This window comes from Aquila chrysaetos, chromosome 4 (genome assembly GCF_900496995.4).
Source record: "Aquila chrysaetos chrysaetos chromosome 4, bAquChr1.4, whole genome shotgun sequence".
Lineage (NCBI taxonomy): Eukaryota > Metazoa > Chordata > Aves > Accipitriformes > Accipitridae > Aquila > Aquila chrysaetos.
In genome coordinates, this window is record NC_044007.1 from 48,615,187 (window position 1) to 48,687,275 (window position 72,089).

Sequence of the window (72,089 nt, forward strand, 5' to 3'; positions counted from 1 at the left end):
AAGAGAACCTCTGTGCTGGCACAAAGAACAACTATAATCCTACATCTAAGGGAGAAAAAAGTTAAAGCAGCAAGAAAAGAAAGAAGCTCTAGGAGCTATAGAAGCAATCTGGAGCTACCCAGGACCAATTCTGTGACAAGTAGAGGCTCAACTTCCAAACATCTAAGTGGCATGACTTTCAAACATGTCAAGCATCACTAGATTAGTGCTGCTAAAATCAGGCCTGCTAATTAGAAAACCAAGTTGGGTAACAGCATCACAGCATCACTTCAGAAGGAGAAGGTTTTAAGAATATAACTTCAGCAGCTACTAAAAAAAAAAAAAAAAACCCCAAACAGAAAATCTTGGCTTGGAAATCTAAAGCATGAAACCCTACGCTTACATAATTTAAAGGTGAATTTGCTTTAGATAGTGCAAAGTTAGGTGTCATTTTCAAAAGGTTTGACTTCAGATAAGCAAGTGGAAGAACAGAAGCATGCCTGGGCATAAAGGACAAAGTTATAAAACTGTGTCTGGAGCACTTCTTCACTCTTCCAGTGTGCCTCCCTCATCTAACTTGCTAATCTTTTGCACATGGCAAGGAGAATTTTTTTCTGGGCTTCAGGAATAATTTCACTGGCTTTCAGTGTTATTAAAATGTGAGGTACTTGGTTCAATTTTGCAGTTTGTTCTCCCAACTAAAAAAGAAAAATCTGTACTGACATTTCACATTTTTACAATATGGATGTTAGTAAGATGCAAAGGTATGTACATTTGGCCTTTTGGTATCAGTTGCAGCTAAAAATTCCCATCTTACCTCAAAATAAGCTATTTTCTGAATGGTGATGTTACCTCATGCATGTTGCAGAAGTTCTGTCTTCACAGGTGGAGGGCATGCAAGGACACATACCACTTAAGAACTGGTGAAGTAAACACCAGGGATAAAGCCTGTGTATAAACTTGAAAAGCTGAACATTCATGACAGGGTCGTTTGAATTTTTTAGATATATACGCGTATATATATATATATATATGTAGACACACATCTATATCTATAAATCTATTCCAAGCCCATGATCAGCCCCAAATGAGCCAGGAATGTATGTCTAAATTCACACAAGCAACCTCACCATCTCAATTTAAATATATTGTACTAAAGCATCCATGGTTTCTAAACCCCGAGCAATGTTATATTGTTATCCAGTCCTACTGCTTTCAGTACCCAAAGGCAAGTAAACCCCTGAAGCATAGTGCTGTCATCCTAGTTTTACTTTCAATTTTTTTCCATGCTTGCCAAGAGAATGTGAATGAAAGTCACATTCCCATGTTGGCTCACGCAAAGTCCTGGCTGTTTGGATGACTGTGTTATCTCAGACACACTGCACAAAATCTGCACCTGGATCCTTCCCCCTGAAAGCTGCTGAGCAGGATGGGCAGACGAGAGGGTGCTGAGGGCAAGAACTGATGAAGAAAATGGGTCTGAGGAGGGCTGTGTGTTAGGAGTCGCACTAGAGCCAGGCACCCGCAATGGCACTGGCATGCTTTGCCTAACTCTGTATAGCAGCTTGGAGGAGACATCTTAAGGTTTTTCACCTGTAGATTTTAAAAGGCAGGGCATTTTAATTAGCTTTTCCCATCCTAATCTCCATTGGCTAGCATCAGACAAATCTCAGAGCAGACTGCTTGTCAATCTTAGCACTTCATACATACACAGTCACTTGTTTCTGGTTTTACTTAGCAAGGAAATACCAGATTAGGCTATCTATGGTGCCCTGTCCCACCTCTATTTCTAGCATTATTTGAGAATATCTTTTCCTCCTAGCCTGTGCATAGCTCTAGCCATCTGTTTCCACTTGCAAGTCATGTGAGAGACAGACAGACAGACAGGCACGCTCTTCCTCCAGCTCTCACTGCAGTGGAGCTAGAGGAGAGGTAGCAGGAATTTTGCCGGGCGGATGCTCCTCACGATGCCTTCACACCTGGTGGGAGGATAGCTAATCCCTTAACTGCCCCTTCTTCCAGGGAAGAAGGGAGGGATGGATGAGAGAAAGGAAACCAGTGCCTTTCTTTCTAGCCCTTACAGCCTGTACTCTAATTAATGGAGTATGATTGAAGGTGATTACAGAAATCCCAACACAGACTTTAGATAGCAATGACCCAATATTTGTATATGCTGCTTCAGGGCATGATCTGTGGTCTTCATCTGCTGTCTTTGCTGAGGCTCAGGGAGCATTTACACTTCCATAGCACTAACAAAGCAGCTGTCATGACGCTACTGGGAGTGTGATTGCTTCTTTTTAAGTGACTGTATAGAGCAGGTATGTGAGCCACAAGCAAAGCATGCAGTTTCTTGTCTAATCTGACTGCTCAGGCAGTGATTGTTGTGTGAATTGCATGACTAATAGCACAAAGACATTCTGAATCCAGCCTTATTCAAGTATGAACCGGGCCTCTGAAAAAGTAGGCATTTACTTGGATGTTTTTGCTCTCTTAGTCATCACTACATTGATAATGACTTCAGGTGCTGCGCAGCCCCTTCAATTTATTTTGGTGCATGAATACCGATGTCTTTTTTCAGAGCAGATCTTTGTGGTGTAGCCTGCATCTGAGTGTTGAGGCAATGAGAAAGTGGATGTCACATGGTTCAGCAATCATTGTTAAAAATATCACCATTGGCAACAGTGACTAGTAAAGTCAAAAGCATCTCTCTAATACAATGCTTTATTAAAAATTAGTAATTAGACATGGAAATCACTGAGTAAAATTGAGGTTATTTTCTTTTTCCTTTGAAGAGGGAGAACCATGGTATTTCAACACTCTGTGACCAATAGAAAATACTTAATTCCTAAGCAGTGAACCCCATTCTTTCCATTTCAACAACTAGCTTTTGTGAAATGATCACAAATTTCCACATCACCCACAAAAAATATTTTAAGATGTCAGATTTTTTATTTTCTTAGGGAAAAAGCCAATGCCCAGGCTTGAGCCTGAAATATTTATTTTAGTGTTTTCCATAATGTAAATACTTCTGGTTTACATTTTATTTACATAACATATTACATATAACCTTCTTTAATGCAATGGCATTGTTATTTTCTGTTTTTATATGAGCACTAGTAACATAGGCATCTGAACTGTTTTTATGTTTCAGACAAGGCCTATAAAGCATTGTATCTGGTCAAGGATCTTTGCATATTCTATGCTTGTATACTGAATTTGTGAGAAGATGTCGTAATAAAAATATTAAGTGGAGATAATGACATGAGAATGTATCACATTACTAGCCACAGACATCAGACTAAAGTTCCCTCTAGCCTAACAGCTTGCCTTTGAGAGTGACCAACAGCAGTTGTTTAGTGTAACAGCCAAGTTCAGAGAGGAACTCCCAGAAAAGGGTCATTGGTGGTTAGGAACTTCATGAGCTGGAAATTGCATCCATACAGCTATGCCTAATAGTATTTGATGCACCTTCCTTCCATTAATTTGTTTTAACACTTTTATACCACCAAAACATCCTCTGGCAACGAGTTCCTCAGATTTAGTTATGTGCAATGCGAAAAAGTTCTTCCTTCTGTTGTATTAAACATGAGGACAGATTATTTCAGCGAATGCACTCTGTTATGAGAAGCAGCAAGTAGTCGTTCATTAGTCACCTTCTCCAGGTCATTCACTGGCATCCTACTGAACAATGTGGACTTACACAACAAAATAAAGCGCATACCTTCTAAGAATGACTACTAAACTTCTCTTTTAATCAAGAGTCAGCCTTCCCTGTAAATAACAGTCATTATGCACCATTAAGGATTAACATGGTGCATTGCTGGAAATCAAGATCAGCTTGTTTTATCTCTCTAGTTGTTCTGGATTCTGTCTTTCATCTTTGGGAAGTGACTGACCCAGAGACTATTGAATTCATGGAGGAGGATGTCTTTGAGTTTGCTGAACTTTGGAACAGGTCCCAAGAGGGGAAATCTGCTTCTGTAGGTGAAATAGGTTTCCCTAATTTCTATAATCAAGGAGAGCAAGAAATGCCTCTACAGGAGTCTTTAATACAAATCCATGAAGTCAGAGTCCTAAATTATGTGAATCATGCTTTTAGTTTATTCTCCTGACACAGATGCATTTGAATGCTCTACCAGAAGTCCTGAAACAGCCACCCTTGCTAGGCCTTGCAAACGCTCTGCTGAAGAACAGATGGTGGAGATTCCTCACATCCCTAAATCCAAGAAATAAGTCCCCAGAGGGCCTAAAGTGGATCATTAGAGGCTGAGCAGCATTTAGTGTGTCTGCTATCGGTATGTTGTAGCCTGTTTCCCATAGCCTATCTCGCTAGGGACCTCTCACTGCTCTGTGGACCAGCTTTCCTTTATATCCCTCCAAAGCCTAGAGTCACCTCATCTGCCTAATGTAAGCATCACAAATACATATATAGTCAATAGAGTGTCACCTGCTCAAGACAACTCAAAGATGAGCCTCCAGAGATGGCTCCTTCTGACTATTTGGAAAGTCGAAGTGACTGTACTTCTAACACTACGGCTTTGATGAGTGGGTGCTTAGTCAGGCAGGTGGGATTTATCTGGGCCTGAGTTCCAAATTGTGTATGAACTGAAGATGTGACTGACTTGCACTGGTCACTTAATGACGGACAGGCTTACTCTGCATTGCTCCATTGTTCTTGTGTCAGATTCTGTTGCAATCTGGCCCATGGACATCTCAGACAAGTTGCTGAAGAACATCTAGACTGGGTTGGGTACCTATTACGAGTCTAATTAGAAGGAAGCAATTACTGGGATTACACGTACGACTGAGATTCTGTGCAAGCAAATATCTACTTTGGCATCTATTGAAGTGGCTCTTTTCAAATACTTCTTACAAAAATATTTGTCTATTGTTTTCTATTAATTGTGTATACAATGCAAAGATTTAGGTTTGTTATAAAGTTCTGCATTTTATCCATTTCTCACAAATGTGAGGTTTTTCTCACAAAATCAACCTGCTTTTGTTTCTTCTGGAATCTCAAGACACTAATTTTCTAGTTTGGTCACCATAACATGGAGGAAAGGCATTGCCCCTCTGCAAAGTTTCTGTTCCTATTGGTCTCTAGTTTAATTAACACATCTTTTACTACACCTTTTAAAACTCTTTGCTCTCTGTTGTCTACTCTCAGTTTTCCCACATACCACCTGCCACAGCAGCCGCAGCTCCCAAGGTGCACAGTGACGACAGGGCTGCCTCTGAGCGTGGCGGGAGCCAAGGGGATGGCAAAAACTGATGCCAGGTGCTTACTTGCCCTGTGTATGTTAAGTAAAGGACACATTACATTTTTTAAGTTGTGCTTACTTTAAGACATTTGAACTTAGGTATACTAGAAAATCTAGAGAAATATGTATTCTCCAGGTGGACTATTTTCTTTTTTTTTGTTATATTGTCCCTTCTGGTGGTTTATGTGGGCAAATTGCCTCTAGAAAACCCTTATAAACCAGAATATATATAATTTTCTAATTTTGTTTGCATGGCATTTTGGCTGAAATAGTTCAGACCTGAGCCACACAAATCTAAAAATGACCATTTTTCATTATTGCCTGCTACACACCCCCAGTGGCAGTACATACTTGCAGGGACTGATGTTGAGCCCTGTGGCATCTCAGGGGGTATCTCAGGGGTCTCCCTCAGGAGGGCAGGCTTTGTCACCATGGTAAGTCCTTCCCTGGCATACGCACTGAGGGATCTTCACCCTCCAGAGTTTTACAGCCCCCCCCCAGCTTCCTTTTCTGGTGTTCTCTCTGAGGAGAGCTCCCTCGCCGCTAGGGAAGATACACAAGTTATTTCAGGTGCTATTTCTGATCATTTAGTATCTCTAATGCATGCATGAAATATGACAGCGTACTTGAACACACATTCACAAATCAATGAATATAATGGGAATGTATAAACACCTTGGATCTGCCAAAAGATGGTGAGATACCTGTGCAACTTTAGACAATATTAAATTGTCTGCCATTTGGCTGAATTCACAGTCATCCCCGCCTCACCTCCCCCCTGCATGCATTCCTCAGCTAGAGATGTACCAAACTTTGACCTTGAGAGAAAGCTGCCTCTTGTAGCAAATTTTAAAAAAAACCCACATGCCGCTGACCCACAGATTGCCATCTTTGAGCTTCTAAGATACTTTTAAACCATTTGGGTTTCTTCATACACAAAGGGTGAGAAAGTGAAGCCAACAAGAGAAAAGCATGTATTAAGAACAAGGATAAGTCTTCAAATACTGGATTTCACGCTAGTGTTTTGTTATGAAAAAAGTAAATCCTTACTGACAGTTTATGCCTTTATGACTGTGATGAATAAAGGATGTTGTCAGAAGAAGCAAAGATTAAACATTAAAAATGTCTTAGTCATTGTTAGATATAAAATTGATGCCTCAACAACAACAACAACAACAAAAAGTGCTGTCGTGATATTAGCAAGTTATCCATTTGGTTTCTCAAGAGTATGACAGTGCACATGTAATTAGGCAGGGAATGAGAGTGGTGAAAATGGAGAGGTGTGGCTTCATACTGCACTTAGTACAGGCACACACCTAAGAAAACAGCCAGTAACTCAGGAAACTGATAAACACTTTCTGTACCCCACATCCAAGGTGATAAGCCGAACTCCAGCAAACTTTGTCCACTGTTTCGGCTCTGTACCTGAGAAGCGCAGGTCTGCCAAACTAGCTTTAGAAAGGTGTGTGAACCCTAAGCGTGCTTCAGCAAAGCACTGACTTTGAGTTGACCAATGTTGTGCAAAGATATGGCACTCTGCTAACAACACATATATATATATAAAATATATATATATTCTTTTTGCCCTCCCACCTTTTGATTATGATCTGACTGTAACTGTGTGTATCTTTTTTGTTAAATAATGGCAAGCCTCTTTGGGAAAGAGAATTTAGTTTTAGTCATGTTTATAAAAATTACAGCGTAGTATAAATGTTTTATATCAGTTGTAATGGTATTAACAACAGGGAAGCACGAAAGCTTTTGTGTGGTGCACAACAGAATCTTTCCTGAAAATAAATACTTTTTTTTTTCCCCTCTAAGTGATTGCTCAGATATTTCAGACTTGAAAGGAACAGCAGACAAAACCAGAAATGTAAAGAATCTATATGAAAATAAAAAATAAATAAACTGTTAAAATAAGGGAATGCTGAATATTTTGGATAATGGGACTAGGTGCCTATAATAAGCTTACAAGAGAACTTTGTATATTATGAATGCTATTGGTTGTCTCTGTGTAAAATACAAGATCTTCTAAAATAACCTAATAGTCTTTTTCTTAACAGTTGTCAAAAAAACTAAAAGAAGGGTGATAAATCAACCTGACTCTACTGGTACAACTGGATTTAGGAAACTGCTGAGAAAGACAGTGTCACAGCCGGTAGCTTGGTATGGAAATTGCTAAGAAAGCAAAAAGCAGGCTGTCATTCTCTTCAGTGAACCTAGCTCTTTCAGCTTACATCAAACCCATAGATTAGGGGCAGAAAAAGTTTTTCTAAGAATCCTGTTAAAATTCAGTCATGATTTATCATGAGTAAAAAGCCAATCCTTCAAAAAAACCCCTATGAAAACCAGCTCCCACTACGGACACTATTTTTGCTCTTCTTTGCTGTTGCTCACTAGAAATGGCTAGAAAATATCATCTGATATATTTATACCTGTTGGTACAATCTTGGAGCTTCTCATTTTCTGGGAGAAAAAATAACATTTTGAATTCTGATTTTACCATAAAGTTGAAATGATTTGAGGAAAGGTCATCAAAAACTTCACTTTTTCTAGATCACTCCAGATTTGATTCTTTACCTTAGAAAGGTATGCAGTGCAGGTTCAACCAGTTTTTGAATAGGAGAAGGCCATCTGCAAAAGTTTGAGGAATCTGCAAATTAAGTAATTTGTGGTGGCTGCGGTAGTTGAGCTTGCACTTGATGTTTTTTCCTGGAAAAGAAAGGTACCACCTTCAAGTAATGTGGTGCTTGGTTAGTGTCTCTGCACAGACATAGCAAGCAAAACAAAAGGGTTGGGCCACCAGCACCAATGGAAGAACATTCCTAGATCCTGGTTTTCACCCTCAGTTGTGATTTCCCAGATGCTTCTCCTGGTCCTCCTGCCTCTGCTGGTGCAAATGGTAGTCGTTCAGAGAACAGTATAGGTGAATCCTCTTTGTGTTGGTCACTGTTGCCTTTCATTAACCTACTGCACCAATTTCCTATCAAGCACCTTTCCTTTGGGGTGTGGTTTTAAGAACAGCAGCAGCAGCTGTCATAATAAACTCCTTCTCCCCTCTGCCCGCTACGTTGCTACACCAGAGGAAGCAGTTCATACGTTTTAAGGCTAGAGGGGACCATTACAATAATTTTACTTGCCACGCATTAGAAACAGAGTACATAATTCAGCAATATATCTGGTCTTGACTTAAAGCCTTTGCATGCTGGAGATTCCATCACTTCCCCTGGTTATTTGTTTAATATTTATTATACTTCCACCTGAAAAATTGGCACTGCATTTACAGCTTGTGTTTCTCTAGTGTACAGGTTCCAGATTCTGAGTCTTGCTATGGCTTAGTTTGCTGAAGTTAAAGAGTTCTCTAATGTCAAAATCCACCACTCATGTACATAATTATGGCACATGAAAATAGCTATGGACCTCTCTGCTCCCAGTCACAAGTGGTAACACCAGCAACAGCCACAACTTGCTTTTCCTCCTAGAAGAAGATATTGTGAGCTGCAAGACGCTTTCCTCAGTCTCTGTTTACTAAAGCAGTCTCCATCTTTTAATCAAGAGCTCCCTGTTTTCCTTTTCTTTGCATCTGAACTATGCAATTAGATTTAAATGCATAGATGGCTGATTACACACTATCAACAGCAGACTTTGAGAGAAGTGAGAGAGGTGGGCAACAGCCATTCAGAAACTCCTAGTAACTGGTTGTCACTGTAAGAGTGATTGATGAGGGGACCTTAGACCCTGTATCCAAACGCTCCTGTGCCGTTTCCTTTCTACCCAACATAATTTCCCTGCACACCAGGCCACAATCTGCTTTGCTCTCCCTTCTCCTTTCCTCCTCACACAATCATTCACTGGAAGAGTGATCCCTCAGAGAGCTTACTTCTCCCGGAAGGAAGTACCCAGAAAGGCGGCAAGCATATCTGAGGAGGAGGAGGAAGTTTTTTGTCTCCCTCCACCCCCTAAACTGGGTCCATCAGTAAGGCTGGAAACTCCAGTTGTAGGAGCATAACATTTATGGCTAAAGAGGAAAGGAGCTGAGTGGTCCGAAACCATCCCCAAAATCTTTGGGGTAAAGTCTTAGTGCAGTTGAGGATAATAATACACCCCCCCCCCCCCCCTTATTATTTCTATGAGAAAAGGATATCATGACCACTCTATATATGCCTTTCTCATATGTGGAAGGGAATACACTTATTTTAAGTACAAATTCTGTGTAACTTGCTTTCCAGGACAAAAAAGGAAACAAAGAGGGAAGAATACACTGGAATTCCCCTGGCTAGTCTTGAGGAATCTTTAGTTCATTTAACTTTATGCACCTAACTTGGGTAAATCAAAAAGGAGCACAGTCAGTGGAGAGGAAGTCACATGTAGAAGATGAATCAGAGCGTTCAAGATCTCAGTTACTTGCTGGAGACACTTATCTCCTCCCAGTGACTACAGAGGCAGCACAGGATGATGACATTTAGCAAGTCAGAGCATCAGCTAGAGGCCTAGAGTGAGTCGGCTTTCCATCCCTCTGAAGAGATCCACTGTACAGATATTTCTCCACTTGTAGAAGTTATTCCACATGGTGCAACTACAGAAACAATGTTGTATGGCTTAAGTGAGCTGCATGGCAGCTCCAAATCTAAACTTTGTCTTTTGGATGTTTAAGTGAATTCTTTAGCAGCTTTTGCAATGACCTTGCAGGATCACATTGCCATTTTGGCTAAATTCAAAGCAAATATATAATTGAATAAACTGCTCTTAACTCCCAAGTAGTTTGCAATACAGGCTGTTTACATACAGTATTAGCTGCAAATTGGTCACGCAGTCATCTGCAGATCTTTGTGGATGCTTAGCCCAAAGCTAAAGCTGACTCCTAAAAAGAGAGAAGGATGATTCTGTGGTTAGGGTGTATGTGTGGCTCATTCCCTCTTCTGTCACCCTTCCTCTGTGACATCGGGTAAAGCGTCTACTCATGTTTCGGCTTCAGTGCTCAAACTATCCATTAAATGGAAAATACTGTCCTTTTCTAGAGTGGTTATTATAAATCATACTGGAGTTGAGCACCATCAGCGTGCAGTCGGGCCAGGTAACAAGATCAATTGTTCATCCCTGAAAGTATTTTTAATGAAGGACCAAAGTTTTGCTTGGTGAACTCAAGCTTTCAAGCAGCTTGTGTAACTGCAGAGGCTCTTACTCCTTTGCAGCTTCTTTCATCTTTTACTTTGTCACTTTGTAGCTCTAATTCTTCAAGCAGGACATGTAAACTTCCAGAGATAAATGAATACCACACATTCCATCAGGCTCATGCTCCACAGTCCTTTCAGTGCCTTAAACATATGATAGTTTCAAAGCTTTGACAGCTGGCTGGAAAAGAAGCCTCAAGGCTTACACTCTGTTTAGATATGTTACCAGCCCACTTCTGCATAGCTTGCAAAACAAGCTCCAGTGTCTATGCTGCAGCTGAATTTACAAGAAATTCCACAGAGGCATGAGAAGGCAAAAGAAAATCTATCCTATCTTTTGCAGATTACAAATTCAGCCAACAGGCAGGCATTCATACCTCTCAAACTTGGAAATTAACCATACGATCCACTGCAAAGGCAGCTGAACTTTTTTGGCCTAGAAACCATATGTGAGTTGAAACATGCTGATTTTGAGCACGCTTGGAGACATGGGCACGAGAAGGATGAATCACCTCTGAGAGCTGGCATAATTCAAACCGCCCTAGCCAGTGTCAGCAGTAGTCACTGAGCCTGAGGGACAGCTGAGCAACTCAGTGGGGGGAGAGAAGTCCGCACAGCAATTTTGCAGTGGTATGCAAGGCAAAGGAAGTTTGAGGGAGTTGTGCCTGCAATTCCTGCATGTCCGGTTGCCACAGCTACATCTCTCATAAGGTTATGCCGGTAGTCTGCAGACACCCTAAAGATACATGGGTGACTGAGTGCACTGCATTGCAGTGGAGTCCTCTGCTAGGAAGGTTATCTTTGCTAGGGACTGTAGACACCTGCATAGCAGACTTCCTCTGGGTTGTGTTGTGGTTTAACATGGTAAGAGTTAAAGCAATGTTTCCCTCTGCAAAAAGCAGTCCTGGTCTTTCTCCTCATAAGAGCAGTCCCATGGAGCCAGAGGAACAAGCTGGGCTTGTAGGTTACATGTATATCATCCTTTGAACTAAACTCTACCTTCAGTTACACCTCCATGAATTGGAGTAAGTGTTGCACTTCACTGAAACTAGCTGGGATGTTTCATTGCTCTTACAGAGGAAAGGTGACAGCTTTAGATCTTTTTCACTCATTTCAGAGTTCCAAGAGCAATTTCCTAGTACAAAAGCAAAGGGCCAAGTGAAATATGAGATTGTTACTGTAATCGTTTGGTCATCCTTGCTTTATGAAGCCAAATCCTTTCAGAAAAATAAATATTTCTGACCAGGCTTCTATAATAAGGCATTCATTGATCAGAACTGAGCAAAAGCTTTAAGTAATCCTGAAATTCAGAAGTCTAAGGAAGCTTACAAAGCATTTATCTGATTTACTGACCTTATGAAAGCATGTTTTATTTTAAATTAAAAATAAAGGTAGCAGAACTTTTCTGCAAGAGAGAGGTACAGTTTTTCTTCCAATTGGGAGAAATATAAAATAACAAGGATAAGAAGACAGGCCCACGAGGCAAAGGAGTTTGCTGTGAACATTGAGATTTTGCTTGTTTTCCCTAAAGCAAAGGATTTTAGTGTAGGTTCTGAAATAAATGTTTGTAAAAAAATATTTCACAGAGAAGATACCTTAGCAATAATTTTGGCTGAGAAGAGCAGAGGAAACCTGTGAAGCGAGAAACAACAGTTCGTGTAGAAACTTAGTTTTAATAAGATCAAGTTTTGCCCTGCTGTGTTTTGAAACTATCTGGAAGAGCCTGTTGCCTTCCACAAAGAACAAACACAGCTAAAATTACTAACGCAATGACTCTACTTAACAAACAACTTAATACCTGCAGACTTTCTAACTGGGTGTGGAGGTGTAATTTGCTCTTTTGGATCTTTCTGCTTGGACAGAAGCCAATGTAAACTCCCAAGCCAAGTCACCCTGATTTAAAAACCATTTTCTGAAGCTCTTGGTTCCCATGAAAGCCTGATATCTGTTTAATAACCAGAGATTCAGATACAATTGAAACACTTCATTTGGAGGCTTTGTCTGAGTAAAGTCCATAAAAGCAGAAGCACAAATGTGCTTTGGAACACACAAATACCTATGCAGCACACCTGGGTCCTTCTAGGTTAATAAAAGGAAATATTTACAAATTGAAAGTATCTGTTTATATGTATTAGATCATCAAACACAGGCATGTGCATTAAAAAGATTTTTTTTTAATGAAGGCTGCATTGTACTTCTAATATCTTTGCACATCAGGCATTGTTGTTTATAATTTTAACTGGAGAAAATCTCTGCGATGAATTCCAGCCACTTTCACGTTGTCAGAAAACTATTGTGAATATTTTTTGGAGGCACAGTAACCAGATGTAATGGTAAAACTTTCTACTTATGACTAAGAGATCATGTATGTTTCTGTTTACCTTTTTATAAAACACCCTTGGACATCTTTAACCTGTGAATCCTGGAAACGCTCCAAAGCTCTCATTATGCAATTGCATTGACTTTTCCCCCCCCAATCCAGATTCATTTCCACTCATCAAAATATGTGATATATTTTCATCTGGCATGTAATACAGGCAAAACTTTAAATTAATTTAAAAAGACAAGGATTTAAGTCGATCATTGGAAAAGCTTTTAAGCAGCAGCTAATTAGACAACCTTTCTTATCATTCAGCTAGATCTGAATGGTCTGTAAAGTATTTATGGCTTATCTAGTCATAGCCTTGGTGAAAGCTCAGGGTAGAAATCAGGAAAACAGATTTCTGAAAGTATTGCTTCTTAAAAAAAAAGGAGTGGAAGGAGGAATAGAGAGCTGGGATTCCCCCCTTTGTGTGACAGTCACCAGAGATGAGTGGATACAGAGGTAGGAGACAGACAAACTGCCATTGCAAGAAGGGTGGACAGGAAGGACTGCTTTCTAGCGACTGACCCTGCCATGTCTGGGCAGAGTCCCGTTTTATATACCCTGTTACACTCAGGGCTCTTCTACAGGTCTAAGTTTATTTCAAAAAAACAAGGAAGTCACAGGCCTCGTTTCCACTCAGTTTAACTTCTGCCCTTTGTTATATATATTTTTTTCTCCTTGTAATAATTATTTTTTATTCTGATGATTATTCAGAGTGGCGGGTCAGTAACACTTGCCATTAGCTGAGGTAATACCAGTCAGCTATTCCAGTTTCCTTTGCGATACACTCCGACGTGTTGTCTTCCCGTCTCAGTCTACAAGCAGGTCTGGAGGGCAAAGTGGCCCAGGTGAAAACAAAACCGCAGCTATAATACTGACGATCGTGCAACCGCACCAGAGATGAGCTAATTCTGCCTTGGCAGAGCTGGGGCCAGAGGCAATGCAGTGGATCTCTGGCAGCTGCATTTTTGCCAGAGAGAACTGATAAAAAGATTTTTGCAGTGAAATTCTAAAGGAGCTGCATCAGGAACTCCCCAACACAAATAACAGGCTGTCAGCACCGGTGTCATTTCATCTGTGCTAATATTGCAGATCTTATAGGAGCACAGAATATTCAGTAGCAACTATCCTGACTTTACTGAGGTTATATACACATTTTTACAGAGCTGTTAGTTAAAGTCTTCCTGGCTTATCTGTTAACACAGGGAATGCTTGCTGTAGGAATGAAAAATAATGAGAGTAAATTGCAATACTAAAATTAAGCAGAAAAAAAGCCTTTTGAAGTATTGCCCTGTGGGATTAGCTTAGACTAGTTTGGTCAGGTTTGGGAAGCGTTAGAAGACGGAGGATCTGAAAATGCGGAGAATCTCAGTTCTGACATGAGAGAAAAGGCATTTTACCCATCTCATCACTTACAGATGTAACACTGAGCAAGACAGAGGCAAACCTTCTAAAGGATTTCTATGTGGAAAAAAAACGTGACAAGCAGGTAAGCTAAGTATTATTCATGCTATTTCAACATTTTTAAGGCATGTTTTCTCCTAAATGCTTTATCTAATTAAATAGTATGTGCTTTACGGAGCAGGCTAGTTTCTGGGTGCCTCTGAGAGAGCAGCACTGCGGGAGAGCTGCAGGGAAGCCGGGCCACTCTCGCCAGCTGAACGAGACCAAAACACAAAACATTGGTCTGGAGGTTTCTGCTCTGGGAACCTGACAACCAGAGGCCTGCACTACAGCGGGCAGAGAGTCCTGTTGGACTGGAAAATGTGCTCTGCATACCAGAAAATGGCTAGGAAGAACTAAGGGCTAGTTTGCAACATTTAGGTGTAGCCATTATTAAGGAATGATGCAAATTCTTTCTTCCAGGAGGAAGCACCGTGGAACGTGCCCACATATTGCTTTACCTTCCCATAGCTATGCCACCTTGCACGGGGTGGTTCATGCTGCTTACCCAAGTGTGAAAGGCTGGACTCGCCCTCTCTGAAAAGCCTGGTTTTTTTCTGAGGAGATGGGGATGGAGTAAAGCTTGTGTTCCTCTGGGGGCAGAGCGAGATTCCCTCTGGCTGTCCCAGGGACTTTGCAAGAGCGACCTGTACCTCTTCTCTGCCTTTTCTGATTTGAGTCTAGTTAAATAAAAGGTTTATCCCATAATCTTTAAGCTTAATGGAACTTTTCCTCCCCTGTTTTCAGTATGATCTCAAGCGTTTGCTACCGAAGGCAGTTTTAAAAAAATTTGCTTACGTAAAAATGGGTGATTCATGCCTCTGTATACATAAAGACAATGATGGGTGAAACCCTTGTCCCCTCCTTTTTCTGTCACCAGCCAGCCTACACAGACATAGCTAGTAACTACGAAGAATAAAGTAAAAAAAAGTAAAAAATACTTGTAGGCAAATGGGGACTCCCTACATTGTTCACTTCACATTATGAAGAGGGCTTTAAAGTGGACAGAGAAGACAATCCATCTATGACGTGAGTCCTTTTACAGTGCCTGTGTTGTGCAAAATGACCTTTGTGAAGCAAAGAATCAGGCCAAAAATGTTCAAAATTCACCATTTCTGGTATGTAATGCTTATAATAATTCATGAAGACCGGTAGTATGAAATGCTAAAAGGCATCTAAGGGAAAGGATGTTCTTTTTAAGTTTTACAGCTCAAGAGAAAAACATGGGAGATACTGAGTGCAAACCTCAAACCAACTGCTAGCACAGAACTTATGCTCAGTTACACATTAAAAGGCCATATGTGGCACTATTGTTAAATTAACACTTAGAATTGCATGGTCAAGTTCTGTGTTTTTGCATGCATTGAAGGCTGTGTATTGATTCACTCAGGATGCTGCCACCTTCAGGAATTGCATTTTATGTAAATTTAAAGTAACTGTAGTTGTGAGATGAAATAGCTCTAGCAGTAATCTAAGTTTATCTAATTTGCCAGGTATGTAAACCACCTTAGATCCACACTGGATTCCCTGTTCATCTGATAGATCATCTCTGAATTTAGCCTTCATAGTCTAAGACTAAGAAATACTGAGGCAATCTAAGGCTGGTTCAATTGGTGTGCCAAGGGACTGGGTAAGGGTGTGCCATGTTAAGCAGGTACAAAAAGCTATATGAATGTGTAAATTAAAGTAAATCAACTCCGCTTTTAAATTACTCCCGCTCTGTGTATATATTCCACCAGATGGATCAAAAGGGTTAGGTGTTCAAATGTGTCTTGGAGGCACAGACTGTAGCAAAAATAGGTGTGGAACTGAAATGAGCAAAAGATACTTTTTCCATCCCTTTGAACTATTGGAGATTTTCAAATGAATCCTGTACTGCACTGAATGAAAAGGGGATCTTCCAAAGTTGGAAATGCCGTTCACATCAGAATAGTAACTATGGTAGCCCTGTAGTTAGTAGACTTTGATAGGATGTAAAACATAGTGATTTCAGTTCTTGCTTTGAATAATTAAGAACAAAGATTTGTCCCAAGGTCTTTCCTATTCCAAGAAAGTAACCTAATCAGTTGGCTGTTTTGAATGTGCCTTGCTCAGGCTCTTCTATTAGGTCTGTTTAACATATGAGTGAATCTTGCAAAAACTATGTTCACAGTATCACAAGGACCAATTTTAACTTATCTAACTTTTTGGTGTCTGTGATGTAGAAGTCTACGTCTGAGCTAGTCACACAGGCAACCTAGGGTCACCTACTCACCATCTGTAGTCAGTGGAAGTAGAGTAAATACAATCAATGCCACATAGGGCAAAATTAACCTGACCAAATGTAGGCACCAGGTTTAGGATGAGACATATCCATCAACTATGGGCCAGATCTCTGCTGACTATAAAAAAGCCTAAGCTAAGATGTTTGTATCGATGTAGTAAACATTCATTTAGTCAAAGGCACCTCACACAATTCCCCACATTAACTAAATTTCAGGGATTGGTTATGATACTTACCTTGGGTGTTTGGGAACAAAGGTTAAATGTCTCCTTTACTAATTTTCTCACATCCACCTAACCTATCAGACCTGGTCCACACTGTAAAAACAATTAAATACTTTTTGGTCAGCAAGCCTGATTCTATGATTGATCTGATTTTTGTGGGATATAGCTTCAAATTGGGCTTGTAAGCAAGTATTGTCCCAATTCTTTCTTTGTCCTTTAAACCATGTTTCAGCTGAAATAAAAAATTGCATGTATATATTTTATTACTTAATTTTCCTACAAATTTGCTCAGAAATTGAAACTTTCCTGCAAAACTGAGTGTATGCCGTAAGAAAAGGCTTTCAGCTTCTGAAAGGTATTTTTTTTTGTATCAGAAGTAGAATTCATCCTTCCTTACTTTCACTTTTAAAAAATTTCATGTAATGCAGTATTATGGCATCTGCGTATCATAACTTTAAAGTTATCATAAGAGAAAAAATGTAAATATCATTAAAATTATTATTATTCTTTGTTAGCCAGTCCCTATCTTATGCTGTCCATTTTCCAGATAATATAGTAAACAGAAAGTTAATTATCTTATAGGAAGAAAAAAATCCCCAACAACCCTGTAATATCCTTGTGTACCCTACAGATTTTACCTGCTTCAAACATCCGATGATCTCAGTTTCATAATTATATATAGGTACCTAAAATAAGACTTTGCTTTGAACTGCTTGAAATGCAACATAAAAGAACTACACACTCCAAATGCAGTATTAACTTGGCTTGCTATAATATTGGAAGGTAGCATGTGGATAAATTAATTATGGGACAGAGGGTTTGTGTCTGGCCCAAGGCTGTACCACAAACCCAAGAAAGCCCAATTTAACTTCTTGCTTAAGCCAGAGGGATTCTTTCTGGTGACTTCAATAGGAATTGGCCTGGATCCAGAATAGAAAGAGAGGATGCTATCAGGCATCAACCGCTTTGCCTTGATAGGAACCTGAGACATGTTTTTGAAGAGTTACTTTCAACGGCAAGGGAAGAGCCTTGATGATGTAAATACATGGATGCAGCCTCACCCTCAAGTACTTCACCTTTGGAATCTGAAACAAACAGGTCCCAATATAAGTTTTAAGATATTGCCCTTTCCTTTATCATCTGACTGCAACTTCTGTTGTGGCAGTATTACACCTCAGGTGTAACAAACAGCATTGTTTTTTTCTTTTTTGATGTGTGAATTTAAGAAAAAGAGTGTGAATGAAGGTGGAAATGGCAGAGGAATCTGATCAGCTGTAAAACCTGTGGAATAATAACAATTTTCATTTTAGTATCTTCTAATAGGAAGAAACATTTTGTAGTTACAGGGCAATGTTTTTGTCTTCTCCAACACCAACAGATAATTTTGTTGATTGCACTTTTCTAAGTCACTATATTTTATACAAGAATTCATAGAAAGAGAAATAAATACAATTAAAGACAAATGACAAGGCAATCCAGAAAAACTTCAAATCCAAAAGTTATGTACATTTTTATAAATACTTTTTATTTCTGTTAAGAATCTGAAAGTTGTGCTAAAAAGCTTGGATGTGAGTTAGCTCATGGAATATGGCCCTTTGGTTTCACAATTACTTGCAATAATAATAACTGTACTATGGGAAGGGCTAATTTCTATGTCCAATAGAAGACAAAAGATCCCTGCAAGGTACTTTCCAGTATAGTGGATTATGTCAACAACATGATTTCATTGTCCCAATATCATCACTGTATGCAATAACTAATGTATCAAAGGTTTGGTGAAATGGTATCTCCAGTCTATCATATTCAGGATATAAATATTTCTTTTCTTTTAGTTCTTTACTTTTCCCTTTGCAAGAAAAGGAGTAATCACTTTCTCTATAAATAAAAACATTAGAATGAAGAATAAAGAATTTTGTCAGGGGAGATTTAATTTCGTATAGCAATTTGTTTAAAGTACAGATAGTTGCAGTCATAATTGAAATATGTGCTTTATTCAAAATGTGGAGTAATATTCATTCTTGCATCCACTAAACACACAAACAAACAAAAAATCAGACAAAAACCCCAGCCGTGTTTCTTACACTTTTGTTTTCTGGTCACAATATATCTCTCAGGAAACTAACAAAATGCATTCAGACTTTATATAAATCAGCAAGTACGCCTGGTTAGTTAAAACAATCCAAAATTTACAAAATGATATCACAAGTAGGTGAAATGTTACTTTAAGTTTATGGACCTCAGAAAGTATGTGGGTGAGCTGCAGTTTAACAAGCATCTGATAACAGAGGAATGGGGCCTGGTTTTGAGCCTTTAAAAAAGGTGTGATGCGTTCACAAAATAACGAATTAACCTGTTTTTCTGTAAGGAGAAAATAACTTATTATGAACAGGCAATCTAACTATAGGCAGAAATGAGACAAACAGTTAACATTGAAATTAGCCAGTCCAAATACAGGGGTACTTTAAGTAAGTTTCTTTTTTATATGCATTTCAGATCAGTTTTCAGTTATATAAAGGTACGGACTGAGTGTAAGTCTACCAAATAATAAAATACTTCTTTTTTCTAGAGAGATGAGTTTACTTTTATGAGTTTAGAGGCTGAAGCCCAAGGCCCAGGAGTTCCCATCTTTTATTCTCTCCCCTGACATCAATTACTTCTGCAACTGAAGAAGTGTGGCAAGACACACCGCTTCCCAGGATCTGTTTTTCCCTCTGAAAACCAAACGGACCATATAACAGTATTTAAAAAGCCACTGTGAGTGCTCAAGTAGTTAATGTTTCTGCAATGCTTTAGGCTTCCCCAAAACCAGACTTGCAAGTTACGGTATCCTATAAGTAATACAGAACTTCACTATTTGGCAGTCATGAAAACCTTGAGGGCCTTCACACAGAGCCTGTTCAAGGCTTTTTGGAAATATATGCTTAATTTGGGGAGTGAGAGTGGCTGGGTGAGGCAGAGGGAAAAGGGACTAGCATTAGGAGGCTGTTCCTGTGTCAAGGGGGGCCAGTGGTGTTCTCAGAGAGGTCTATCTCTGCGGGAGTTAGGGAGGGATGGGAGAGATGGTCCAGGAGGGTGAAGGTAAGGAAAGAAAGCTAGGCAGGCACACTGCCCATGTTGAGAGGCTGGGAGATGTTCACAAATGACATGGAAAAGGGTCTTCCTCTGTTTTGTCTCAGACCACCTCTGTATAGAGATCCTCCCACAGATCCTCCCACAGTTTCACTTATCTTGACATTACCTCCCTCTTCTTCTACTTTCTTCTTCCTGCAGCAGCTTTGAACAAGTTATGATGCCTCCTCTGGGTCTCCTCTTCTTTGGACTAAGCAATACAAGTTCTTTCAAACTGTTATCATAGGCCAAGTTTCTCAGGCCTTTGATCGACCTTGTAGCTCTCTTGTAGGCATCTTACAAATGACCCACATGAAATAAGCCTTATCAGAGATTAGGAGGTCAGAAAGTTGGGTTGTATGTCTTACAAACAGTGCTTCTGTTTATATATCAGGGTTATCAGGATAATAATAATTTTGTTGTTCCTATCGGTTGTTTTCTGCAGTAGTTGAAAACCTTGGATCCAATTCAGCTCGTGAACCTCAAAAACTTAGAGCCTATTTTGCATACTTGTTGCTTAGTTAGCCATTCTCCATCTCATATTTGTGAAGCTAAGTATTTTTATGCGGAAGCAGTATATTTTTGACATAACTCACACAGGTGGAGTTACTTCCTCCTTTAAAATTTAAAAACTACATGTACTGCTGAATAATGTTAAAGTCAAACTTATTGTTGTTACACTGAATAGAATTCATTCCCATAGATACAAATATTCTAGTAGTAAAACTGAATATGTATTTTGTGTTTGCATGTGTTCATGTGGGTTGAATGGAGTACTTGAGTATGTGGAAATCATGTTAATAAATCGCTACTAGCATTTGTACATCAACATGCATGTTGCAGCTTGGTTTTCATAGCATTCCACTAACACGGATCAGAGCATTCCTTACTCTTTTCAATACCTGTTAGCCTTGTTTAGGAGTACAACACATCTGCATATCTCTGGAAAAAAAAGAAGGAAAAGAAAGCCTAAACTGGTATGAAAGCTTTTAGTCTTTACAGTTTTCTGAAGGTGGAATACATTTGCTGTTTGACATTCATTTACAGAATATTGTTTTCATTTGGCTTTTTGCAAAAAGAGAGATAAGTAAGGGTGGGCAAAACTGGCTGGAGGTAGATTTGGTTTGCTAAATCATTCCTCCTGGATTTCATTTAACCACACAAAGGACAACTGAGTGTTTCAGATCTGAGTTGTATTTTCTATAATCTTTGAGGTAATGGTTATCATGAAAGTGATAAACACACCAGGAAAACATAAACAATGAAAAGGACAACTTGTCTTCTTCAGGTTTGATGTGGTTTGATATGGTGCAAATATGGTAAATTGTGAAGAAATGTATCAGCGAGCTCTGGAGAACTTCAGAGATTGTGCAGAACCTTATGGCATACAGACTTAAAAGACAGAACAAGATACTGCCTGTTGCTTAGCTTTGACTGAATAACACAGTCAAAGAAAACACCAGAAAAATAGTCTTGACAAGTTACTCTCTACTTAATTGGCACGCAATCCAATGTGTTTCATCATGCATATTAATATTTTTGAAGAATAGTGAGTAGGCTTGTTTCTCAGTTCACTTCGTTACTATCAATGCTATCAAGAGCTGTTTCAAAAAAATCAACAGTATTATGCAGATCTAAAAGATGCAGTTGATTAGGAAACAAGGCCCACTGTGCTTACAGTTGTTCACAGAAGGTGCCATTAAGTAGTTATTCTCTACTCCATTAGTCTCTACTACATCTTTCCTTGTACAGTCATTTATAAAGTGAGAAGTAGCAATTATATATTTCATATTACAAGTGTTTATAACTGTAATTATTTTCTGCACACTTTCCACAGGGAAAAATTCCTACCTAAGCTAGAGTTCTTGATTCGGAAGGTCATTTTGGCTGAGTAAGGACTCTAGCATTTGAATGTCAATCAAAATATTTTGGAAGACTGCAAAGGGAGTTAAATTGTTCTGGAGACATCTTCTTTTTTATTTTTCAAAGCATTTCCTGTCTGAAAGACTACTATGGCAAATGACATACAACATGGTCATGCTTATAAAGTAGGCGTGAATGACAGTGCTCCTGGTTGGCCCAAAATTATTTATTATGCATTACGCTGACTAATGATACTAAAAGTAAGGACAAAAATAGCTAATATTTCTCATATAAAATAAGTTACTGAAATCTTAGATGTAATTAACTCTTTCCTAAGAGTAATTTCTTGGGATGGAAATAAGCTATCTTCATTGACCATAATTAAATGAAATATTAAAACTATGATACAACACACTAACAGTTTACTATCTCCTAAGTTAATGTTCAAAGCTGCATCAGGGGAGGCTCAGACTTGACATTAGGAAGCATTTCTATACTGAGAGGGTGGCCAAACACTGGAACAGGCTTCCTAAAGAGGTGGTCAATGCCCCAAGCCTGTCAGTGTTTAAGAGGCATTTGGACAATGCCCTTAATAACATGCTTTAACTTTTGGTCAGCCCTGAACTGGTCGGACATTTGGACGAGATGATAATTGTAGGTCCCTTCAAACCAAAATGTTCTGTTCTGTTCTGTTCTATTCTATTCTGTTCTGTTCTGTTCTAAGATCAGTCATACCTCGAGACGCTTCTTTTTTATCATTTTTGTGCCATCAGCCATTTTTGGCTTCAGTTTGTAGAGAATGTGCTGTCACACTTGGAGAAAAATCTTTTGTTAATTATTACGACTGGAATTAAAAGAGAGAGGACCTTGAGCCTCAGAACTGTCTCAGGAGGCTCAGCTGAGAAACAACTGTACTTAAAGACTGACAAAGAGTAATCAAACAACAGATAAGGACTGAAATACTGTTGGGTGGTAACCAGACAAACACTAAAATAAATTTTTGACAAACATGTTTATCTTTTCAATACTTGGAAAGAAGCAAATATTAAACAGAAAAGAAACTGACAGATCTCCTGCACTAAATGCAGGCTCAATTCATTATCTTCAAGTTTTTGTATAAAAACATTGACAACTAATCTGTCATAGAACAAAAAAATTGTTTTGAAATGGTACTATAGATCAAAGAAGAAATATCTACCCTAAATGATCAAATATTAGTATTAACTATACCATAAACCAGTGTATGAAGCAGTGAAAAGGCTACACAAAGGACTGCAACTGTGAGCTTGTTTTTACATTCAATACCTATTCAGCAACAGAATGAGAAAAAATTATTTTGTCATGTGTTTTTATTACTGACAGGACATTTAAGTCACATTCCATTTGCTTTGGAGGAAGAAAAGCACAGAGAATTTGATGGGCTTCCATATCAGATATATTGAGGAAAAAAACACACTTGTGAACTACACACACAATCCAAAATGCCATTAAAAAGTTACAGTATTATAACTTTTGCATTTGTAGAAACACTGAATTTTCATTTGCTGGCTAAAGGGATATGATCTTTTTGTTATCTATATTACTCATTCTTTCAAAAATAACTGCATGCTTTGCTTATTATTTCTGTGAACTTTAATTTTTATGGAAGCTGGTATCATACCGACAAGAGAAGAATCCTGCCACCTCCATTTGTTTTGCTGAGTGTTCTTTTTTTTCCTAGCTCTCACTCCAGAGTATCTAGCTCTGTAGAGCTGTAGTTCTCCAAGGACTAAGCAACACCTTAGATGACAGAGCAGCTAATGCACCCCGAGTCCTGCTCTGGCACCTCAGGTGGGCTAGGACAAGGCCAGCATTGCCAGCAGCTGGCCATGGATCTGGATGCTTCCCTAGCGAAAACATGGAGATTGAGTCTACCCGGAGGAATGGCGTGGGAGGGGTGTTAGTATGTATTCTACTTACATTATCAGTCCTAAATAGCCCAGTAAAACAGTATTAACAGCAAAGACCTATTGTTTACCTGACTACATAGAAATACTTCCAGAAAAAATGATTCCTGTTAATGAAAAAAAGTGCTTAGAAATAATTCTGGAATAAATCATTCTTGCTCACTAATCAAAGCAGAATTTTTTTAAATGGACATGTGATTACCAGTGCAGGAAACTTCTTACTTATAATAATATTTGTGATTTTTATATTTATTCTCATATGTACTGCATGTATGTTGCATATATGTTGTACATATGTATAAAAAATCCATACGTAAAAGACACATTTTCAAACAAATAAAAAAATACTTCTTAACTAACTTAGGCGACCAGTGTGCTCTATTTGCTGTCTGAAGGTGATAACCACATAGGGCAATAAAACATTGCACAATCCTAAAATATTTCACCTAGCAAGCGTGAATTGTATTTAACACCACAGAAGTGAACCGTGAGCCTCTTGTGAAGAAGCCTGCATCTGCAACCATCAGCACAGCCTGGAAATCAGCTCTGCTTGCTTCTTTAAAGAGGTGATCACAGCATTAAGTGAAAAAGAATATGTAAAGAAGAGCCATGGAGCGTGGCCTAGCTAACCACAAGAAGTTAGGTACAATCTTGCCTTTCTAAAGTGAGTCTTATTTCAGACTCTTATGGACAAACCAGCTGGGACAAAGTAACAGCTTAACTCGTTTAACGAGTTCCGTTTTATTTAGAGTAAAAGGTAAAGTTTACATTGAAGCCTGAATTCTCCTGTATTAACTCAGTCCTGTTATGCTCCCTAGTTCTTTGCCAGTTCTGCAATTACAAGTACCTCATACTAAAACAAATACCGAGCCACTTTAAAAAGGATAGAAATGGGGATGTCTGCCCCACCTTTCTGCTCGTGGTTGCTTCCCCACAGCCGGGTCACAGAAGTGGACATGAACCAGTTCCTCAAGCATGGCAGTTCACAGCCCGGCATGTTAACACCAACCAAAGTGGATTAACCAAAGTGGTGGTTAATGCACCCAACCGTGAATTACAGCAGCCAAACGCTGGCCCAGTCTTGCTGACTCTGTGAGAAATCTGAGGGGGGAAGAAATTCTTACACCTTCTGTTATCTCGTTCCTTATAGATTATAGAGGTTTCTCATCTTTTCCCACTAAGATTTTTTTGCTGACGGGCACCGTCATTCTCAAACCTGTAACTGAGCAGGAATTGTGTTTTGTCCAGGGTTTGCGCTGGAGCATGTGTAATACTAGGGCAGAATTTTATAGGCAACAGGGCAAATGAGGGAGAAAGAACAAAAATTACATAGTGATTCTTTGAGCACGCAAGTGAAAAGTTCATGCTAGAGTCACAGCTTTTAAAAAACCATACTCGAGAAATAGGGAAGCACACCGCACGTGCAGCAGGAACAGAAGACTATAAAAAGAGCTGTGCAGTGTGATTGGAAATGAGGCTAATGAGGAGACCTGAGGAGCAGGCTACCTCTGAGCTATGGGCTGGACAAATCACTCGGTCCTCCAGTTTTGTTGCCACCAACCCTGTTAGCAAAAGTTTTAGAGTGCTTGAATATATGAATCCTGAACTAAAATGCTAACTGAAGTGGATTTTAGCTTACCAAAAGCATTTTGCGTGGGTCTTAAAAAGAAACCGCGTACTGAACATGTTACTGGGTATCTCAGCATGAGAGACTGCATGTAGCGAAGCAAAACCACATTCCCCTACTATTCAAGTCTTAAAAATTTTATTGCCCATTAAATATTTGTTTTCTCAGCCTGAAGCTGAAACCACAGCACTGTAAACATTGTTAACAAATGCTATTTGAGGTTTTGACTGAAACCTCACTCAGATGCGAGATTCATCGGACTTTCTCGGAGAATCAGTCGTGAGTCTGAGCACAAAAACAAGCCCGGGTCATGACAGGCTGCAAGTATCGTGCTGCTGGGGCTGAAAAGCTGTGTGGGCTTCTCTCTTCAGGAGGGAGGTGGGGAGTGCCCCCCACCCGGGATGTCCCTCTGGCTCAACTTCTCCCAGGCAAGTCCCACACCTGGGACTCTGTGTGCTGGAGCCATCGTTGCTGAGCAGAGGGTGCAAGAAGAAGGAGTCACAGCTTTTTTTTGCAGTTTGAAATTAAGGAAAGTCTTCTATTCAGAGCCTCCTGGCATTCCATGGGATCAGAAAATCATCATTTTTGTCCTTAGAAATGTGCTTTTGGGTTTTTTTTTGAAATAAAAATGGACAAACCAATTGAATTGATTTAAAAATGATCTGGTAAAAAAAGGTGAAACTTAATGTGTTAAAGCAGCATTATTTTTTTAATACCTTTTTAGACATTTAGTCCAAGCCTAGTATGGAACTCCCTAGAGTTGACATTAGAGAATAAACCATTCCGTGTTTCCGATACAGCTGCGTAAAAGCTTAAGTGAAGAGAAATACATGCATGAATGTATTTTCATGAGTTATATGTGGAAACAGGAGTACCTGCGACTTCATTTTTGTTTGTAAGGAAAAATATTAATGTATTTTTATCAGATATATTATAATATGGTCATCACAAAATGCTGAGGAAGTGTTGCTAAAAGGCTGTTTCTACCTGCCTATAAAGCTCTTATTTCACTGAAACTCCTGCATAATGTAGAAGGGATATTTATTATTCTAATTTCACTAAAACTCCTGCATAATATAGAAGGGATATTTATTATTCTAAATTAATCTAGCTCATCAACATTTTATTTTTAAAGTAGTTTAATTAAAAAAAATTCAGAAAGTGTAAAAAATGTTGCTTTTTGAATATGTCAATATTGAAAGCAAAATCAAATTGAAGTGCCCCCATCTTGAATTTCTCTTTGGGTCTGCAAGTTAGCCTGACTTCTTCAACACTCTAAAAGGTATGAGAGAATTACAATTCACAGATACTTGCCTGATGATTTATCCACTAGTCAGATGGTTACTTCTTAGTGGTATCAACAGCATCAGTTCAGTAAATCTGAATATTCGTGTGAGGAGTGTGACTAAAGCAAGTTCAACAGCCCAGTCATACAGTTACATGTTATTGAAGAACTACATATAGCAAAAAGTTAGCACTCACAACAATGTGTTGGGCCTATTTTAATAACTGAATACACAATGTGTTGGGCCTATTTTAATAACTGAATACACAATGGTCTAGTAAACTCAGTTCAGTCAGTGAGGAGACCAAGTTTCTAATAATTTTGTATGAGAATAATTTTTCTAATTGTCTTAGAGTTTTAATACATAGTTGGCATACATTTTTTTTTAAATCAGAAGCAATCATTGCTACATAAGGTGAAAGAAGCAAAGTCTTCTATTCTTGACAATCTTCATAACAACATGGGCATTTCCCATGTATATTTGCAGAACTTAATGATAGCAGAGCTCTACAACATTAAGTATAAAGGTAGAAACTGTGAATTTTTCTAAATTACAGTTACAAATTCATTCACTTGGGATATTACATTGGTATAAACAAGAGAAGAATGTAGCTAACAATCTTCAAAATGGCAAACAAATAACCAATTAATTCTATATTGTTATAATTCTTATTGCATGTATAAGATAGACAGAGAAGTTCAGGGATTTGCCCAAGGCCACAGGTAGAGCTGGAAATGCATCAAGGATTAAAATGGAGGACAAACTGATTATCATTCAGTTCACACTTCTTGTAGACTGTCCAGCAAAGACCATATGCAGCTAGATGAGACACATGAGACTATTTGACCCTTTCTCTTATTTAATTAAACTTGTCAAAAAAAAAAAAAAAGGGTATTATGTGTAAAAAAATAAATAAACATACACGTTGTAAACAATTCATTTATTTCATTTTAAAGTCTTTAACAACTGTACCTACTAAATAGGTCAGGTAAAGATTCTGCTCCGTCAGCACACTAATTGTTGTACACATTGTTCTGATGCCATCAAGAAAGAATGTGTCATTGGGTTTCATCTTTTACGTGAAAGAAAGAAAAAATAACAAATCCTAAAAGTGATTAAACCACACCAGAATGAACAATGGAGAAACATAATTGAATGGTGAGACTTAACAACATATATTTTTACCATATATATATATACACACATGAGAGATATATATACATGTATACTTACACACACATATATATTTGTTGCAGTATGTATGCAAGAGTAAAGATTTTATCGCCTGCAACATCAGGATAACGCATAAACTCTATAACTTGGTTCTAGCTGTATAAAGACAGATCAAAGATTCAGCCCAGGTGTGGCTCTGGAGTTTCATTGCTCAAGGCTAATTATTCACAAAAAGTCCCCACCCTAGAGAGTTGTCTAGCAGGTTTATCTTTTGGCTGGTAGACATTTTAGAGAAGACACTACCTAAGCTCAGCTACTTTGTATGACACACTCCAGCATCCAAAAACAATTTCACAGATTTTATGAGATATTTGACCAACTGCAGATTACATGTGAATGTAGTTTTCTCTCCCAGAAGCAGACAGGAATTTTCAAGACCTGGAGCTCATGCTGAGCTCTAATTAAAACCAATTTCAGTGAATAGGCAAAAGCACAATACTGTAAAGACTGCTGAAACTTTTAACTTCATAAAGAGCAAACCTACCAAAAACATTTATTCTGAACATGACCAAAATACGTGGAACATACTACATACAACAAAATACCTTATTTAAGAATGCACTAACTATCATCATAGTTTAAAAAATGACTTTTAGAGACCTTTTTTAAAGACAGCCTCTACCTTTATATGCTTATGATCAACTGTGATCAAGACTGCTCCAGTCTGTCTCAAAAAAACTCCAACAGATTTATTGTCATAGCTACAAGGAGGATTAGCAAAGAAAAACAATAGCACTTTTATACAGATAATTACTCTGTTCTGGCCACCAAGTTAAAGCTAAAGCAGCAGAGACAGTCCTGTTTCCTGTTGCAGTGCTCTGAATCTGTTCAATGTTTTCTTTCTGGATTTCTTTCTAATGGTACAGTTGGACCATTCAGGAACCTCACTCAATTATTTGAGCAAGAACTCTATGGAAAACATTAACCTTATTTCTCAGTAGTAGCAGCCCATTTATTAAAATGGTTACCAATATTTTATTTAAACAAACTATTTTTTCCTAGCAGTTGAGATTGTGGGGACACTAGTTCTGCCTGTCTCTGCTCTCATTTGAAATATGTTTTTTTTCTCCTTGCTGCCCTGGTATTTCTATATCTACCTGTTAGAAATGTCATGATAGTACTGAAAAGTACCAGCATCTGTCACTTATAGTTTTCAAGAGGTAAGTAAGCTAAGCCGTCAATTTGCATGAATATTTGAATTTAACAATAAAAGTTGAGATTCTTACTCAGTAAAAACTGTCCTGGAAGACAATACAATTTCCATCTGACTCAGGAATGAGTAACAATTTCACAGAAGAGGACATCTGAAGAACTTTTTGTCGTCCAATAATATTACAAACATCAACAAATCAATAAAATATGTTTGTAAGGAAGGTGTTATGTTTTGGGATGTAGATACTTTATTAGAGGAAAGAGACATATATATGAGTGATTATGTGAGGTCTTCCTGGGATCAGAAAGGCTGGGTTTTTAATGCTGTGTTTAGTCCACTATATTACACCTGCCATAAAATATTGCATCCACTTATTAAGGGCTATCCCTGCATAGAGAGAGGCTGACTGGGTCACTGGACAGGATGCTCTGGTATGGCCACAGGCCACCAAAGACTGGCTTCCTCTTTAAGGTAGGTAGGTAGGCAACTATCCTCTTCCCTCCATAAAAGCAATATTTTAGCCAATTAACTTTATTAGGTGGTTATAACTCCCATGAATAGGTAAACAGAAACTGTTTCTGTGTTTTGTGGCTTCACAGGATTCAGCCTTTCAGGAAGGTGGAATCTGTGTTGAAATGTCAATGCATTTAACACTTTTGATACCAATGAGAAAGCTTGGTATGACTCTTTTAGCAGAGTAAAAATAAAGTTGTAATAAATTAAATAACACTTCTTGAGGTAATTCTGACTCCAGGTGTGATTCTCCCTTTTGTTCAGTTTGTGCATGATCTTGGCTATTTGTATCAGATTAGAAGATCACAAAGACCCCTTCATTCCTTTACACCAATGAATTCATTTCTTCCTCAGTTCCCATCTATGAGCTGTGTAATTGGAAAAATATTGTATTACTACACATTGGATGGCACTTTCTGTCACTTTCTGAGCAGACTAATGTATTTTTAAGTTCTTTTTTTTCAGTTCAACAATATGATGTAGAAGAATTCGAATAGTAATAGCGTGAAGTAGCTTAATCTTCTTGTCATTTTTACATATGTGTTTATGTACATGCTCTCCTCACTATGTTACAGCTGGGCTTTTGGCAAGAGTACAGCTTTCTGGAAGTCCAACAGAAAACAGTAAGTTCAAAGAGATTCTTCATTATGTCATCAGAACAACTTCTGTAAGTGACAGCAGCTTGGAGGAGGAAGTGGATGTTACCTGGGATCTTAGGAATGGATGCATGAGACTGGCTTGATCCATCAGACCAGGGATTCATCCTAACAAACACAGTCTTGGCATAGATGGAGAAATAATGTTATTTGAAATAAATAAGAACTTTAAAAGCTTGATTGTGATATCATTTACTTGATTTTGGGTCTTGTGTGTGATATGAGACTTGCGAGTGATGAGATGCTTAAGATGGTTTTAATCAGAGCAATCAGGTGGTCTTCTAGCTATAATGTAGGCTGTTAATATGGATTTTGATGACCACCCATAAGCCCCAATGGTTAAAATGCAAAGTCTTGTGAAGAAGGCATATGGACGGTGATCTGAAAGTTAATCACAGACTACTAGTTATTCTATATTAATTATTAGTACTTTTCTGTTCAGTAAAATGAAGACACTGAAAAAAGTGTATAGGAGTAGTCTCTGTCACTTGATGTCATACCATTAGTGAAGCCTTTTTTTCAATTATCTAATAGCAAAAGGCTGGTCTAATTTATAGCACATGCTATGTAAGGAAGTTAGATATAAGCTACCTGACCTTGGGCTCAAATACATGTGGACTATCATAGCTTGCATGCCCGGTAACTCCACTCAGATGGGTGGGGATTAAATAAACACTAAATAAATAGTGTTTATAATAGCTTATACTGTATTTAGTGTAAATAACTCTAAATAAACATCATATAAAACAGCGTAACAAGATGACACAATTTACTTGCGGTGTTGTCCACAGGACATGTATCACTACTTCCTCTGGGAAAAGGGAAAGGAGGGAGAGGAAGAGGCAGCAGAGAGCTCTCTCAGGGACACAGTGCCTCCTGAGGGTACCCGAAGGTGAGCTAGAGCTCACTGGCTCAGAGATCTGACCTGAATTGTTTGTCACGCTAGCAAGGAAATAGCAGGAAGGAGCTGATGTTGTGCATAAATATGTGAACATGTGTAGTTCACTTGTGCACACGTGGAATTGGCAACAGAAAATCAGAATGTGAAGAATTTTGTAGACTAAATGTGACTGGAGATTTCTAGTTTTCTTTTAAAGTTATGTATTTTGGATGGGAGAGGAGGGAAAAGAAGCAGTGCAGAAAGAGAAACTGGGCTATATGAATTCACAGTGTTTTCAGGAACTTTGCAAGTATTTAAGAAGTTAAAGCTGCTAAATAAGAACCAGAACGTTAATTTTTTCATGAGCTTCTGCAGATGACACACCTTATTTTAACTGATTATTATACAAATCATGAACTATGAAGATAATTGCTTCCCTGGCCAAATGACAAAGGAATTCTTATTTCCAGTATATGCCCTGTTGAATGCCGAAGGCATTGTACATGCTAAGGCTAATGCTTTGCTGTATAATAGACACCTACTGATTAGTAGTTCTCAAGCTTAATTTGGTTATGGTATGATAAATTAGGGAGTGTCTTTCTAAGTAAAACTGACATAATGCTTTTTTTCCACTGGAACTAAAATAAATCTGTGCTTCCAATACAGCACCTCCAGAAAAGTTAATTAGATTAAAATTAAGGCATCTTTTGCATTTCGTGTATTTGACAATTTTAAAAAATGATCCCATTCTTCTCATGTTTGAGTGTTGTGCCTCTCTAATTGTTTTCCAAAGTTGCATAAAGCAACATGACTACCAGGCTCACGTGTGGCTCCTTTGCCTATATTTCTCCTCAGGGGAATTTATGTTTTTTTTCTTTACATTCTACTAATGTTTTTATTTGTAAGAAGCCAAAGATGACTGCCTTTAATGATTTGGCTTCAGTGTGGGATACACACATTTCTCTAGTTTGAACCCTAGCAAAGGGGAGGAAACTAAATGCATTTACCTGGGGGAGGTTTCTCAGAAGCCTGATGCTGGAGCGTCACTGTAAAGGGAATAGACGATGATTATACTGATGGTGTCTCACTGGTGACAGGAGGAGAGAGAGAGCATAATGTCCGCTGCTGGAATGAGAGTGGGCTCTCTGTTTTGGGGAAAGTTTGTAACAGAGAGAGAGGGAAGTGTTTTTATATGCCTTGGACCTAAATGACTGCCCAGCAATCAGCTAAGGCAGGAAAGCACATGCAGCTGGCTGTTATTTTGTCTGGTTATGTAGCTCTTTCTCGTGCTTGATAAAGATTGATGAGGTTTTGAACCCTTGCCAAAAATATACCTGTGTGACTCAAATCAAGTGTGTCCTTGAAAGATGAGCTACACAGCTTGAAAGCCTTTGAGATTGATGCTGTGAGAAAGAACAAGAATTCGGGAACTGGGTCCAGCTTAATCCAGTGGGCTTGGGCAGTCCCATATCCTGCAGCAGGCAGGAGTCCATGCCGAGCAGGTGACCACAGTAAGGCCCTGAGGTCTGCTCAGACGAGCAGATGCTGAGGAGCCTGGTGGATCCCCTAGGTGTGCACAGCAACTTGGTATAAAATGTTCTGAGATTAGTGGTTTTACACCTGTTTACCTGCCCTAAATAACCTCTGAATATCCTCACTAAAGCATAAGGACAAGAAGCCAAATTGCTGCAGAAAATATGTAAAATGCATGCCAGAGCAAATACATGAACCATGCAAAAAATATTTGTGCAGGCAAATAAGGGGCTTTACAGGCATCAAAGCAGTAGGAGGGAGAAACTTTACACCATCCTCTGTGATATGTTTTCACTGTGCTGTTCATGTGGGAGTACTTACTAAAAATCAAAGGTCACCTTTCAACAGAGGAAATGAATAACGTATTCACACACAGCCTTATTATTCCCACTTAGCTAGAAGATAAATATAACTGTTATTTATATATTTTGTGGATTCTGTCTTTATATTTGTGGGTCACACAGTAAAACCCCACAGATGTTACATTACAGACTCCACCTTAAATTTAATATCCCGTGAGGACAATAAGGCTCATATGATGAGGAGAAGGTGAGTCTTTGGTGTTCCTACCATTACTGGCCTAATACTATAAGAATATCAAAATAAAATTGAGTTAGTACTTAAATCAGTGGTATTCCTGTAATGGAGGTTGTAAATCAAGCCATATAACTAGCATGGATGTCTACACATATTTCAGCTTGGATTCTCTAGTAGACAAGCATTGTCTCAGCAAAGATGTGAAAGAAATATTTGAATTTCATTAATAACTATTTTTAGTTATTAATAAGCAAGTTATTAAAAGAATGAATGAAAAAGAAGAAGGAAGGAAAGAGACAAATGTCCAAATGATAAATACATGAAAAGCAGAATCCTTTTCTAGTTACAGAAGCACGGAATGGTTGAGATGGGAAGGGACCTCTGGAGATTGCCTAGTCCAACAACAGTCAAGCAGAGTCACCTACAGTGCATTGCCCATGACCTAGTCTTATGCTAGCTACTTTAATTTATCAAGAAAACATTCCCTACCGTTGGATCTGTTATCTCTCTAGCTTTCTATAAGATTGGAAGTTATAGGTGGATGTTAGGAAGGATGCATCATCTACCCTCTCCAAGTTCACAGCAAATACCAGCTGTCATTCTTTCTAGATAAAAGTTTTTAATATGAAAGTGCCATTACAAATGCTTAGAAAACTATCCAGATTTACCCATTAGGCAGTAAGACATAGATTCTACCACTGGCTTTTGAAAATTGCTATGTGGCTGAAGACCACAGGACATGCATAATGAAGCCTGAGTAGCTGCGAGGCAGAAGTCAGGATGTGACAGTACATCCCAGATCCCCACTGTCCCATTTTGGGTACAGCTGGTGTGGGTGTGCAGCTGAGCTGCAAGGTGACCCAGAAGTCCCTGCTGACTTGCTTCCACCCAAATCTTCATACTGCTGTAAGTCCATTCCTTCATTCTTCACTTTGGGGCCCAAAGTTAATGGAAGAAGTTTTAGAAGAATGGAAGAATTGCAGGGATTTGAATATTTATTACTGGTTGAAGAAGGAATCAATTGATCAGGAAAGGCTGCAATGAAAAGGAAGGGCAGGGACAATTTATTGTTTCAAACAAACAAAAATTTTTTGTAAAAACCAAATAAAACTTTGCAGCTCTATAGCACCTTGAAACCAAAGCTCTCCTAGTTGGAGAGAACCGAGTTGGATAATCTGAGTTGGATAAATCTATCACCCTTGACAAATATAGAAATGAAACAGAAATCAAAACAAGGTCACATTCAAACATGTCAAAAAAATATCTATTATCTTGTTATCAGTACTGCTTTATTAATGAGTAACAAATAATTGCATAGTTTTTCCAAAAGGCTGAAATCTTGCTTCTCAGCATTCTCCTTACATGGTAAAAATAAGACACCTGAAATGCCCATCATTTGCCATCAGAAATAATTACTGATGTTATTTGTTTAAAGTGTTCTGTACCTAGACTACAGAATGACGAATCAATCCTGATAGAAGTCAATACTGCTTTGTATCAGAATGTTCCACGAAGTCTGTTCAGCACAAGGACACTGTATTATTTAAAATTTTATTATTTAAAATTTTAAAACCAAACCTACTTAGAACATCTATGTGATGCCACACAGTGTGTGTTGATACCTGAGCTAACACATGTTCATAGACCCATAATAGCACCATGAAGAAATACTAGGTAAGGTTTTGAAATGGCATAGCAGCTTTTCAGCTAGCTAGTCTGAATACAATGTGCCACTGATGCAGTTAACAGTGCTAGCTCAGTATTAGTCCAGGGATTTCTGCTTGACTGCACAGTTGTCGTGGTTTAACCCCAGCCAACAACTAAGCACCACGCAGCCACTCACTCACTTCCCCCCCACCCCGTGGGATGGGGGAGAGAATCAGGAAAAGAAGTAAAACTCGTGGGTTGAGATAAGAATGGTTTAATAGAACAGAAAGGAAGAAACTAATAATGATAATGATAACAATATTAAAATGGCAACAGTAATAATAAAAGGATTGGAATATACAAGTGATGCACAGTGCAATTGCTCACCACACGCTGACCGACACCCAGCTAGTCCCCGAGCGGTGATCCCCCCAGCCCCGCTCCCCCCAGTTCCTATACTAGATGTGACATCACATGGTATGGAATACCCCGTTGGCCAGTTTGGGTCAGGTGCCCTGGCTGTGTCCTGTGCCAACTTCTTGTGTCCCTCCAGCCTTCTCGCTGGCTGGGCATGAGAAGCTGAAAAATCCTTGACTTTATAATAAACATTACTTAGCAACAACTGAAAATATCAGTGTGTTATCAACATTCTTCTCATACCGAACGCAAAAACATAGCACTATACCAGCTACTAGGAAGACAATTAACTCTATCCCAGCTAGAAATCAGGACAACAGTACAGACTTCCCTGTAATGTTATGCATGTTCCATTATTTAGGTACTTTTACAAGTTTCCTGGTTGTACATACAATTTCATATATCTCAAACAGATTCATACTGAATAAATGTAAAAATAGACTTTGTGTAAAGCATCTGGAATATGTGCAAAATAAATTGGTTAATTCTAGATCTGTTCCTTGGTCTAACCAAGGCTGCTTGCAGACACCCAGTTTTAGGATTGGGATTATAACCCCAGAGAATTAACATTTTTTACCCTTTCCTTCCTCCTTCATTGGAGGATGGGTTGGAAGGTGGAAGGAAAAAAAGAAAACAAATTCCCTGTTGCTGTTCATGGTTTTAGTGTGGGCAGGCTTAGCATGCTCTCTTGTGCCTTGAAGCAGGACCCTGGATATCAACCTTTTCTTTCCCATTTGGCTCCCTCGCCAGAGGTGACTCCAAGGTTCAGCAGGGACTCAAGCTCTGGTAGCCGGTTTTCCTGGCCCTGCAAACCATACCAAACCCACACTGCTTTGAACACACATGTGAGAGAGGTGAAGGATCAGGGTGCTCTGACTAGCTCCTGGTGGATAGCGCAGCAGTTTCCTATGAGCCACCTTACCCCGTCGTCGGACAAGGCAGGCCCCAATGGAGGAGCTGCCCGGGCAGCAATGACTCCTTTGCTTTTTCCCTTTACCAGGGCTTTTGGGCAGACAGCAACTGCCACAGCAACACCACTTTGCTGTCAGTCTTTTTGTAGAGCAACCCTGACAATGAACCACAATACGACCACAAAAGGGACATGCTTGACCATCCCCGAGACAGAAAACCCAAGAGGAGAGATAGCATTTCCTGCAGTGACAGCACTGCACACTGAGGGTGGAGAAGTAAGCCACGAAAGGGATGCTGACTATAAAACCATGCCACTATTTCCTTGATGCTGATTTTTTAAATGCTTTCTTCAGTAACCCAGCTAATGCTCCAGCTCCCCGGCAAAATCTACAGTGGGGCTTCTCTCTGTGGCACTCTCCGAAAAATAAGTTTTAATGATGACTGCAATACAAAATGCGGTCAAATCATTTGGCTAGAGTTAATCTTGATCCAATATTTTAAGAAAGAAAAATCAGCCAAGTGTTGAAGGCTGTACTAGGACCCAGCTGTTCTGAATCTTTTTCTGGACCTTTCCAGCAGTCTACGTCCTTGGACAAGCCACTTCGCAGCTCTGTACCTTGGTTTCCCTCCCTGTAGAACTGGGTACAGACATTCCTACCCTGTGAGATGTTTCAAGGAAGTTTCAGGAGAAGGATGCTATTTATGAACAAAAAGCCACAAAAGAGTAAGTAACCTCGTATCGAGTTTGATGGCTGCCCATCAATCAGTATCACAATTATCAGTGTGGCTATGTGCAGAAGATCCAGTAAGGTCTGTCTTTAGGACTGCTTTCACTCTCCTTTTGTGAACAATGGATTAGCCCAGCATTTTTAACCATTCTTTCTTTGTTCAAAACAGTTGCCCTCTTTATTTTGTCGCTTGGCTATAAAAATGAAACAAACCAACCAACGTGATCTAGTGGTAATTCATTTGGGGTCTGGGAACACATAAGTGAGAAAACACGCAGTATTTCTTGTTGTTTATCTCCACAGGGCCCTCTGCTTCTTTTCCAATAAAACCCGCTGTGGTATGCATGCATCTCACTGTGTCTGCACACCGCTTCATTCGCTTATACTATTCTATGCCTATCTGCCCCTCCTGTGTATACATTTATTATATAAATAGCTATGAGTTAGCGACTTTTCTGTGATCCACCCATGACATTTAATAGTAAGCTGCTCAAGTTCAAAAGTAACTTACTGATATTAGAAACAACAACAAAACTCTCCCAAAACAAGAAAATACAAACGTTTAGTGAGTGCTTGACCTTGATGTGGTGGAAAAACTCATGTCTTGCCATGGTCCTGCAGCTACTCCAATGGCAGTCGTGGTGCAAGCATGACACTGTGATCACCCAAGATGGACAGATAGAGTCCAGAAGAAGGTATGTGGCACTGGTCTTTTAGTTTGCCTATAAAAAACACCAGGAAACTCAAATAAGCCATGGAAAGAACAGAAATAACAAGGTCAACCCATAAGGATGTATTACCTTGACCATGCAAAAGCACTGACTGTTTGAGTGTTTACACATATTCAAGCAGGAGCTAGAAGACTGTCCCATTGCTTCAAAACCTTGCAAGAGATATAGTGGCTGGGAAAAGTTACCAAACTTACACTGTTAAACAACTATGGAGAGACTGCAAAGCATTAAACAGGAAGAGATATTTTAGAGAGTCTGCTGCTGTATCATCAGTAGTTATTAACCATAAAGGCACCAGCAAAATAACAAAAAGTATGCTCTCCCCAGAGAAACACATGAAGTAAATATTGCACCAAGGAACATACAGCAATCTTCAAAAATGATTGTGCATTGAAAGCAGCAGCAGTGAATGGAACAGAAAAAGTGTAAAAGTCAGCTATATAGAATGAAAATTTTCATGGTACAACTCATGGCAAAGGAATGAGATTAATTGCTATTGCTCCATTTAAAGATGATATTGGGACAGACACATTGTTTTCTCATAAATACACTCACAGGCATATGTGGTTTTGACTATCAAGCAGACTGGCCCAAGGGGAGCTAATTGCAAATTGGACTATTATCTGCAAGTCAGTGATATAGTTTCTTTAACATATTGAACTCAACTATTCATTTTAATTTAATTTATTTTAATATTTTATTTTTTAATAAGTTTAGTGAGTTGACACCTCAGATTTTCTTTTAAAAGCATTGCTTTAATCCATCCTACTGTAAAAGAGACTACCACCTTTCCATGTAAGACACAAACGCAAGCTCATTCTCTATTAAAAGAATCTTTATTAAACTTCTGTCTTGATATTAATATAAAAATTCTGTTTGCTTTTTCCACTTTTTTTTGCTTGCAGTGTGAATTTTTTCAAGGGCATCATCATGTTTTCCCCAACTTAGAACAAACAGTAGTCTTCTGGAAATTGGGTTTCATTCACAATTCAGGAAATGCTAAAATAAACCTTCAGCTAATTTTGAAATATATATAGCCTTCGAAATATTTATATGTGTACATACATTCAGAAATATTGTCCATAGAAGAGGTGAGAAAAAAAGACAAAAGTTCTTTTATTTAAAATTAAATAGCTCAGTAATTCCACAATAGTAGTATTAGTAAAACCTTTTTTTTTAAATGATCACACTGTTGCTTATTCTATAGCAACATATGTTAATTCTTTAGAGTTATATTTATTTAGGGCACAAAGAAGAAAAGAGTATGTAGGACAAATACATTTAACACCAGATATTTAGAACACATGAAAACTTACTTTTTTGCATTATATGTAGAATATTGTAAGTAAAAAATGTACAATATAATCTGTATGATATAAGGTAAACCATTTGGTAGTAAGTACATAGAGTCTCACTTTTGTACTGTTACGATCTGTGAGAAATTAAAACCAAAGATTATTTCTGGCAGTGTGTTCTTTGCTCTACAAACATGAGACATTGATTGCTTTCCAACTTACCTCCCTCTAGACCTCTTTCTGTGCAGGACAAATTTTATTCAACACTGGTAATAATCAAAAGCCCTTTGATCTCAATACTACCCTCAGTCTTCTCTTCATGTGGCAATGAGCTTGAAATCCACTGAAATCATTTAGCTAGTCTGTCTTTTGTCATCTCAGTTGCATGCTTAAGGCACTGTTTGTTGTCTCATACATATCAATGAATATTTCTATCTGCTCCATCTTCTCTACTAGGTCATGGTGAACACTACCAGACTCTAGGCCTCCTGTTTGTCTAACAGTACAAAAAGGACTCTAAAGGTAAAACGATCCCACCACTCAGTGAAAGCACTTTCCTCCAATATTCTTCATCCACTGAGTTAATTGTCGAGTTTCTTCTACAGTTGTCCTTAACATTCCTTTACAGGCCTTTTGCTCATTACTGATACCCTCCATAAATGTCACACGATCTTCTAACTGGTTCTTAATTGCTCTCTGATATTTCCCTATCGAGACTGATTTTTTCAATGTTTCTGATATACCCATGAGTAATATATTTTGTTGGAGTTTTTATGTCTCGTTCTTACCCACAGAAAAGCTGGAAAAGCATCCTGAAATTCAAGAGTTAATGCTTAATGGCTGCTGGGGAAAAGAGACAGGCAATTGCTCTCCTTCTGAGCTATCATCAGGTCAGCTGGAGCAGCCATATGAGATGCTCCAAGCAAAAGGCAGGGATCGGCCGCTGGAGCTATACCAACTGCTGGAAAAGCTGATGCCCTTCCCCTGGCGCCCACGCAAAGCTGCTGCTGCAGTAGTGCCTCCACCGGCGCTGTGATTATTGGCAGCCTACTGACCGAGGCGGCTTCCTGTTTTGCCTAAGCCTAAAGCCATCCCTGGATCCACATTCCCAGTTTGGCAAACGACAATGGGAGGCACAGGTGTGACGAAAGCTCAATGCCATTACAGGCAGTCCTGGTGTCAGACCTGTAGGTGCCCATGGGTCTTTACTGGTGGTAATGTAATGATGGAGGAATGCAGCTACCGCCAGTGCAGACAGCAAGTGATGGAGGCTTTGGAGATCCTGCGTATATACCTACGGTATCAATTATTTCCCTACATCCTTTTCTGGCTGTAGCTGTAAGTAACTTGCCAGTGTACCTAGGATGCAACTTTCTTTATCTAAAAGCATTAATACCGAGCATACTTATTCCAGATTCAGCTGAATGAAAACTGACCTTAAACCCATACTAAATAGTACTAAATATTTGCAGATGTTTGAAATTTATTGATAAATAATTGATCAACATACAGAAAGAGGAAAGGACAGAAAATAAATTCATCCTTTCATATGACCAGAAAAAAGAAGTTTTACTGACACTTCTGATCAATTCCCAAACACAGACTTGCTATATGTATCCGTACTAATAAAACACGTTAGCTTGTTCTCTTCCCTCTCACTCTAATAACCATCCAGTCTGAGCTTAGAAGCACCAATGACTTTTAGTGTCTGTTGTCCTTGCTCAGCTGTATCCTGTAGAGCTCACAGAAATCATTGCGAGGACACACCTAAAGCATCGGAAATCTACCCACAGCAATGCATCACTTTCTTTCCCAGACTTCTTCACTCCCTTCCCTTCTACACATACACCCACTTCTGTTTCTATTTTCCATGAAGAGCAAAGCTGAGTAGAAGAGATGAGGCTGCTTTCTAGATAAGATAGAGACAGGGAAAGGCAGTTCATGTGGCTTGGCCCAAGTGAAACCTGCCCTTCAGGGTCAATTCCAAGTTTCAATGTAGACAAATCTGTCCTTCTCATGGCATTCATTACATCGTGCACTGGAGGGCAAAGGGTTAAAAAGGCACGTATTTCTATACGTCCTGTTTATATGAATTGCTAAGGTCAGGCCTGAGTTCTCCCGGAGGTATGGGGAGACGTACTGGAAGAATCTTCTCTCCAAAGGAAGGTCCCTAGGGTTTAGACAGTAATTTCAGAAGACCTGGAGAGTGTCTCGGCTGACACACAGGCTGTAATCAGTGCAGGCTTTTCCTCTAGGGACAGGTCTACATGCCCATAAAGACATGACGGAATACAAAACAAAAGAAGATTCAGAGATTGCAAATCTCTTAGAAATACTGGGTCACACCGAGCTGTGCTATAGCTAGCAAAACAACAATAGGAGCACATCTTTATTGTTGCCATCATCCTTCACTTTCTCTTCTCTCGTTCACCACTGTCCACTGGGCCCAATGCGCTAACTCGAACAGCAGAAGCAGCATAGCTGTGCTATTGCTTTCTTTTCCCCAAATTGTTTAGCCTCACCATGGTTCAGGTTACACTGTAAGCACTCCTGCTGAGGTCTGTGTTTATCCAGCAGTTTGTGAAGCAGCAGCAACAGCACAAAAGCCCTGATAGCCACAGGGCGCTGGAAATCACTTAGTAAAAATAAATGATCATATATAGGTCAACGTTTTTAAAGTATTCAGTCTACAGTGTTTCAAATCTAACAATATATGTGATGAAAAGTTGTTTACACCCCCCCCTATTGTCACTGGGGTTTGAGGAAAGCTAGGCTGGATATGGAAAGGCAAGTTATTACTACAAGATCCAGCCCTGAGAAACCCTGAGTCAGATCTGTGATATCCTATTTGAGGTCCCTATAAGAGATTTCTTGGCACAGAAAACACAGATTTGGAGGAGTGGGTAGTCTCCATTTACCAGTAAACATTAAATATATTACATTTTGTTCTTTGGAATGGGGATTCAAAGCTAGGCCTCCCAACTCCCAGCCTAGTGGGAAAACCAACAGGCTCCTGGAGCCTTCTCTCTGCAGACAGTTAATACCTAATAACCTTGGGCACTCCCAGGAGCAGTGCAGAAATGAGGCAGAAGATGAATTTGAATGCATAGGCCTCATAAATAGAGTAAGTACTACAGCCTGCATACTACAGATGGCTGGATTAAACTCAATCTTCCCACATTTTATGAGAAAGGCCTGATTTAAGCATCTAACTTGAACATGAGATTCAAATAGCAAATAGATCGCTTCTTAATCCTCTTTACAGCCATGGATTAACTGCTGAGTTTCCTTCCTGAATACCACTGAGTAGTCAGTTTAGGTTGCTCCCTGGTTCTTCAGGATCCTCATATAAGATCTTAAGCTTTGTCCCTACATGCTACAGAAAGATTTGGCATTGAATTTAAGGACTGTGTGGCCTATTGCTGGTGAAATGGCATAAAATGAACATTAGCACCTTTTACACAACTTGTGTTACATGACCATACTTCTGATGGTTATGAACTGTTCCTAACTCTGCAGAAGTCAGCAGCTGAACCCACACTGACCGCAGTGCTGCAGCGTCAAGTCCCAGCGTCATGCTGGCCAGAGTTCTCCACTGATGGAGCACGTCCTGAGGTGGGAGGTACTTTCATGGAGATTATGAATAAAAGAGTGGAACAGAGGGCTCAGGGACCATAGAGTCTCAAGGGTTTAGCCAACACAGACTGCAATGTAAAGAAAGAGCAAATGAACTTCACTCATCAAGTGCTCCTTTCTAATGAGAGGACTAGTTGAGCCTCATTTGACTAGAAGTTTTATTACAGATTGTGCACTAGCTATATCAACCAGAAGGCAGGAAAGGTCTTCTATTTAGTTTCACATAAATTGCTGTAATTGCTGACTGTAAGAATCTTTGCTGTTACCTAAAATGATCCCTTCTTGAGGAAGTAATAGCAGAGTAAGATGGGTCATCATCAATCACCATAGTGTAATAGTTAGAGGAAAACAAAAAAGGGCACAATGAAGTTAAATATTTTATAATTAAAAGGCATCATTAACTCTTGATAAACAAATCAGTTTCCCACAGGCCAGCTTCATGGGGTAGAACAGTTCAAAGTCCTGATCAGCTCTGGTTTACTTCCAGTAGACATCACAGTGCTGTCACCTCAGCTGTGACACAGAACAGGGGTCCATAAACATGGGGGCTACACTGCAGACTACAACCTTTGAAGAAGCTTTTTTTATTAGCCCACTTCTGCTCATCTTGTTGGCACTGCTCATATTCCTGCTATTGGGTGATCAGAGCTGCACTGCATGAAACATAACTTTGGCATTGGGCCTTATGTGCAATATCAGTATATCATGTAATTATTGCTGTGTTTCTGTGCTACACATTTAGTTGTAAATATCCTCATGGCCCTCATATTATACACAGCTGGGTAACTTCGAGAGACGATGTCTAGTCATTCACTAGATAAAACAGGACTGTGGTTAGCCCTTTTCTGGGCCAGACTGCAGCGAATTGGTTGCAAGGAAAAGATGTGTGATTTCAATGTGGTGCCTCCCATACATTCATTATCACTTGTTCATTCCTTAACAAGGAAGTTACAGTTCTGAAGGATTCATCTACAGCCTGTCCAGACCTGTCAAGTCACATGTGCTGAGTAAAGGCTCGCTCACCCTTTTGGCCCCCTCTCTGCCTGTCCCCTCGTGGTGATGTCTCAGGTTTTGCAGCACGTAGAGGCAGCCTCTCTCTTTGTTGACCCCATGCGTCACATGCATCTGGCAACGGTTATCAGCTTTTCCCCAGGAACAACCCTCTGTGTAGGTCCTGTCTTATCGCAAGCTTTTACAGTGGGATTCCGCTGTCTTGCAAAATCTGCTTGCAACACATTCAGCAGCTCCTCTCACTGCAGTGTTATTTACGTTCCTCTAAACAGATGCAACTTGTATGCAAGTTGGGAAGTAAACGTCATTCTGACTCCATTTAGTCAAATTTATGTCTATCTTGGAAAGCCAGACATGCCTGAGAGGAGTACAACGTGACTACTGAACTCTGTACAACACTAACCCCATTCTCACAGTGCATGGGAAGAATTCAGTACTTTTTTTACTGATTCAGTGCAGAGTATTTTCCATCGTTTCCTGCCAAAGCAAAGTGGACTTGTATGACATACACTTACTAATTCATTCCTAGCTTATATTTTTCAACAATTCTTTTCACTGCTAATCTTTCATATATGCATGGGTGGAGTACTCATGGCAACTCAAACCTGTTCAGCAAGAAAGAAACTACTGCACAGAAGATGTATAGATCTCCATTACACATTTAAAAATCATAAGTGACAATGTATTTTGGAGTTTCAGAGTGATTTCAAAAGTCTTTCGGTAATTTTTCATTAAACTTTTCTTTGGAGAAAACTTCTTAGTTGACATTAGATATTTTTGAAGAAATGTGCCAATTTGGTAACATTTTCTTAGGCACAGGATATGGTCTCTTATACTGAGATTGTTGTGTCTGGTTAACTCACAGTTCTGAAGTAAGGAAATTCAAGCTTTTGTTGTATAGTTTAATTGTTTTATTTTTTGCTGAATGCAAGGGTTGGGAGAAATATTTTAGTTGTCACAGCAGTGTGATAAGACACAAATATTCCAAATTATTCATATGATAGGAAATGTGAACCTCAAGCACCTTTACATTGTGTTATTCAAATTTTCAGTCATAATGTTGGACTGACAACATTTTGTCTCATTGCTTTCATTTTCTAAGTAATGCACAGAAATAAATGAATGGTCATTAAGATATGTATTCACTTTGGACTCCCTGAATGAATTTTTAAGCTTGTTATGGAAATGCAGCTTATGTATAATTAAGGGAAAATAGTAAAAAAATACTTGCCATAGCTTTAATGTTGCAAAACAATCCAGTAAGAAATCCAAGACATAAAATAATGCCTAAAGTAAAAACACCCTTGTAAAATACAAGCAGGAATTGGTTTTATACAAGAAAGACGTGCCTATCTGTTGAAATTTCTCTGTGCTGGTGAGTAGGTCATGTGATATTATGATCAGGAATGAATTGACTAAATTGATTAAAGTACCATGTTTAGAATAACCTGATGAAATATTTAATTTCAAAAGAATATTGTAACTTATAGGAGAAATCTCTGTTTCTTAAATAAAAAACTGAAACAGAATTATAGCCCCCCCAAAAGGATAAACTATGCCTGTAAGTTATAATTCTAATAGAATTATAGCAAGTTCAATAAAAAATGGAGTCAAATTCTCCCATCACTTGAATACAGAAAGAGCTGATTTGGGCCAGTTTACCCCTTGTCTACATTCATAAATGGCCTGTCAGATGTCTGGGATGAAATTCCACTAGATAATTTTTTGAATAATTGCACCAGGGACAGGGTGGGTGTCCTTTTTCAGGGTGTGCTCATTTGCCTTGCTCTTTTATACCATATGACAAGTGGTCCCAGCTGAGCTATCACTGGAGCATGGACACCTTTAGGAAGACACATCTCACTTGCATTGCTTGTTAGTACATTGGACTGCTCTGGTCTATTCAGATCTATGACTCACTTGTGTCTATGCCCCTGTTTAATATATTTTATAATAAATTCTTTAGTGAGCTGGAGTTGAACTGTTCTAGACAGCCTCTATTAGCATGACTCATTATTATCTAAACATTCAAAGGTAGAACTGGATCTATGTTGTCTGGTTTCAGCATAGTCAAACTTAGCTTGCAAACATATGCTAGCCTGGAGCTGTATCACTTAAAAACAAACTTGAATTTGCTATGCCAAAAGTAGTATTCATTAGTCAATCTTGAATTTCAAATCCTGACTTGTAATAGGAAATTGAGAGAATTAAATGTTTTAATAAATGTAAACACTAAAATTATTTGAGAAACATTTCTTCTGATTATCAGGGTGCTGCTTTGTCCCTACATAATGAATGTTCTGTGCAGCCCTGATTCTCCTGCCTCAAAAAAGGATATGGAAGAGCTGTAGCAGATCCAGAGAAGAGCAATAAAGATGATCAAAGTCATGAATGACATCCATGGGAGGAACAATTACACAGGCTAGGAAACTTCAACTTGGAAAACAGACAACTGAGGGGATATATGATGAAGGCATAAAAAATGGGGAGTGGCATGGGAAGGGTGAATAGGCATCACTTGTTCATTGTGTCTCTCAATAGCAGAAGTAGCGACATCAGATGAATCTGTAAGTGGTTGGTTCAAAACAAGCAAAATTATGTGTTTTTTCATGCAGCACGTATTAAGGCTAAGCACTGCTTGCGAAAGGGTTTTGTGAAAGTTAAAGTTTGCACAGGTTGAAGGACAAACTGGAGAAGTTCATGGAAGAAAAATTTATAGGGTCACAAAACACACAGTGCTCACGAACTCCCCAAGTTGCAAATAATCAGTCTGTTGCAATGCTTGGGAGAAGTATCACTACTGACTTGCACTGTTTTTATAATTTTTCACTTGGTATCCTGTTTCATCCATCATCTTGGTCTGGTCCAGCACAGTTATTCTCATGTTTTTTGTTTATTAACTGACCATCATGAATATTTATATAGTGCATCTGTACTTTTTGGGTACATACCCAATAACTATAATCTTATCTCTCAAGATTAGTTCCCAAAGAACATTGCAGCAAATCTGTCAGAATATAAATAAAATGTGAATGAATATAGTGTGATCTGCATTTAAAAATGAAAGAAAACATAAAATACTAGTTCAAATATTTGTAGCTTCAATATAAATTTATATTTTTACCAAGTCTTCCATTATGGTATAAACCATTTAAGAGATTGTAACATTGCTATGAAAGTACATTACAGGATAATCTTTTGCCATCAATGAAATTAAGTAAGTGCTAAAATATATTTTTAAAAGTCATTATCTGCTTATAACCATACACTTATCTATTTAAAACTGAAAGGAAATGCACAAAGTGTGTAATAAGGACTGGGAAGGCAGACAATTATAGGTTGAAGAATCTGACCTGTAATACAGGTAGTAGTGTTAATTTTTATATGGACCTCTTACATTATTAGCCTGCTTGAAAATCTAGTGAAATATACCCTGTAATTGAGCAGGGTCTGAATCATGAAATATGACAGTTAAGGATGTGTTTTACCTGACAATTTTATAATAAAAAATTTCAAAATTTGGGTATGCTATTGACAGACCTCAATGAGACACTGCATGGGGAGGTATTTATTTGATTCTGGTGGATCTGCTTTACTTATCCAGCAAGTGAAAAAACTCTTCAGCTGTAAGTGGAAAACTGGAGTGCTCAGACAGACTGCAAAATCGATATTAGTTTTAAACTCATGGTTAGCCTTGTCTCTTTGGTCTGATTATTTCATATTTTTTCAGGAGATTTGGGATGGAAAAGGGGAGAGACTATGTGGATATTTTCTGAATAATATAAGTGGGTTATTAGTGTGTTTGTAAAGGAAATGTGAATCCAGCCAGCAAAACACACAGATGTCAACAGGAAAGTGATGATGCTTTTGCATAAATGAAAGCAAAGGGCTTATCCTTCCTTTGCTTTCTGACTTTCTTTGAGGAAGAGGGAAGCATTTGTCTCAGTAACAGTGATAAAAATCAACAGTAGCAAACAGACAAGGACATCTGTTCAATAGTAATGGAATATGTGAAACTAGATGTCAACTGGGCTTTCCAACCCTACGTAATCAACAGCAGTTCCTTTCCTGGCACTTCTCCCATCACTGGGCCACATGGCACAGGTCCCGAGATGACCCAGTAGGAAGTATCAAAGAAATCTGACTGGACTAATCAGAGGCTCCTGACTGCCCTAGAGGGCAATAAGTGGGATGAGACCATGTATCAACCTCTCGGAGAGGCGTTGGAGGGGAAGAGCTGTTCAGTGCCCAAAGAAACTGTGCTTTGGTACGGATTGACTTCCCTAATGTGCCTTTTCTTTTCTAGTAGTTTGCTCATACTATGCAACTATAAAGAAAGCATAAGTTAAGACCCAGACTGTTTACAATAGAACAGCATAAATCAACAAAAAAGAGAATCAAAAAGTAACAGCAAACTTCTGAGTATCTTTATCTTGAAGGTTGTAACCTACTTCAACTTGCATGCACATTTGTACACCAGCAACTCTCATTATAGCATAAAACACAAAAATACATCAAAGAATCTCTGAGATACAGGTGGTCTGCTTTGCTATTAATACCTGTATCCAGCAATGGTTTTACTTTCTGATTTTAATCCTAGAGTGTCCTATGCAGCTCAGAAAATAACCTTTGTTTTAGCCTCACCAATAATGCTTTATAACTGACACAGAGTGATGGATTAATGCACAGTTCTACCTGATGGGGTGTCCTGTTTTTGGCTGGGATAGAGTTAATTGTCTTCCCAGTAGCTGGTATAGTGCTATGTTTTTGAGTTCGGTATGAGAAGAATGTTGATAACACACTGATATTTTCAGTTGTTGCTAAGTAATGTTTACTCTAAAGTCAAGGATTTTTCAGCTTCTCATGCCCAGCCAGCAAGAAGGCTGGAGGGGCACAAGAAGTTGGAAGGGGACACAGCCAGGACAGCTGACCCAAAGTGGCCAACGGGATATTCCATACCATGTGATGTCACATCTAGTATAGGAACTGGGGGAGTGGGGCTGGGGGGATCACCACTCGGAGGCTAACTGGGCGTTGGTCGGCGGGTGGTGAGCAATTGCACTGTGCATTACTTGTATATTCCAATCCTTTTATTATTATTATTGTCATTTTAATATTGTTATCATTATCATTATTAGTTTCTTCCCTTCTGTTCTATTAAACTGTTCTTATTTCAACCCATGAGTTTTACTTTTTTTTCCCAATTCTCTCCCCCATCCCACTGTGGGGGTGGGGAGTGAGTGAGTGGCTGCATGGTGCTTAGCTGCTGACTGGGGTTAAACCACGACATGGGGATATTCCACTCTCTGTGAAAAAGAAATGTTTAAACATTAAAAAATCTAATTAACAACATTTTCTAATAAAATGGATTTTTTTTTCTATATTACCTCACCATTTTCTGTGGTCTTTCATCATGTCAAAATTGAAGGAAACGAAACAATGGACCAGATGTAATACAGCACACTGCCTCAAACTGTCAAGCAGAAAAAACTGCTGTCATCAAAATAAACCCCAGCAACAAAGTGATCTCTTATTTTGTGTTAAGTATATTGCCCATCAAAAAAAAATTCTCCTACCAAAAGTTATAACATCAAAGCCTCTTTCTCAATCAAGAAGGATGTTTCATTTTTCTAAAAAAGTCACAAGGCAGTGACCAGTGAAAGCACTAGTTTATGAGAAATTAGCAACTTTTGGGATAGCGGAAAAAAGAAGGTGAAAGAATCATCTGAAGGCAGAGATGGGCCTTTCTCTCTGCAGGGGGAAGTTTGGTGGAAAAGAGCGAGACATCTTTCCAGTAACAGGTGGCAGGAAGAGATGAAGTAATCACTCAGGAGACAGGTGGTTAAGTGAAACAGAGGAAGCATGTGGAAGGGAGGTCAAGGGAACCAGACCTGCAAATGGATGGGTAAATCATGTTAGCACTGAAGGAGCCTGAGTTTAACATACTATGGAAAAGAGAAGCATCAAAAGATGTTGAGAGAAAGGGAAACCACAAGGATGATTCAGGAAGAGGACTTTGGAAAGTAGGGAAATAGATGACCAAACCTGCCTGAAAGTTTGAAATAAGGATGTGGCTGACTGTATAAAAAGCTAATATTGGGATGGAAACTCCCCCTCCCTCTCAGATTCAGCTGAGATTGAGTAAAGAGAAAAGGAAGAGGGAAATTCAAAACAAAGTGATAGTGACTGGAAGACAGGCCAGATGATTGAATTTCTCTTTTAGAAGGATCCCTGAAATAACTCCAAATCATGGAAGCCAGAAGTGGGAAATCTTTGCCTCTGTCCCCTTCTGGTCACTTTGATGCACTTCATAGTTGTCAGGCTTTATGTCATTTCCATCACATATTTGAAGTCTGCAAGTCTGCTACTCCAGGCCAGTCAAGTCCTTGGGGTATAACACACTTACCAAGCCAGCCTCATTGAAATCAGAAACAACATTTCTTTCCTTAGGAACTTCTGATTTCTTAAATTCAAACTTCTACATAAGCTCACAGTCAGAAACAACATTTTTAGAAAAAAATCAAATAGACAAATAAAAATTGCTTATATACCCTGAATCTTGCTTTTAACTAATGTTAGCCCAGGAGGACTGAAGTTCTTCAAGGACTGTCATGCCTATCTGTGTGACAGAGATCCTCTGAGCAACACCTTCCTCTCACCTGGAAAGACAGTCTCCGTTTAAAGATGACTGTTTTGTATCTGGGGTCAAGGACAGTTTTCTGGCTTTGTCTTGTAAAAAGCTTCAGTGATTTGTGAAGAAATTATTTAATATTAAGAACAAAAAGTCATTCTTTTGTCTTCTCATTTGTATTTCTTTACAAAGCTGTATTACAATGAATCAGTGTCCTATTACAAAAATATTCTAATTGCTGAGCATACACCATTCCCACAAATTATAGCAGAAATCCTATGGTCTTGTAATACACACTTTAACTACATATTGTTACAGTAAGTAATAGGAGAGGTTTATTACAGTAACTGAAGGAGAGGAACCTGTGCATGTTCCACCCAAAGGTGTACTACTTTTCCATGAATTAAAGCAATGTAAACAAAGAAGGGATCAGTTTTCTGCAGTGTCACTGGGGTTATAATTAAAGGACAGCGAACAACACATCTAATTATTAGGAGATGGGAACTTGATAACTTTGGGGAAGGACATCTCTGACGTTTTGCTTACAACAACAAGGAGCTGGACTCAGTGACCCTGTAAAGGTCTTTTATAGCCTTATATTATGAAAGTCAACTCTGGGCTGATCATTTTATCGCCATTTAGTCAGACCGGAGACAATGTGGACAAAGATTTGCCTGAATGTGTCAGCCTTTTGAATGTCAAGCAGATACTAAGTGCTTGTTAAATCCCTGGCACTCTTTGGCTCTTACAAAAAGAATTCAATAGCTTTATCAGGCTATTTAATCACTGAAAATATATCACTGTTATCCTGTATTACCTTAAATTCATTGTGAACTGCTTTTCCCCCATTATTGTTCATTTCCAGGCCTACTAATACATTTTCAAAACAAAGGTTAGTAGTCAAGTTTGTGTGATCTTAAACCAACATTTGTTATACATGGAAGGAGTACAACTGGTGCTCCGTTGGAGTGAGCCAATGGTCTCTAGCTAGTGTAGGTTGGTTTACAAGACTAAAGTTCCTATTTTAAGTGTTTTAAAACTGAAAATGTTGAAATACGAGCCAATTTAAGTATCATTCCTAATCTGGATATGTCTCTGAGACATCATTACATAGTCTTGCAAACCAGTAAAATATTTGAGCAAGCACAGCCTTGGATACATCATTGGATACCCAAACTGAACATACGTGATTGACATTGGTCAGTGAATGTGTTTTGCAGAGTGAGACTGTCTAAAGAAAATAGCATCACAAATATGAACAGAAGAAGAAAAGCGCTGCATGAAGGGGTGGTTAATGCAGCCTTCTACAATCAATTTAAAAATCCTGCTGTGCTAAAGAAGGCTGGTAGAGTGTTTATGCTGAGTGACACCCCAAGCACAGTGCCATTCACTTCAGAGATGCCTGCCAATAGACGCTAGCTGAAGAACTTGCATTCGATGGGGTGCATTTGCCTTCTGTAGTTTACTGGTGAGCAGAGTCAATGTAATGAATTGACTCTGTTCTCTAATTCCCAAATTTCATTGTCCACAACCCCCCCCCCCCCCACCCCGTAGGACCTTGGTTTTTGCTTAAACCATCATATGAACTTCAGAGCTGAGAAGTCTGGTATGCAGGGAGCCCGCCTCACCATAGCAGATTTACATATACTTTTTCATTTTTGTTTCTGTCTCCACCAGTTAATCAGTATGAACTGACACTGAATGTTATTTGCTGCTTTTAGCTCTCTGTCTCTACGAATTATCTGCATTATTTTAAAATGGCAAATAAACTTTCAGGCAGGATATACAAAATGGAAATCCTATTTAAACAAAAGATAAATCATTTCTCCCAGGAGCCAAAGAGGTACTTTAAGGTGCAATGGTATGGACCTTTTCCACAATTTGATTAAGAATAACAATGTGTAATCTTTAGAGAAAAAAAAATAAGCCTATGAGAGTAATAAAATTACTGGTTGGAATAGCTACTAGAGTATGTCTGCTGACATTTTATTCTCATTAATGTTACTGTTTTTTTGTATTACATAAGCAGAAAATGCTATAACATGATAAAAAGCCTAATACCTCCACTGAAAAGCTCTGGAGCATGTTGCTAAACAGAGCAAAGGTAATGAGATGGTCAGAGACAAATATGTGGGGAGTGCCTTCAGAGTGTTATTTATTTCCTTTGGAAAGTATGTTTTTTATGTCTAACTTAAGTAAAAGGGCAGGAATGACAGTGACAGGGAACATGTGAAAAATGTAGGTCTCAGTTTCTGGCTTTTATTACTTGTTGCTTTGAAAAGGGAAAATGAAATGAATCAAGTTTCATCTTGTACAGAAGATAAGGCCCTTGAAGCGATCGCAAAGAGTAGGAGGTGTTGACGAGTGATATCTACACAAGTGCCACTGGGAGAACTTGTATTGCTATTTGATTTGGACAGTGATAGGGAAATATAATTTTCTTCATTATTATTAAGACTAATTCAGAATATCAGTACAGACCAAAAGTAATTGTTGCAATTGTTTAAAATAATCAACCTCTGTTTTCTGATTATCCAAACATTTTTGTGTTTATTATATGAGGAAGTCAAGAAGAAGGTAACTCCTTATGTTGCAACATTTCACATGTTAATGTGTAAATACAAAAGCCAAACATGAGACACAATATGTGTAAATGACAAACATCTAATTTGTATTCACAGTTATCACAATTATTTGAACAAATTGAATAATGTCACATACATATGTATAATTAGATACACAATAACTGATATTTTTTTCCAGATTGAAGTGTGCATTTTCCATGTGCAACACCACATCTGAACAATTTATTATTTTCCAGGTATTTTCATGGTTTTGATCTCTAAGGTAAGCATGTTGCTCTCAAAAAAACCCCCCAGAGGTACATTTCCAAAGACAAACAGCTGTTGTTTTGTTCTGTCTGTACATCACCTAGAGGAAAGGCATCCATGTGGTATCTTCTGTCTTCTCGCTTAGTATAAAATATATATAATTAATATACTTAAAACACTGTAAATCTTCTTTCTTGCACTCTACAGTCATCAAATTCCAGACACATATAGTTTTCCTCTTACAGTGGAAACAACATGTAATTAGGCTATGCCCAGAGTAATTATTTTAAAGAATTTAAACTGATGACGGAAATTATTTTTTTCTGAAACCATTGTATGAAGTAGGGTATGCCAAAGGATGGCAGTAATACTGAGGATGTGAAAGAAACCACAGTAAACAAAGAAGAGGCACTGGGTGAAGTTGCAGCCACTTGCTGGATGAAAGTCACGCTCCTATCTCACAACCGTGCTTTTGCCTCTGGCCACGATCCAGGGAAAAGGGCCGACGGGAGCGAGTGCTCCGGCCGAGGCCACGCCAGCTCCGCAACGAGTCACGGCGTCACTCTCCAAGCAGGCGTGACATCTCCTACAAAATCAGACTTGGCCTCACCCTGCCCGAAAGCAACTCTCTGCCCAAGCTAGGAGTATCTAAGTTAACTTCTAAACTCAGTACCAAGCCCATTTTTAATTGGCAAGTTAATCGTGTGAAAATGCTGACTGAATGTCACTCGTAAGTACTAGCCTTTTAGTTAAGCACATTTGTAGGTGGGGCATATATAAGCATAGAAAGGCCTCAGGACAAGTTGGAAATTGAGCTCTGGCAGTCACATTGTCCCCAGATTACAGCTCACAGAAGATGTTCACCAAAGCTACATAAATTTTGCCAAACTGTACAGTCTGATAAATCCCATGAAATATGAGATCTATGCCTTTTAACAGCGCTGGAGAAACCTGGCTTTCCCTTTTTGTTTGCATGTTCAATCCACCTTTGTGCTTTTCATCAGATTTTGCACATCTTTATAGGATGTAACTAGCTTGCACTAAAATCTGCTTTAGAAGTAAGAATAAGAATCTACATTCTGAGTAATTTCAAGTTTAAATCTCAAATTAAGTCAATAAACCAAGCTGCCCTTATCTTCACATTTAGGTCATAGAGAGGCCTTTGAAGTCAATTGTGTTATAATCCTCTAAAACAGTGTTATTGGCCCAATTCTAATTTAAAATCCAGTTTTATGACATTCCATTCATTTCCCTGAAGTTTGCTTCTCATTTGCAAAGTGAGATTAGAATCAAATCCAATGAGGTTTGCTGCAGAAGGTCAGATAAGACTGAAAGAGTATCTCCAGGCTTTTGTCTATGGAAACAAGTCTTCTAAATCGTGTTGGTTCTTGCAAAAGTATCAGGAATGATTATTAAACAACAGTTGTATTGCCTTAATTTTGCTTGTTTGGTCTGCATCTTATGGGGTGAGCTTAAGTCTTCCACAGGCATCTAAGGCTGTAAAAGCAACCGTACCAAATCAAACCACAGCTGGCCCTGTTCCCTCTCTCTGATAGTGGCCAATAATGGATCCAGGGAAGTGTATATGAACAAGGCAGGTATATAGTGGCACGTTCCTAGCGAGCTTATACAGCCTACAGCAGTCTGGTGCAGCGATTTCCTGAGGAAAAACGTGACATGCTTGTTTCTTACAGCAGAGTGCAAATCAAGAGTAATTGCATTGAAATTTTGTGGAGTTATAAGGGTATACAATGAACAACAGTAGGTGTATATTTTTTTTTTCTGTAGGCCCAGGCAAAACACTTGATTTAAATATCTTCCTGTCCTTATGAAGTTCAAATTATGTTTAAAAATATGACATTTTTATGACAATACCTCCTTACCTTATGGTAGTAGTTATACAATAAGAAAAATAAATGCATTTGAAAGATAAAAGGTAATTATAGTGAAGTCTACCTGCAGTTATTAAATTTGAATTCCACTTATTATTGATAAAAGAAATAACATTTAAATATCTTCAGTATCAGTAACGTTTATGTTCCAATCATAACTTTTACTGTAAACTTTAAAAGCTGTTTTTTCAGATGAGTATACTGAAAAAGAGTTTTAGACACGTCTGTTATTCACTAAGAAGATTCGTGATCGTTTACTGTCCACGTAGTGCCCCAGGTGCAGAGTGTGTGGACTGTGCTTTACAAATACAAATGTAGACAAGGTTCCCGCCCTGAGAAATTTGCAGCCTAGTTTGAACAACCGCAACACTAACAATTTAAGGATTAGGCATGGGAATAGATGCAAAGAGACAGAGGAGGTCAAGAAAGTTAGCAGAAGGAGGTGGGATTTAATAGGAGATTTAAAGCTCACTTGGTTCACACGTAGAGCAAACTTGTTCCAAGCAGAAATACTGTCATGTAAAATTTCTTCAAAATCTTATTCTGAAAGAACTTTGAATTCTGAATGTTTGGGAGGCCTGGGGAGGCCAGACCCACTGACCTTCACAAAATAAGGAAGACAAGGATTGATGTGCATAGGAGCAATTCATATTTAAACCCAATGATTTCCTGTGACCTAAATTTCTTCCCTTTTTGTTTGCAACTAGGCTGGCAAAGTAGTTCCTGAGTTTATAGCTTTTACCACGGGTCGTGTGAATAGACTTTTAGTTTGCTCTAATCTAACCATTTCTTATTTACAACCCGCAGGCCAAATTGGGATAATTGCAGAGAAACCACGCTTTTTCATCCCCTTCTCTCAGAAAAGAAAGACTAAAAATGCAGAGCAGTCCTAAACCAGCTCTTTCCTCAACAAACGTGCAATGGGGCTTGCATGCTCCCTAGCCCTTGCATTAGCTCACTTTACTCTGTGAATTCATTCTCTGTCCCTGCTGCGAAGGGGTAGGCTGTGTCCGGTGGCCAGCGCGGCACACTGGAGAGCTACAGAACACACCCTCTTCCCAAGGGCCGCGTGATACGCCAGGCATCGCGGGGTTTTGTCAGAGAGGATCTGCTGAACAGCTTGGACACAGGACTCTGCAAACCTGCACGTGGTCCCAAGGCCACCCAGATGCAGGTGGGACATGCACAGCCACGCGTTGTCTGCCTTGGCTGCTGGAATTTGTTCCTAAACTTTTAAAGTACTTCTAGCTTATAAAGCGTCTATAAATCACTTTTTCACCTCCAAATATAGTACTGACCACAATTCCTGGTTTTCATGTCATGACATTTATGACTTGACTTTAGAGTGTTGTTTTAGAGCGTTTTTTTATAACCCCACATAACAAATCCACTAAAAAGAAAATCTAACCCTGTGATTTTTTTCTGGTTACCATCTCCTACCTTCTCAGCATGAGCAATTGATTTTGATTGGGGTTTTTTTCAGCTAATCTGCAAGATGCTTGCAGTAGCAGCAATGAACAGAAGTGCCAAAAGAGTTGTGTAACAACAGAAAGAAAATACATAGCTTTCTAGTTTGACAGTGTCATTTCACTTCTTAATTTTTTTATTAGCAAACTAATTTTACATGATGAATAGAGTCATTTAGGTTAATTTTAAAGGTGTACAGAGATATCAAGAAAGGAAATCCCCTAGTTAAGAGAAATACTGAACTATAATAATCAATCTCCTGAAATGTATTTTGTTGGAAACATATGAGAAATGGAACAAATGCACGCAGAAGCACATACCTATCATGTTAATGAGTTACATTTACAAGTTGGCTGAAGGGTATGCAATGCTGTACAGTGTACTAGATTACAAGATATACTTGCAATCTTTGCTTTTGATTTTCAGTATTTTATTACTTTCTTTAGATACTTTGAAAGAAATACGTTATGAAATAGCATAACTGTAAATCATAACTGGACATCAATATAAAGCTTAACCTTTACAATAAGCTGTCATGACTGAAATGCACTTAGTATCATGAAAGCAAGTAGGAACCTGTTAAATTATGCATTTTAATACAGCTGTCTTCAAAAGGACACAGATGAAAAGGATACAAAAAATCATCCGTGAAAACAGAAGAAGAAAAAAAAGTAAAAACTACAAAGACGCTTTATAAATTGTTCTCTGGTGCCACTCAGACCACAGTTGGAAAGCTGATATTTCAGCTAATAATTATAGAGATTTATTCTTTGTTATACTTTGGTATTCATGTGACAAACAAAACAACAAAGAAATAATTTAGAATGACCAACAGCACATCACCCAGTCTATGTACTTCAGAGGATACACAAAGACACACATGAAATGTGTTTACTTCACACTGCAGTCAATGAAAGGAAAGGAATATAACCTAGTAAACATTTGCATTTCCCACAATATACTGTGTCTGTAGAAAAACAAGAATTGTGGAGTGGAAATTATTACTGGTTTTTTTTGCAGATTTTCAAAGGAACTGTGTTGGTACTCCAAATCAGGTTAGAAAAAAAATAAAAAGGATGAAAACTGAAGAAGAAATGGTGAAAAAAACCCAGGATTCAATTAATGGCTCTGGAAATGAAGACAAACAATACCCACATTGCCAAATGACAAGTACAGTCTCTTCCCCTGAGCAAAACAAAACAAGCCAAGACAGCCCCAGAGCATAATCCTGCGAAGCTATGGACCTGGCAGCGACGGTGCTTCAAACACAGGGCTGAGGAGGAGCAAGCACAGCTGCAGCATACGCCCCAGTTCAGACAAGTGGCCTTAAACATCCTTACTGCATTCTGACCCAGCCTGGGTCTCTCCCTTAAGAACTGAAGCCATTTCTGCAAGTCTGTAGTAGAAAAGCAAGAGCAAATGGACTAATAAGTCACTCTGTCATTGACAAAGTAGCCTTAAAAGCAGATAATCAAGCATTATCTATATTTAGTTTAACCACACAATCTGTTTTTAAAACAGAGTTAAATGGGCTCAAACCTATTTCCCAGTTATGCAATATTAATATAAATAAAAACCACCAATGGAAACGTCGCCTTCTATGCTGAGCTCAGCTCCTGTGTCAAGAAACGCAACACTTGCCTGCACATTTCAGTTTCTCCCAGTCACTTTCTAACCCAGCCTGAACTCTGATTTATACTTATGCATAAATAATATGCTTCATGTGGTCCTGCAAAGACTCTCTCTTAATTACCCAAAGTTGGAAGAGGGGCTGTTTCTTTGACAATGGAAATGCACCAAGTCTCCATCATTGGGGTCCATCCCTACAGGCCTGAATGAGCCCTGCAACGCTGGGCTCCCTCTGGTAAAGCAAAAAGCTGAGCACAGGGAGCCTCCACATTTCCAGGACTTTCCCATATACCCACGTTGCTCTCTTTGTTTTTCCCACGCTGAGTCTTTTTTTTAAACACACCCAATGAGCAGGGAGAGAGGTGCACAATTTCCATCACAGTGACCCAGGGAACAGGGATAATTGCTATAGGAGAAAGCCAGGAGATGGCATCACTTTCTGTCACCTCTTTTCTGGTTCACTAGAGGGGAGTCTGATTCCAGTCAAAATGGGGATCTCAGTGTGGATTTCCAGGGGAGTTGGGGGCAGGGGGGCACAGCGGACTGAGGCAGCAGGTGAACACAAAACGCTGCAAACTGGGAGGAAAATGAGGGACAGAGAGACAGTGGACTGTTGGCAGCATCACAGGAAGAAACTTTGAAATTTCTGTTACCGTTTTTTGGTCCGTGCAATTTTGTAACAACGTGGGAAAGCCAGATTTAGGTTTGGAGGGGATGTGTGTGTGTCTGTGAATGTAAAATTTGAAAAGCAACCTATGCTTGGAAAATTATGACAATAATAATATCAGAAGCCTTTTTACGGAAAGTTGTCTTACTATGTCTTCTTAAAGGTACCTATGAAATATATTTAATTTGTATCTTTGTCTGAAGCTAACTGTGAGGCTTCTTCACAAAGCCAAAGGAATAAAGGCATGCCTCCATGCCTGATAGGTGTGGAATTAGGATTGTAAACTCTGACGTTGAAAGCAGTAAGACAATGGGAGACAGAAGCTAGCAAACATCTTAAAAATAAATATTTTAATCATTATAAAATACTCCCTCACCTTCCCTTGAAAATGGCTAGAACCGTATGAATTAGAAGAAAACTCACCTGCTATTTTCAAACTATTGTACTTCAGTGTGCATGACTTAAAGATGCTTTAAGTGTCCTACTTTAGTAAGAAAATTTATAACCAAGATTTTCAAAAAGGATTTCTATCTTAAAGAAGCTGTGTTGCCAGAAGGTATGTTTTCTTGCAAATAAGTTTTTCACACAGACTTTACTAGGTTGTTTACTTCTACTGATTAGCGAGTAGTGACTTCACGGTTAGCAACTGGGAAATAAGATTGCTATTTAAATGGGAATTTCATGACAGTTTTTCCAAAGCATGTGTCTTTCTTGATCCATGCATATATTGTAAAAAGTTTGTAGTTGGTCCAAAATTTTTGGTCATAATTAACAGGAAAACATATATTGGTAGTTCTATGTAAGTAGGTCTAGGTGAATAAAATTGGATCTGTGAGAAATAAAGTAATACAGGGATAACTGATCTTGCTCTGTCTGTTGTTCCTTTTAGCAGAGATACGTGACAGTTTGCAGATCTAATAATTGAAACCATACAGGAGTTTACTAATTATTTTTCTGAACCTTGATATGAAATAAAAAGATCAAAAGCTTTAAAGTATTAAACACAGTTAGGAAATACTACAACAGATGAAATTTCCTCACAAATCTGAAATATCTGATAAAATATTTCTGGCATGTACATACTACTATTACCATTTCAAAATCTGGTCTTGCAGAAGTGAGAGGCAAAGCAAGCTTCTGTACAGTGACTACACCTTCAATGAATAATCCAATTGCAAGAGCACGTGAGTCATGTTAAGATTTCACCTGACTGCCTGTTCCCTGGGATGGAGGCTTTAGGAGATGCACTGCTACCCAGGGGAAGGTGTGGCTGCTGCCTTCATCTTTTACAAAATAAAAGTATTGATGTGGTCTGATTTGATTAATGAGCTCAGTTTTAACTAGATCAGACCTTTGGTACAAAATTCCTTTGGGGGAATGGTACAGAATTGTATTCTGAGATACCACAAGGGCATTCCCCAACAGCTTATTGGAGCTATAATTAGTCTCACTGAAATATGTAGCACGATTACTCTGAGCTGGTACACAGCTCTGGTCCTGCACTAGGGAAGGTAGCTGGGGACAGAACGGCTGCAGAAGTGGCATCCCAATTTTCCAGTGAAAGGAAAAATCACATCTGCTATCATGCAGAAGGAGCACTCGAATACTCCTTCTCCTGACAAAGATGGCCAAACTCTTCCTGACTTCAAAGAGAACACCAATGAACTTCAACGAAGAGAGGACTGGCTCCCTGCCAGCCTCTGAGAGATCCCCACAGAGCATCTCCTGGACAAAGTAGTCTATCCGCTGACAGTGAAAAGCAATCTTTCCCCACCAATTTAGAGGCACAAAATGTTTGCTAGAATAGTTTAGCCTTTAAGTTGTCTTAGCCTTGTATCTGCTTTCCATTGGCGTCAGGTTAAATTTCTTAAAAAACAGAATGGCTATGAGTCTACTGCTTACAGGCTTACACCTCCAAGGGTATTGAGCACCGAGCATATCAGAACTCACATGAAGAGTAAGAAGTGTAACAAAGTCAGTGTGGAAATGGGGAATGAGAGAGAAGTGAAGGAAAGGAGACAGGGAATTGTACACTTTTGAGCAGATAAGATGATATGTTTTTAAATCTAAAACTTTAATAGCCACTTCTGGTATGACTGAAAGAATGGACTATACTTTCTGAATTCAATGTCTAAATCCTATTTACTTTGAAAAATCCCAGTTCCAGATGAGGCAGAAGATATGCACACTTAACTATAGCTAAATGTATGACCGGGACAACTTATATGGAAACCAACCACTAACCACAAAGTCAAGAAATCAGGCAAATCCTGAAATTTTACTTTTATCTCTTTCTTAGGCAAAATTCTTCTTGAATATCTATCAGACTTGGCCCATAGAACAAAAGTTAAAAAAAAATCTGTATTTATTATCCTTAAGATTCAAAAGTCAAAGGATTGCTTTTCTGGCAATCTGAGGTAATTACTACCCAAAACATATTTAAAACCATTGTGCACTTCTTATAAGGATTTGTAACACTCTGGATAAAATGGACATTTAGAAATCCTGGTAGATGTGCCACAAACTACACCTGTGCTTTGAACAGTCCTAACATACATGTTGATATATAATGTAACAGGCATACCTTCATATAGGGATTTTTAACCACTCTGTTGCACGTATGCAATAAGTTCAGCATGCTTGGGTATGTTAATGTGCGTATGTGAGCGTTAACATAAAGGGACTAGTATAGACTACTGTTACAATACTTTTTTACTTGCCAAGATAAACAGTTGTAGTGGGAATATACAATAAAAATACTTTCATGAGGAGATTTCTATCGTTTTGAAGGTTGTCTTCTTCAAGTACAGGACATCTTTCTCGAAAGTGTTCATTTTAAACATAGCCAATTGCTGTATACCTGCTGAGATGGACAATAACCTGACCCTGAAATACAGCTACACAATACAATGACATACATTTAAATGTTTAATAGGCTTAATGAGAAATGAGAAATACTTCTTCAACACTGTTTCAAAGACAGAGTGTAATTGACATTTTCCCAGGGGACAGGGTAGATATTCCTGTGTGGATCTATCTCACGCCTGGGATCACCATCTCCCCAAACCTGTTATCCCCAAAACTTTCAGCATACTATGTATAGTCCCCTGATTTTAGTACTAGACACATATCTTCCCTTCTGTGATGAGTGAGGAACCCAAAAGCCATTTTTACTTCCTATCATGCACAGGTAAGGGAGCTTATGAGACTACTTTTGTATAAGAAGACATGTCCTTTTTAGAAAAAGGTACAAATTAAAGTATACTAATAACTGCTTACTAACAAGCAACTATATAAGCAGATAAACATTATAAAGACCAAGAATATAACTGTAATCTGACTTCAGATCCTAAACTCTAGTGCTTCAACTAAATACCATGCAAGTGTGGGTTAGTAGGGTAGAAAGGGATCATTTTCCCATTACAAATTTTCCCATTTATCCTTAGATAAAAGGAAGTTCTAAGTTTCACACTGTGCATAACATCTCCAATTACCTAGTTTACATTAACAATAAAACTATCTGCTTAATTCACAATACTCAGATGATGTGACACTAGTTTTCTAAAAAGAAAGCTCTTGCCTATCCAATAAGGCAGCTAGATTATTGATCAAATACTCCTCCCAGCATTACATTGAAAGTGTAACCACTTGCCTATTTTTTAATTGAAAATCTATTAATACTTGTAACTTCTTGCCTGTAATCTCTAATTTACAAGTGACTATATCATGGCAGATACCCAGAAACTTCTTCACATATTCACATTTCTTTAACAGTGAGAAGAGAAATACAACGAAAGAGACAGAGCCTAGCGTTCTATATGCCTAATTTCAAGGCACTTTAGAATACTTCTCATTCCTTAACTTTTGGTATCACCAGTCATACGAACGTGAAATACAATTATTTTCAAAATTCCTCAGTCCCTCTGTGACTTTCAGGTACTCTGGTTGTGCGTTCCAAAAAACCATTTATTTTTTCATCACCACTCATTTTTTGATTCAGGTGATGATGAGAAAGGCAGATATTTCAGCATGGATTCTCTCTGTCACTAGGTACACATTTTCTGCTAATATCTTATGCAGCTTTCTATGTTATGCAATATAGGAATATTTGTTAAGCATATGTAAATAATCTTTTTGAATTCCCTAACCAAAAATTGTCCTAATCCTGAAAAAAAATTTAATGATGTGGATAACAACTACTAGTCATCTCAATGACTTAGTTCAGCATGTGAAGAAATGTTTTCAAAGCTAGAGGACAAGAGTGTGCTTGAATTTAAATTACATTAATATTCATGGCATATAATATACAAAAAGTATAAATTATAAAATGGACTATGCATGAGCTTGCATGTGTGCAGGCTTGCAGCCTATGTGAAACATCAATAGCAAACTTATTTCCATACCATAGGGCTGGTTCCTTGCAAAAAACCATCTTCAACTTACTGTGACTCTTGTAATTCTTCACCTGACACTGGAACAAACTTTCAAAGCAAGAAGGTAGTATCTACAAGCATATAATTATAGAATGTAGCTTCTTATTAGCCAATAAAAAGTATAATTTTTCACATTAAATCTTTTACATGAAGTCTTCACTCCTGCCCCTCAACAATAAGCCCACAGAACACCGAAGAAATCTTAGTTCTCCAAAACTTTAATGAACTTCTTTTATACTTTATCAGAAAAAACCTCTAACCTCTTATAAGATTTTTTTTTTTACTCTATGAAGTCTTTAAGGACATAAATACTAGCTAAAAATGTCTTGCAATGATAGATTCACTATGTAAACCCAGTGTCTGTGCACATTTCTTTCAAAAAAGGACTATGTTAGAAATGGGGCTTTTGCTGACTACAGGAAAAAGTTTCTAAAATTCCTTTGCCATTTCAGTTTATTTACATTGCAGTTTAAAAACCCAAATAAATAGGAACAAAGCAGCAATTGATCTTTGATCACAGACCCACTTAAATCAAGTACAGTCACAGCAACATGGGTTGTTAGATTAAAACATGAATTATTACACTACATTTTCATCTTGGTTATAAAAAAAGTTTTAGGAATTTAGGAGTATGACTCTCATGCAAAGGCATCAACCTATCAGTGATTTTGAGGTCAGAAGGAACCACTATCTCACAAAGGTCAAGGTCTGTAATCTGAATCAAGCCCATAACTACTATTTGAAATATGTTAGTGTCAAATAATCCATAAATTAAATGCACAGAAGGTGCTGGCTATTAGAAATAGGGCACTCTGAAGGCTTTAACCACTAAGCTCCTTCTTGATTCCTTACATTGCCTATTTCTGCCCAAGTAGGGCCCAGCCTCAATAGAAAAGGTGGCTCCACCCCAATTAACCTGATATTTAGGGCACTTGCAGAGGAAATAATAAAATAATAAAAAAAAAAAAAAAAAAAAAAAGTGGCCTTAATTCTGCTAAGGCTGGGCAAGGCATTGATTTAGGATCCCCTACTACTATTTTAGTTAAGTACATGCCTGCTTGCCTTGGTCTTCTGCTGTGGGCACTGCGTGTGGTCAGCCCTGCTCAGGTCTTCCACGGAACAGTTAATGTGCCTGCTCCCAAGTTCAGCCTGGCATGGTGGGCTTGGACACCTCTAGAAAAGAACAAGTTCAATATTCATCTACCAAATTCAGACTAGCAAAAATTGGCCTTTTTGAAGTCCTTTGTCTTTAGACATGTTATAGGTCAACATTAATGGTTCAAACACTCCATGACAAATTCTTTTAATATCTTAGATACAAGATCGAAGAACATTGCCTTGTAAAAATTAAAGTTGTATATCACCTTTGAAAGCTAGAGTGTGATTTCAGAACATGTATACTTCTTGAAATTTATTACATAGTCAGCAACTTTAGCTATGGCTTGTTAGGAATGTTTTGAACTGGTGACTGAGTGTCCAATAATAATAATAATTCATCATTTTGTTTTCAGAAAACACAGAATATAAGAAACAGTATTCTTTTTAATTTTTTTTTTATTTTATTCTGTATAAATAGAGAGCTCTACTAAGGGCATGCAAAAGTAATAATTTAGTACTCTTACAAATTATTTTCAAGACACTAACATTTTCAGAATGTTAAAGGTAAGTCAATTTACAGACATAAATAAAAGGTATTTGGAGAAAGCTGATACTGAATCAACTATTAATATAATAAAAAATAAATTAGACGTTTGCATTATATGTTGAAATAATATAGAGAAACTCATGTACTTTTTCTCATCACCCCCTTAATCGTGAAATATTATAGCACACAGATTTCTGTGCAGGTATAGTCCTTAATACCATAACTACAACATAAACAACAGTTATGTAGATATCGTAATAGACGATAGCAATAATAATATTGACTTTTCTTTTTGGGGAAAAGACTTACCAGATGTATTTAATCTGCTTTTCTGCTTTATTACTCTATTGAAAGTATGAATATGTTCTTTTAATATTGAACACTTCCAAATGACTACATTTTTCTTACAAATAGTTATACTTGTGTAGAGTTATTTTTTGCGGAAAGTAAAGTTTATATATTTTGTCAGTTAGGAGAAATTTTTTTGAAACTTTTGTTGCAATGGAAAGCTACTCAGTGATGAAAAGTTGACAGGAAGGAAGCTGATGAAAAGATGGTGGTTGAAAAGCAAGTGGTTGTGGTATATCTGATGTGAATATGTAATTAGTATATTTTCTATTAGATGTCAGATTTTAACTATTCCCTTTCTATACCTATGCTAACATGGATATGTAATTTTTCCTTTCACTGAAAGGTAATTTATAATTTAATAAAAGAAAAAACTATCTATATTTAAGCCAAAGTGTAAAAAGATGCATTGAATACTATAATGATACCTAATAGAACATATATACATACTAAACATAGAAGACTTCATCCAGAAATGTGTACTGGGAAGCCTAGCTTTCGCATCGAAGCATTTTACTGCCAAGTAATACTGCATAACAGCAGCACTTTAAAATAATGGCACTAGTGGAAAAAAGAAATAAATAATGAAATAAAAAATGAGTTGTTTTCAAATGGGCCTTTTGTTATAATTCTGATCTTTAAGCGTTTGTGTTCACCTTCTTCCTGCAACTACAACCATGGAAATAGTCTATTATTTTGAAGTGACATTTGAGATTTTTATGTATAACTGGAGTCTACCAGTTGTGATTTTATCTCGTTTCTGTTAATACTATGATAGTTGATGTTGTTTATGTTAGTAAGGCATTGAAATGAACCTACGTTGAGCAGTTCCACATTTCATAGGAATTTGATTCACTTCAAGTCTTAATAAATGTTTCTTATTACAAATATATGGAGTTTATTTTCAGACAGGTATGTCTGAATATTAGTTTTTGACACAGAAAACAAGAAAGATGATGACCCAAAGATGTGAAAGATGACCCAAAGAAGTGAAAGTTAGGAGAATTTCATAAATGAAGTATGCATTGAGCCAGGTTTTTTAATTCTGTCCACTCTTCATAACTATAGAAGGCAAAATCATAACTACTTTGATCTTATTTTTCTTATTACCATTACTTGATTACTGTGTTGATGCTGACCTGTAAACATTTCTCTTATGTACCTACATGATTGCCCTGGCAGAGAGCCAAGTATATTACAGGTGTTTGGGAATTTCCCACAAATATTCTAGCTGCACCTTGAAGGAAGGACTTAACTGGTCACGGTAGGTAATCACTCAATTGAAATCATTAATCACTGGAAATGCGGCAGCCCTCAGAGGTCTGCTTTTGTCACATTACCCTGCATTTGCAGGAAGTCTCTTCTACATGTTACTTCTAAGTGCCATAAACACCAGCACTGGAAGTTTCATCTTTTTTCTGGAGGACTGCTTTACCACCAGACCACATCAGAGTCAGCCTTGAAAACAAGGAAACTTGGCAGCTCTGCCTTCTTACCGCTTTTGTAGAAGACTAGCTCTTAAAACTGTTAGTGGTGCAGACTGCGTTTACATGCAAGCAGGATCTCTTGAAAGTAGTCGGTGCTGTTCTTGCACGGCGGTTGTGTTGGCCTCCATCGCTGCAAGCTGTGCTGGCCCTCCGCTGCCTCCCCAGGCAGGGGCAGCCAGGGTGGCTCTCAAGTGGGAGAGCAACCCCCATCCCCTCATGTACCCCATGCAAAGACTGGGCATGTTTCACATACACAGAAATGACTTGCTCAGGTTAAAACCCCCCCCCCTCGACTACAACACTTAAGCTAACTTTACATAGATTGTTTTTCACCCATACCAAGTATTTTGCTGTTTTAGCTATAATCATTGCCCACATTCAAACGTAATTGCTCATGATGCTTTGAGGTTCCAGTGCAAAATCTCACAGCTGGGTGAGGTTCGGCTTTCTTACCAAACTGGCATGACTGAGCTTGCCTTGCTGAACTCATCAGAAACGATATCACTTGCTGCAACTTTCTTAAATTGGTTCAAAACATTTCTTCACCAATCCAATCGATTTGTACACAACATATCGTGGAGTTTTAAAATTATATATTTTAGAATTCATTTGAATAAATGATACTGTACACTTATAAAATTTTGTCAAGGTGTTCTGCTGTTAAAGAGCTGAATATTCAGGTGTGGTATAGCACATTGAAAAAGAAGGTAAGCTTATGGGAACCACCAATTCATATCAGCCAAGTTCTCGTAAGTGTGAGATGACAGTTTCACTTGCATCCGTATGCCTGAGGTACGCAGGGAGTTTGGCACTGTCATGTGACTAAACATTTTCACGCGAAGATCAAGCAAAAAACCTGAGAAAAAAATCTAGTATCGTGTCTTCTTTTTTTTATGTGTGTGGGGTTTTTTTGTTTTGTTTTTTACCTAGCTAAATTCATAAGAAGATCTGCCTGTACCAGATCGGGGTACAGACCCTTGAATTTGCCTTCTGTAGACAAGCAAACAAGTCTAACCTGAACTTTGTTTTCCTCAGAGTCTACTTACCTGCTTACAGAGTGGACTGGAAACTACTTAAATCTAAATCAGTCGGACTGCTGAATAATGCACAACCACTGTGTTGGCCTAATCCTGTGATGCCCCGTTACCCAACAGAGGACTTCAATTCCCTTGTAATTTCCAAGCAGACAAAAAGGCAGTCACTGCCACAAGGCCAGTAGTTTTATACCAGCTGAAAACAACACAGCTGATGAAGAAAACTGGGCCTCCCCATTCCAGTTATAACAAAGCTCCAGGAGCTTATATTAAACGCACACAGGAGAAAAGTGCTGAGAGCTTTTTGAGCTGTACCACCAACACTCGTTTTCTGGTTTGGAAGAGGAAAGGGGCATGAGTTTTGGTACGGAGTTGTCCACCCCTTCTTTTGCTGGACACGCAGTGGGATTCTCCTGGAGACTCTTTCAGCCTGTGAATACCACTCCCAAAATGGGGAGAGGTGCTGGCTACTGGGTGAGGTGAGGCACTCCTGTCTGCCCCGGGGCTGAGACTCCATTAGACAAACACTCCCTGCTCAGGGAGCGACAGCTCATTAGTAAGGAAAGGAGGCAAGAACAAACATTAAAAAGGCCTAAGCTACTCCTCCTCTACCTTCCATTTTACTTTATTTTTTTTCTTCTGGGTACCCTTTGCAACTTTCCTCCTTGTTTTCATATCTCTGCTTTTGTGAATCATGTCCCCAGCTTACAGTGTGACATTTCTCAAAGTAGTATTTATTTCTTCTCCAGCACTGAAAAGAAAACAATTTTTTTAAAAGCTGGCTTTTCAATATAGCTTTATTTCCTTTGGTTCATTCTTCCTGCTTCCTAATTATTTTCCATATTCTTTGCTGTATTTGTTTTTTATTTCTTTTTTTTTTTTTTACTTCTTGCCCTATCTTGTTACCTTATTTCCTCTACACATTCATTCCCTTTCTCTCCTTTCTGAATTTCTTTCCCATCTGTCCATTCAGTTCTTCCCTCACATTCCTCTTTTACTCTTGTTATCTCTAATTCCTCCATAGTTTTTTCATAATTTTCAGGCAGTGTCCTGTACGGCTTGCTCAGCCTTTCAAGCCCTGGGGATGGGAAGGGAGAGGACTGGGAGGAGAGAAAATGAGGAAGGAGGCTGACTTGAATGCACTGTTGTCCTACAGGGAAAAAAATGCTATCTTTGCAAAGTCCGTAAACACAGTTTGACTGACTCACTGTACGCCATACTGAGTAGCAACCTCCTTTCCTAGGCTAATGAGAGCCTCCGAGGGATGGTGGTTCCCTGAAGAATGAAAACATGAAAGAGGACTTCCCCAAAGCTGTTGGGTGGAGCACAAAGGATGTGGAAAGACTGGAGGGCTGGAGAGTAAAGATGATGATAGATAAAGGCAAGGAATTCAAGCACCATGAATATCAACAATTGAATAAGTTGACATTATAAATGTTTTGGCCTCCATTGACCATCAGCTGGTGAGGCTAGTGGCATCCAGTTTTGTTTCTGTGAGTCTGAATAAGTCCAATGCTATGAATTCTGTAATGAATGCCAGTTTCGAAGTATTCAATGACATTTTAAATTATTCATGAATTAATTTAACTGAGAGGTTACAAAGAATTTCTACTCTTTTTAAAGGTGCTGACAACGAGATTTAAATTTCAGTATCAGTACAGGTGCCTCAAAAGATTTTACTGAGGTTACTTTCATACAGAATACCTAAATCAGTATACACTAGCCAATCAAAATGTGTATACTAAAAACACAGTTCATGTAAGCTTAACTGGAAAAAGGACTTTTTCATTCTTAAATATCTGAGATACAAACTTCTTTACTGTAGATACATGCTTGGTTTTACAGGTAGATAAGTGATGAAATATATTTTCTATATACTGTATAAAATACCTTAGTAATGCTGATAAGTCGCTTCAGGGATCTCTACTTGTATGTTTGAACACCACTATCTATGCCAATAATGTCTGACTTCTGTATTTGTTATTTTTCTTTCTTTTTCCCCTTTCTAATACCAGTTGTTTGGGTGGTTTAATAAATCCAACTGGATATTATTGATTACTCACCCATATTTTCTTTGCTTTCTTCCTCTATGCATTCTGATTAGCATATTTTCATTGCAGCTCCCTATAATGGAAAATTATGAAAAATGTGTCTCCCTGTAAGCTGTTTTTTCATTTTATCATGAGAAAGAAACGTGTGACAAGATTGTACTCTTTTGCAACTGTCTTCGTCTTTGTGTTTTTATTTAGTCTTCTAAAAAGTGAGCACAAAGTCATAAAACATGATCAAAGTCTAATTTGCATTTACTTCACAAAGATTTAAATTTCTATAAAAAGCTCCAAGAAGCAGAGACAGGCCCATAAGGAAGACTGTCATGACCATATTTCTGGTTCTGAGTTACACCAAAAATGGTGTTTTATGATATAGCTAGAAATCTGAAGAACCAACTCTTTGTTCTAAGGTATAATTTAATCCTTCACACAAGAATTCAAGAACAAGTTTCAAGGTGGAGGAAAACCCAGGAAGGTTTGTCCTGTCATGGACAGCTCATGCCATCTATACAGTTGTGCACCCTCATAATGTAGGTCTCTTCTGCTGGATCTGTGTACGCCAATGAGAGGTATATATGCTGGTAATATTATAGATAGTATATGATACTCTGATATAATGTGAACTCAGGTCTGCTTAATCTTCACATAATTAGCTAAAGCTCTGTTTTATTCTGTGGTAGTCAACAATGCAATAATGTACCAGAGATAAAAACTTCTTAATGTCATTTGCTCATAGCAACACAATGAAGAAGGAAATTAAAATTGTTTATTTTTTAAATAAGATTTCATTCTTTTGAATATCAGACAAAAGTAGAGATCAAATGAAAGAGAGAAAAGAAAAGATACATAAACCAAACTGATTACAAGAAAGGGTATAAATTAATTAGACTGGAAAGTATTTTGGTTTTGCAGCCATCTTCCTTTATAATCTCAAAAACCATCTAAACTAATAAATGTTAAACGTGTGCCGAAACTAACGTACGTGTATCAACCTGTCTATGCTTACAAATGGAATAATTTAAACAGAACATGGCAAGGGAATTAGAAAAATAAAGAAACAACCACACCTATCCTTGTAAAGCATGTAAAACTGAATAACATGAAAGAGCATGAGTGAGTGAAAGAAAATTGTATGTGTGTGTGTATAAGCTACTTAAGGTGGTGATATTAAATGAATGTATCACTAACGCAGGGTGGATGAGGTGGACCTGGTCAGCTTCCTCTTCCCATGACAGAATAAGATCTGATCAACGCAATAATTAAACAAGCATTTCATCTATTAATTGCTCTGTTATTGTCAAAGTTTTAACATTTCTTGTGAATGCAAGCCATAATGCTGCGATTTTACAGGAAAAATTGTTATGGCATTAAACTGCTAATATGTCAAGATTTTAATTCCTGATGCAGTCAGGACAGACATTCTAAATGTATACTTCTAGGATTATAATTTTATCCAAAATGTACTCTACAGATTGTAGAAATGACAAAGGGTCTTCTTTTGTGGTTTCTGTAGCCAACAAACCAGAACATCATAATAAAATTCTATGGAACTTGAAATTGATCTCAGCAGGAACAGTGTGCCTTCACCAATGTAAAAACATCAACTAAGGACTGAGATACCTAATTCCAAAGCCAAAGTTTTACCCTAGTAATGCAAGGCAATTTTTAATTTTTTTTTTCCCAAGCTGGGCACATATTTGCAGATTTTTTTTGACCATTGTAAAGTAAATGGCAAAAAAAATGACCAAATATAAGCAATCTGGAAGTAATAATGCAAAGTGAAATATGTGAGATTATTTAAAATATCCTTCTACTGTTTATCAACAAGTAAATAGTTATTTTGTAATTTGAAAACAGCTTTTGGTAGTATAACAATTCTATATATATTCTAGCACATATAGTGAGACTTGGGAGTGCTCCAACATCAAGCAGAGAACCTCCACCACATCGTGACGGAAATCAAAATCATCCCACCTTCCCAGCATCTCTTCTCCTCTGTGTCCTGATTTCCACTGGATGGGAACTTCTGCATGCAGGCAGCCTGTTGTATGTCAATATGCTGCTACATATTTCTCTGTTTGGGCAAGCACAGGGCCAAGACTGCAGGAAGCACTGCGGACACCCAAGCTCACCAGTTAAATGCAGCCCTAAGTGTTATCAAAGCCTGCAGAATTGCATGAGGTTTTTTATTCAACAACACAGAGCATGTGCTGTTACATATTACTAAATTTATGCCAAGCATAAAAATGTTTCTTCTTTCTTCAATTGCCATTAAAAATGTCAGTTGGGGTTAGTTTCTTTTGTGTCATATGGTATACAGAAAGTAACAGTCAATCTCCATTCAGTATTTCAAGAACTTAAACAGAAAGAACTGTTACAGTATCTGATCTTTTGACCTTTTTTTACATTTTAGGTCAACTCCTCTACCAGTAGGCCCAGTAATTTGTGCTTAATTAATCTTAAGCATCTTTTTGGTCTTAAGAAGTAATTATTCTGAAAAGTCTCTGGTCTTGGTTTAAGATCTTCAGGAGCATGAGTTTCCAACTCCCCAGCCTC

At 38.3% G+C, this 72,089-nt stretch overlaps 1 long non-coding RNA gene across 1 annotated transcript; it reads left to right on the top strand.

Annotated features, from left to right (window-relative positions):
- The first annotated feature begins 13,678 nt into the window (after positions 1–13,678).
- LOC115340548 lies at positions 13,679–30,231 on the top strand. The gene is made up of 3 exons (XR_003923089.1): positions 13,679–14,265; positions 29,302–29,393; positions 30,011–30,231. It is a non-coding gene; the product is annotated as an uncharacterized LOC115340548 (long non-coding RNA).
- Positions 30,232–72,089: the final 41,858 nt, after the last annotated feature.